The 71,786-nt window shown below is 48.6% G+C and overlaps 1 protein-coding gene across 2 annotated transcripts; it reads right to left on the bottom strand.

Moving 5' to 3' along the window:
- Window positions 1–18,559: 18,559 nt before the first annotated feature.
- On the bottom strand, window positions 18,560–67,511 carry ZMAT4 (zinc finger matrin-type 4). Of its 2 annotated transcripts, XM_039564356.1 has the most exons (7): window positions 67,358–67,511; window positions 51,444–51,545; window positions 40,442–40,531; window positions 35,683–35,839; window positions 30,117–30,344; window positions 24,594–24,690; window positions 18,560–19,767 (listed from the first exon to the last, which is right to left on the bottom strand). In XM_039564356.1, the coding sequence occupies exons 2-7, from the start codon at window positions 51,543–51,545 to the stop codon at window positions 19,752–19,754; spliced, it is 690 nt and encodes a 229-aa protein (XP_039420290.1). In that variant the 5' UTR covers window positions 67,358–67,511; the 3' UTR covers window positions 18,560–19,751. The 2 variants fall into 2 exon arrangements, with proteins under 2 accessions (XP_039420290.1, XP_039420291.1); XM_039564357.1 differs by lacking the exon at window positions 40,442–40,531 and having other exon boundaries at window positions 67,358–67,507.
- Window positions 67,512–71,786: the final 4,275 nt, after the last annotated feature.

Here is a 71,786-nt window from a genome sequence, read left to right as displayed (position 1 = left end):
CTGCATTTTTGTGGCAGGCAGAAAACAGCATCACTCTGCGGGGGTGTGAGATTTTCCAGCCCTGCAAGTGCAAGGAAAGAGCAGACACATCCCTCAAATGAAGGTAAAAAATTATATTGAACAGGGGTAAAAAAACCCCTCGTTCTTGTCTATCACTTGCAGCCTTTTATCTGCATTTTTATTTAAACCAGCCACCATCTCAAGCACTGGAAGCAGAAATGCAGCCTTCTTCTGTGGCACCTTCCCTATGGTAAATCTAATTAAACAGCCATTAAAATATGTCTTAGCTTGATTGTATCAAGGTGACCTGGAGCTCCTGCTAAACGTTAGCAACAGCATTCCCCACAAACTGGCATCCAAGAGGGAACAGGCAGTACTGTTTCTCCTGATGTGGCCTGTAGATGAATGTGGTTATTAAAGTGCTTTGTGTACCACAGATTTCCAAATAAATGAATCTAATTTTCTGGCAGCTGAAGCGCTCTGTGTGCCACTCCAGTGCTCCCAGCCAAGGCTGGCATCCCAGTGAGCATCCCGGCTGGGCTCTGGTTCTGCAGCACTCCGAGCAGGATGCCAGCAGCCATGGGGGCTGGCACACGTGGACAAAAACGCCAGGCAGCATTGCCAAAAGCCTGGCCAGAAGAAAAGTGCTAAAATATCAGAAAGGAGAGGAGAGAGCATAGAGTTTTACCTGCAACAGCCAGAGCAGCTTCCACCTCTGTGGAAGGCCCTCCACCTGCAGACAACAAGGCTGATTGTTTCCTAGCCCAAGTAAACACCTGGCTGGGAGTTTAAATATCTTTAAATCCCTAAGTCTCGATTCAGATTAAAATCTGGAAATATTTCCTTGATTTACACTGGCCTGACCTCCAGCGTCAGAACCACACACAATTCATACTCATGATGCAAAACTCTGTAGACCAAATTCCACATCCCTCCTCACAACTAGACCTGCTAATGCCCAACAAACAAATATCCGTTTTATAAGCAATTTATCATGCTCAGGTTAATGATAGCAAAATGCTGCTGATGAGATTGAAAACTGGGAACAGTGTCTGTTCATTACTGCAGGTTTTTTCATGCACCCTAAGAAGGATCATTATGCTAAAGAAAATGTTCACCAGGTACTAAATCAGACAGATCTGCAGCTAAAAAACTATTTCCTTTGGTTGTTACCTTATGTTTGACTTCACAAATTTATTCCTTAAACTGCAGCTACAGTTAAAAATAGGAAATATCCCACCAAGCCGCAAACTAGCTGAACAGGTGGGAAATGTCTCACTTCCCCCTTGCACATGTCAGCAGCCACAATTTGGGCACTGGGGCTACACGACTGTAGAAATCTCCCCCTACGCTGTGTGCAGGGGGCTGGAGAAGCTGGAGACACATGAATGATGAATTCCCAGGTGCAGTGATAGAGGAATGAACTAAGTTTAAAAACAAAATAGAACAAGGAGAGATGGAGCCAGGTGGTAGCACAGAGCTCCTGTTCCCCGGGCTTTGGCAGCCCTGGAAAGCCTTGGAAAGGCAAACACCCTTCCTGTACAGCCCACACAGGTTTGCTCTGGGCACCTTGACAGCGGCCACATATTAAACTCTGGGCTCAGCCCAGGGTATGACAAACATGCTTCAATGAATGACAGTGTGCACCAAGATCACCATAATTTGGGACCAGCTTTACACAGTCACTGAGCCTATGGAGAAGCCTGGCCAATGCCCTTCCCAACATCACCACGTCCCCAGAGGATTAACTGTGCAATCCAGCATTAGCTGGGTCAGACCTGGGGCTTCCGGCTCACAAGAGCAGCTCACAGGTTTGCTTCTAACAGCAGCACCATGTGCCTGTGGCACTGAGTTTCATAGGGGCAGTTTTTAAAATTCTGGTTTTATTTTCAGATCTTTGTTGTTCTGTCTTGGTTTGCATTTGAATTTCTGATTAAAACATGTTTTTTTATGAATCCTTCAGCTATTATGATACATCTCTGCCGAGTAGGGAAGGCACAGTAAAACTAATTAAATGCTATCCAAGAACTTCACTCTGCCATTTACAGAAACACATTAAACTGTGAGGAACGGCTCCTTCAGAATCATTGCAAGGGGTGCACAGCCGGCTGAATTTTCCCATGATGGACAGTCTGGTACCAGGGCAGTCAGCAGGGAGCAGGCTCACGGGCAAAGACCAGCACAGCACGGTACCCTGCTTGGCAGGTGGGAGACGACACGTATCTGCAAGTGCTGGTTTTGAGCAAAGATGCAGCGAGGGAAGGGGATGACAAACACAGCAGAGAAAGGGGGTGATGTACACAGCGAGGGAAGGGGATGACGTGCACGATCCAGAGTCACCATCTGCTCAGCTCCAGCACAGGGCACACGCAGTGTGGGGTTCACAGCCTGTCCCTGCAGGGCCAGGACCCGATGCTGAGATGGGCACAGCGCTGCTCTACCCACCCCCTTCACCTGGGGCAGAGCATGGCCCAGGCTGCTCCCACCTGCTCCCACCAAACCACTTTGTCACTGTCACCAGGAACACTGAGAGGAATAAGAGCAAAAGCAAGTGAAGGGCCAACATGGAGGATCACTCTAGGAAGGGACATGGGGACATAAAGGAGCAGTTCTATGCAGAAATCTACTGTCACAGGGGCTAATGAATTAAATGAAGTGGAAAGCATGGCATGAACGGGAGATTTGTTGTAGTGACTAATGTAATTAACCTCTACTGAAATAATTAAGCCTCCTAATTTGTGCTGCATGAGCAGTACAACTGCAAGGGCAGGTGTGGGCAGCCCTGCACTGACTGTGGGCAGCACCCACCGTGCCGAGGGGCTCTGGATCTCCTCTGCTCTGTGGAGCTCCTTGGCTTGTGCTGTGAATAAACCCCACAGGTTTAGGAAGAAAAAGTTCTGATCACAAATATCCAACAAAATGCTATGGTCCATTCCTCTTGGACTTACCTGCCTCCTCATAAACGGTGACATTTTTTCTTCCTTCAGCACAGGATTGCTTTATGCCAGTCAGAGAAACAGGGTTTGTTGTCTCTAGTTATTAATTTACTTTTATTGACTGCAGTGCCTTTCCTCATTTTATTACCCAATAGCTCACACCAGCAGAACAGCTTTTCTTTTAGGTTACACATAAACGTTTGACTTTCCCAAGCGGGCACCAAGGAGAGGCAAAACCACTGCGGCTCCTGCTGGGTGCATCTGCTGCCCTGGCCCCTGCTGACCCCAGGGACACCTTCTGCCAGACCATGTCTCTCACAGCCCCATCCAACCAGCAAAAACGCTGATCCCTTTTCCCCACTTTTCACTGCTCAAGGCATATGATGAAAAAGCATAAGATTTAGATTGGGTTTTTTTTCTGTCCTAAAAATATGCTCTGAAATGCTTCCATTGTCCGTGTGCTGCTCCCTGTGATAAGACACATTTTCCCTCTATAGCAATTATTTTGAACACCACTATTAGACTGGCTGTGAAAACCCAAGAGCACCACAGAAGGTTCTGGGGATATTAAACCACCAGGTTCCCTGCTGCTGATGGACACGTCCCGCTGTGGTGCCGCGCTCCAGCCGGCGTCCTGCTGCAGCCAGGACAGCAGGGAGCTGGAGAGATTTTTTTTTTTTTTTTTTTTTTGAGAAAACAGAGAGCTGAAATGAGTCCTCTACTAAAACAACTATTTGTGCTACAGCTAAAAAACAAAAAGAAAAGTAGCTCAGGTTCTTGGCTGACTTTGAAGCCCAACAGAAGAAATTCCCTGCTTTCCTGTCAGGAATGGGCAATGCAAGGTGATGGCTCAGAAGAGCATGGCAGCCCAGCAGGGACAAGATGCCTAGAAGCTCTGTCCCACTTCCCACCACATTTAGGGTTGTGCAGGACCCAGCTGGGAGCAGCAGCTCTGGGGCAGAGGATTAACAGTGGGCCAGTGCCAGGGTGAGGGGCAGAGCAGACCCTGGGGATGGCCCAGTGCTGCTGCTGGTGTGTGGAGCTGGGTGAGCACATCCCCACTGGGGCCATCGGGCTGCTGCTGGATTAACGAGAGGCAGCATCAATTCTAATTCACTGCATCCCTGTCAGCAGTGCTGAGTAACACAGCTGCTCTCTAAATTTGATTATAGCTATATCACCGCTGCAGATAACTGGGGGACATGTCATCAGTCTTACATGAAGTACAGCGTGTATTTTGTCTTTCAGTCGTATTTACTTTAACTTCACGAAAGGATTAAATGAAGTTTACAGTGATATGCAACAACTGTTGTGAGAAGGTGAGGATTCAACTGAGAAAAAGAAAGAAAAATCCCCCACAAATAGGAAAAAATGAGCTCAGCACTGTCTTATCCTCCCTTCCTCACTCTGCTGTAGATGATTTTCCCAATTCTGCTCATGACCCCAGAGGAATTCCTGAGAAGAAATTTAGGAGCAATACCTCCAGAAGTGCCCTGGTCCATGTGTAGGAACCAGAAGAGGCACTGCAGCCCTTGGCACACATGACTTGGAGACACAGGGGCACAGGGCACTGTCCTGCTCCCAGACTGCCAGAAACCCACCACTGCCCAGCCCCTGCTGTGGTGCAGGAGCTGACCAGGGCCCAGGTGGGTTCCTCCACGTCTCAGCGCCGTTTGCACGTGCCTGGCTTCCAACACTTATGGGTAGTCAGGTGCTATTTTTAGGAGAAAACCTCTCCTGTGGAGGAGATGCTCACCTTTGGGACAGCCATCCACTGCTCAGTCGTGCATGCAGCATCTTCCCCCACCCCTTTTTGGTTCTTCTTTTTTTTCAGATTCTGAAGCTGGGACAACTATTTTGCATCAGGCAGTCTGTGTTTTGACAAGTAAAGGACCACAGCAGAGAGATCCAGGTACAGCAAAGCACTGGCCAGCAGTTCTTGGTCCTGTACCTCCAGCAGCTGCTGAAGGACAAAGCAGGGGCATGAGGAATTCCTGGTGGGTGTAGCTGAGTGCCAAGCCCAGCATCTCCATCTGCTGGCATTCAAAGCCCAGGACATGTTCTGATCAGTAAATTTGTGTGTCTGTGCTACGGCACGAAGGTGTGCATAGCAGAAGGTGTGAGGAGTTCTCCCTCAGCCCTCCAGACTAACAGGTACAGCACCTCCCCTGGAAATAAGCAGGCACAGAGAGACCCTTGGATGCTTCTCCAGAGCCCCCAGCTCTGCTCTTGAAAGAGGCAGAGCTGAAGATATTAAAGGTTTGTTCATTTGTTTGGGGGTTCATTTCCCTGGAAGACTGACAGGCTCCCACAGAGTGTTTGTATGAATCCATTGAGTCTCTACATTTAATTACACTTGACTGAGTACATTAACACAACCATGAATTTTTAAAAGCTATCAGTTTTATTCTGTTTGACTCCAAACCTGACAGTGTGAGTTGCTTTCCAGCATATCCTTTCCTCCAAGCCCTTTTCCCAGAGGTCTGCAGCTGAGCTCTGGCAGCTTCTGAACCTGAGGAGACAACCCCCATACCCCCCTCCAGCAAAGCTACACCACCAGCAGGAAAACACCAATTCCAGCCCACAGGCCCTGCAGGGGATAATACAGGTGCCCTGAGTCATGACAGGAAAGGCTAATTATGAGGGAAGAAATACATTAACAAGTCTGAACTGGCTGAAAGATGAGCTCCATGCACTGGGTCAGCAGCATTTCCCTCTCTAAACCACTGGCTCCATTAGAAATGGCCTTTATTCAGGAATAAATGAATTATGGCATCAAAGTTCGGCTATGAAAAAGTTGACCGACCGTGTCTGTGCCACTAGCAGCAGCAGGTGTTAAAATCTTTGGCAGTGATACTTAAACGTGCTCTCTGTGGCCTCCAATTGATACTGTACAAACATGGCAGCAAGAGACTTGAAAAAGCAAGCAGCAGATTCCAGATTTTGGGACAGAAAAGCACAGTTCAGCCAAAAGGGGTTGCAAGAGAGATTTGTAATCAGGACCTGTGGCATTAGGAAGGTTATTTGCATTTACTCCAGACAAGAAAATACCACCACCTTGCAGGTTAAGTGTGGGTCCCTGAAGGTTTTCATTTAGGTCTTAAAGAACCCCCCACAGAAGGCAGCACACTTCCAACTTAAATGCATCTCTTTTGAGATAATTTTGTTTACTACACAAAAATATAAACTACCCCAGAAAGCTGCCCCGGATTACTTTTACGGGATTTTTACCTCTAAAGCAGGTTTCTTGGAAGGATTTCACTATGTGGATGAAAGACTCTTTCAGCCACCTATTATTTGGAACTTATCCCTGTGCTTGCCCCATGGAGAACTAGCAGATTTCCAAAAGTGAATGGCTTAAATGCTAAACACACACAAACACAAGATTTTAATTTCAATAAGCTGCCAATTTAAAAAATGAAGTGGCATGAAGTACAGCAGGAGGGGAGTCTGGCATCAGCAGGGTGGACAGGGAGATTTTCCCGTTAACTGGAATCCTTCCCACAGCCTGGAAACAGGCGGCATCTTGTGTTATTTTTAATCTGCTCCAACACATTATTTAAATGCTGTGAACTTTAAGTAAAACAGGAACATCTTATAAACATTAGAAAAACATGCAAAAGGCAGCTGCTGCAGGCAGATGAGACCATATTCTGGAGATTAACAGCACCTGAACTTTTGAAAAGCTGCAGTCAGAATGGCCATCGAGCAGTTGTTCCAGGCTGTACTGCCTTGTACCTTGTTTTCTGCAGCCTGAGCAGCCAAGTCAGGCTTTAAATAGGTGTTTAATCGGTTGGTAAATGGGGCAGTTTATTACCTTCCTGCAATTCTACCTTTCACCTGCACTGCAGCAAAGCAGCAGCACTGCTGTAGCACAGACCCTCTGCACCTGCACTTACAGACCCCTCCTGGAGCAATTCCCGGGAGAATGGGGCAGGTGAGGAGCCACCCTGGACACCTTCAGAAACAGCTACACTGGGTGGTGGCTTGAACGGTCTCAAGGTCTTACAGCTAAAAAAGCTTTCATGACCGTAAAAGCTCTTGGTAGCTGCCCTTAAATCCTTTCACAACTTAATGGCATTAGAAGGTGGCTGAGTTATCACAGAATCCCAAAATTATTTGGGTTGGAAGGGACCTTAAAGCTCATCTAAATCCACCCCCCAGCCACGGGCAGGGACACCTTCCACTAGAGCAGTCACTGGCAGGGATCTCGGGCACGGAACAGGGGCCATGTGTTGGTGAGGCTCCTCTGCGCTGCCTTGGGGCTGCAGGTGGAAGTGTGACCCACCCCAGAAAGCATCCCCAGCCTGGACTGCATCACCTGGCTGCCACCACGCTGTCCCTGGCATGTCTCTCCAGCCCCAACAGTGAGAGATTTCCATCTGTTCCTTGGGCACTGCACCAGCTCTTGCCTTGCATGTGACACTAATTATCAGCATGGACTGATAAGCATCATTAGAACTGGGGAAGTAACAAGGTATCGCAAGTGACTCCTTATTAAATTAGTACAGTTCTTAACCTTTGATGTGGACAGTTTTCTAGAATTGGTAATTGACTTTGTCTAAACATGTCAGAATTTGACCAGCCAGCACTGCACCTCTGGAAATTATCAGGAGCAGTCCCCACTGGACATGCACATCCTGGTCTCCTCACCCATAAGGTATGAGCAGGAAAGACAAATGATGGACAAAATAGCTCTTTGACTCCCTGTTTTGTGCTTCTCCACAGTCCAGAGACATCTCCCCAGGGAACAAACTCACTTGCAAGCAGATGAGAGCAATGGGGAGACATACAGGGCTGCAGGAGTCTGTCCCTGAAGAGGTTTTGCAGCTGAAGGAAATTAAAGCAGGGGAAAAGTTGCAGCTAATAAAAGAGCTGAAGCTCCCAGTGTCAAAATCCCACAACCATACAGCTGAGTGACAGGCAGTGTTCATCCTATTTAGGAGAACCACAGACAAATTTGTTTTCCTGCCTTAAAGTATATTGACTTTACAAAAACACTTTTCCTTTTAGTAACTACAGGGGTGTTAAATTCAGTGAAGTAGAAGGTGAGGAGGGCTCAGGCAGCAGCAGGACACCAGCAGAGCAATCACATCAGGCTGGAGGGCACAGCTGAACTCCATTTTCCATTCTGTATGTGTCCAGTTTTTGTCAAGTTTGAGGGCTTGCACCCTCCTGCTGAGCCCCTGAATGCCAAATGAGATACAGAGGAGCTGGGTCTCTGGTTTTAGTCCTGTCAGGCCCATCCAGAGTCCTGACTACCACAAGGAAGTTTCCCAAGAGATCCTGGATATTCTGCCGAGGAAGGGCTCAATGCAGTAACTTAAATGGATGCTCTTTTCCCAGCACTTGCTGAGATTTTATTCCTCAATAACTATTTTTTAATAACAATTTCACACTTCTCCATGGAAAATGCACCATTTCAGTGAAGCAGCCATACCTTCCTAACTGTCTGCAACAACCAGCCTGAGTCATCACGATGTAGTTCGTGGGATAAATCACTAATGCAGTAGATGATCTTATGGAATAATTTTGGAGCAGGCACTCTGAGGTTACCAAGCCCAAGATGTGATCAGCAACACTGACATGTGGCCCATTTTTCACATGGCAGAAATACAACATTTGGTGTAAACCAGGAGGAGGTGAGCGATAACAGACGAGTGCAGCCTTCAGCAGCGGCCCCTGTGTGAGGCAGGGCATCGACTCCAACACGATGAGAAAATGAAGAAGGATGACACCTCTTTGTCATCGATCCTATCTATCAGCAATAGCTGCAGGTCACTCCATCCTCCCCAGCTGCCACCTCGCTCATGGCATGGGCTCACAGGGTCTGCACAGGAGGGGATCAGCAGCCTCAGGGAGGTGCATCCTACAGCCACACACTTATGGCCACAAGGGACATTTGAGGTGGGGATAACACATTTACCTTTATAACCCCACGTGCAAGGGGAGCAGCTCCACATTCACACAGAGCTGGGCTTCCTGCCAAAACACCCCATGACACCAGGAGTGATCCTGAGTGCTGCCCTGTCATCCAATTCCAACTCCGGAATTCAGTTGGATAACTGGAGCCTGGAGCTCCTTCATGAACACACTCAATTCATTTCACCCCAAATCCTCTGTGATCTGCTCTCACTTGGTCTGACCACATGAACTGAAACCTGGACTTGTGATGGAGCCCAGACTAGAAAGCCAGTCCTTTGTGAGATAGAAGGTGGTGTTTGGGGTTTTTTTAAAATCTATTTCAAGTTACAGTTCATGCACTGTGGTTTAATTGCATTTGCCCTCCAGCCTTCCCATTAAAAATAAAACAGAAACCAGCACTTCCAGGATGGAAATGAGAATGAGAAAAAGCCCTTTTAGAGAGGGAAATGCTGTGTTTGGAGAGGAAGAATTATTATTGCCACAGGTATAATAAAGAGGGAAGGAGTCTGTGTCATATCCAGGGGCCAAATCCAAGTTATTCAGACCTTTCAAAACGAGGTCACACTGTTGCTGGAGGCAAAATGAGAACTGCAGGTTATGGCAGAGCTCAAAGATTGATCTGTTTTACCTGAAATTCTGAGATGCAATGGTAAAAGCTCTGAGCTGGAAAGAATTCAATTCATGATTTTAGGGAACTTCCCCTGAAATTCTGTTCCATGACATCACTGACACTAAACAAGGGCAGTCATCAGGAACGCTCAGGGAAAGCTGGACCCCAAGGCAAGAGCCACAGGGGGACTTCAGGAGGATACAGCAGGGAAACTTTCATCCCAGCACCCTCCCCAGGCTCCAGAAGGAGGAGGAACAAGGAAGCTCAGACCTGCCCAGAGGTTTTCCAGCTCAAATGGCCAAGCCCCATCACCTCTCCATCAGGAAGCCCAGGGCAGGAGGGACACTTCCCAGCCCAGCTGGGGTGCCTTGGGGCAGCCAGGAGCTGTCCTGCCACTCTTCACTCAGGGCTAGTTCTCTTGCCTCATACACTAAGAAATAGTTGTGACTCAAAATCTTGGAGGCTTATGGCCCTGAATATTAACCACTACATTCCCTGCTGACTGGAATATTAAAAAAATTCTGATTGTACCTTCAGAAAATTACATCACACTTTCTGCAGTGCTATGAACAGAAGATATTTTCATAAGAAAACCAGGAGGGAAGACACCCATTCTTGCTATATGAATAATATGTATCACCCCAAACCCAGACCTTGGCAGAGAGAAGTAAGTCACCCTGCACAGACTCAGAATAGTCTCATACAAATGACCTTCTCATCACTCTCAGTCTTTTGCTCTATATCCAGTTGTTCTCTCATTAACTTGGGACTTCTCTGCGCTGCTGCGGCAATCACCCAGAGGGACGTCCCATCCCATCACAGGGCTCTTCCCACGCTCCAGTTTGGCTGATCCACAGAGGACCCCCCAGCTCCTCTGGGAGAAGGTCTCCAAAGCAAAGGGAAGGCTCCCAAACCTCCAGGTCCCACCACAGTGGGACATAGCTACATCCTCCCACCCAGGCCTTCCTCGCTGCTGCCTGATGACAAGGGCATTGGCAGTGCCTGGAGAACAGACAGCTGCTCCCCAAACTGGATTCTCATCAGCAAAGTGTGCTTAATTAACAGAGGAGGTTTAATTAGCTGATATTTCTAAGGAGCTCTGAGAGCCTGAGGTGAAAGACTCCAGATAACTGAAAAATGTTCTTGTGCTTCACCAGCAGAGGTTCATCACCATCAGCTCTCCACGCTGCTCTCCCCTCCCCATGTTATGACATCTCTCTAATGCAGAGATCTCCCCTCCCACTCTCCTGCTCAGCCTCAGCTCCTTCTCCAAAAGCCATCTTCCTGCAGGGATGGTGCCTGGTGCTGACACAGCCCTACAGAGGGCAGGGGACAGGGCTGGGGCTTCTGTGGAGGACCAGGCTGTGTGGCTCAGCGATGAGGGAGCTCCCTGGGTGCTGGGGGGCTCAACGAGCACCACAGCAAGGACGCACTGACACGTGTCACCAGGTTTTGCACTCTGGTAACAGATCTCCAGGCTGGTTTGGTTTTGGGTTGGATTTTCGTGCTGCCACTAATATGTGCTGAAGTCACGGGGAGCTTTTAAGGCAAACTCACCAAGTTTATCTCATGATGTGAAGCATTTGTTCCTCCCACACTTCCCCTCACTCCCAGCTCCCGCCCAGATGGGCTTTGCCTCAGCCCACTTGTCTGTTAAGGAGGCACCAGGCTTGGCAGGAGGAACAAAACACAGCAGCTTTCCACACAGCAGGATAGAGGCATTTGGAAGCAAGGGGGAACAGGGAGCATGAGTTTTAATGGATTGAAGAGGCACAGAGCAAACCAGGGTGCAGAAACTCATTTTCCTGCATGGACAAGTTTTAGACTGTAGATTTACAAACTTTGATGCCTAAAAACTAGTAAGCATTAATGTTGCTTTCTCACACCCCAGCTCACCTCAGTGAAAAAGCAGCAGCTACTTTTTTTTGAGTAGAGGCTTTCCTGCCTCTACTCAAGCACTATCCCAAGTCCACACACAGCAGAGACATGACCCATGGGCAGGGAATATTGCTGGGAACCCACTTGAGTAAAAACCAAAACATCACTGAAATAAACATGCCAAAAGCAGGACCCTGCTGCTGTGGAGCAGTAAGCAGTATGTGTTGGCAAACAGATATGGTCAGACGGAAAACAAACAAGATAATTTACTAAACATTAAAGACATCTCAGCAAAGCACTTCCACCAGAAGGAGACAGACACAGAGAACCAGCTGTAAGGACAGTCTGAAACCTGCAGATTTGCCGTTTAAGGTACTTCTCCTGCAAAATGCATGTGCAGACATACCTGGACCTTTTCAGCTCATCACGTCACCTGCCTGTTGCGCCAGGGAGCACAGCAATACCTGTGACAGTTACTGCCACTGCAACCTCGATAAATCTGCTGCATCACTCTCACCTGACTTGTCACACAAGTAGGTCAATTTACCACAAGTGATTAACAACAGGGAACCGGGCTGCAAGGTAGCGTGGATTGCTCCAGCACACCAGTCCCCCATCTTACAGTCTGGAGACAAGCGCTGCTCCAGTCAGAGCAGGAGGCCAGCTCGCTCCACAGGTTACACACGAGTCACCCACAGAACAGACCAACCTGCAGGAGCTGGGAGAGATGAGAGGGGACCTGATCTTCTGCTTCTGCTGCAGTAGGATTTCCCTAGCCATCCCCTAACTCTGCCTTAATTAACTCCAGGTGTTGCCAGCGGTGCTCTCCTGACTGAGCCAGAGTGCCTGGCTGCAGTTCTGTGGCAGTGACTTACGGTGAGGACAGACAAGAAATACTCCACACAGGAGTTTCCAGAGGGCTGATCCAGTGTCTTTCCAGCAAAAGCCCAGCAGAATTGCCTGTGCCAACTGGAGCCTCCAAGTGCCTGGCAGACATTCTGCTGCCTGTTCAGGGGGATAAGCCAGTTAATGAGCATTTCTTTGTACAGCCGTGACCAACGTGGCAACCCCTGCGAGTGCTGTGTTCTCACTCCTGAGTGAAAGCAGAGACTGACTTTACAAGGCCACCACTCACAACAGTTCTGGCAGAGATTTTGGCTGATTGGGATTGTAAATACCATTGCAGCTATTACAGCAGTGTTAAACATGCAAAACAATTTTCATAGTTTTAAAGCAAAAGCTGCTGAGGTGGCTCGTATGAGTGGTTTGTGCATGGTGCCTGCACACCTAAGTCATTTGGGCTTTGTGATCTCACTGGTCCAGCCTGGGGCACTCTGTGGTAGGTGCACTCACACAAATGGTGCACTCCCACCCAGCACAGCTGTGTGCAGAGCAAGGAAACGCCCCCCAAGAGGCAGGGAGAGGACCCCTGCTCTGCCTGTACATCTACTGCAGGTGGCAGAAACTGCTCTGAAGCTCAGACAGCCTCTGCTAGACAATAGGAACAGGAATGTTACGAGCTCACGAGCAGGGAACTACTAAGTATCCCCAAAGTCTGCTATTTTTGGTTGAGGCATGGTTAAACACTAGCACAGACAGCACATAAAAACCAGCACATTTTGCACTCTGGATTCACTCTCTGGCTGATGTTTTCTTTACACAAGTCACCCAAGCTAGTATGCAGGAGGCATAAAAGCACTGTTTCTTCTTTGCTGGTTATCAAATGGAATTGGAGAGGCCAGGGACACTCTGGGTACACGTTGAGGTGGAGAAGCCAGAGCAGTGAATCTGCATCCTGCAGGAAACAAATGAGTTCAACAGTTCTGCAGCAGATCAGGCAAAGAGCCACCCCTGTCAGCCCCGCTGGGTCAGTATCACCCTGCCTAGTGCCAGTCTGGGTCAAAGTTTCAGGGACTGTGTCCTCCAGCATCTGTGTTGCCTGTATGACAGCACTAGCAACAATACGTTCAATTGCCACAGAGTCTTTCACGACCAAGCCAACCGCCCTGCAGACACCCAGGTGTGGCATTTGCTGCTCTCTGGAAGTCAGCAAGTGAAAAAACGTGCAAAGTACAAATGCAACCGTGGGGGGAACTGCCTGGCCAAGAAAACTGAGGAAAAGTTTGAGGGGAGAACACCCGGGAGATACTTAATGACCCAGACTGACAGTCTGATACAGCACCAGAGATAACGGCACCTCCAGCCCCCAGGGGTGGCCTGCTAGGGTGTGAAGCTCAGCAATGGCACAGGCAGAGCCATGTCATCTGTGCTCTGTCACAGGAATAAATCTTCCCAAGGGGCCAAATGACTTAATAAGCCTTGGGTCCTTTTCAGCAGCAAATAGGAGGGACTTGCTCTGGGGACCAGCATCATCCCCAAGGGCACTGCTCAGCAGGAAGGAGACAGCAGTATCCTGGTGACACACTGAGGGGCAGAGGAGCCACAGAGCATCCCTCTGCAAACTGGATATATTCTTTAACTGCGTGTTTAATTAAATAGAATACTCGTGTTTTATATTAAACTCACACAGCAGCTGACTATTTAAAACACATATATTGAAGCCCGCCAAAAGGGAATGGCTCCAAAGCTGTTCTCTAGATTGACTTCCAAGAGAAAATGCTCCTAAATGTCTCTGAGGCCTTTCTAAACGCCCCTCCTGGGACAGGAGCCTGGTGTTGCTATGCAGAGAAATGGATCTGAACCATTGTGTATGAATTTTAAATATTACTTTATTTCTCACCATGAATATACTGAGGCAACTGGCAAAGAGGGGAGGCAGGGCCAGGCGGGCTGTCAGTACGTTTGCCACGGTGCTCTCAGTGCTGAGAGGGTGATGGATTATTTCCTGAGCTCCATTTGCTATTCCCAGCACTGCTTTCCCTCTCCCCTCGCAGTGGCTGCCAGCCCTGTGCAGGTCCGGCTGCTGCAGGAGCCACCGCTCCCACTCCCCGCAGAGCTGGGGTAGATGCAGGGGATATGGGCTCCTGTGTTAAGAGGAAACCTCAGAGAGAAGCAGGTGCGAGAGGGAAGGACTGGTGTGACCCAAACAGGCATCCCACTGTGCCAGAGCCTCTCTGAGGTGAACAGGGTTTGGCTGGGGGAAAAGAGACGCAACTGAAATAAGTCCTCGAAAACCCAAAATTAATCCAACTATATAGCACAGTTTAAAATAATTTATTTTTAACACTCCTATTGCAATGCATGTCTATGTTTGTGCTCGCTTTAGAACTGGCACAGACAAAAATATCCTGTTCTCAGAACAGAAATCACCACGCTGGGCATTTTCACGTACAAATGCACGATGCTGAATGGCAACAGAGGCTTGAACAAACCCCCAAACACAACCCACAACATGTGCAATCACAGCTGGCAACTGGCAGTTCCAAATTTCTGTCCAGTGCAAAACAACAAATTTATTTCAAACCCTGTGAAATTAGGTGATGATTGTAACACCATTTAAACTTCTCAAATTTGAAATAATAGATTAGGTTTATACTACTAAATTTTACAGAGACTTACTACCTTTTCCCCCAAACTGTCCAATTTGTTGCCATAATTACGTTAAATTGAAGCTGAATTTTTTTCTAGTCTAGATCTAGCTGGAAGCTTGTTGTTCCTATTCCAGATCCAAAGAAGAATCTGTTGCCCTAATGCCTGTCTGGTCTCTAAATCTATTGGATACTCTAATTTCACTATAAACCTAATTATCCTATAGTCTTAGATCCTCACTATTACAACACTAATAGTAAATTACATAGAACTAATTAGAAGGTTGAAATAACCACCTCAACTGTGCCAGGGAGAAGCTGCAGACAGGATACTTGGAGAGGAAAACAACCTTTGGGCACAAGAGCAGAGACTGATTTCACCTTCCTGTTTCCAGAGCCCGTAGGTACTTACTGGCCAGTGGCCATAAATGCTCAGGACAAGAGAGTGAGGGGTTTGGGGTTTTTATAATTAGCTTTGCCTTTTTGCTGAGATCCATTTTAACGCATCACTGCACTGCTGAACTAGAAATCTGCATTAGAAAGTGAACCAGGGTGGCAGCAATGGAGATACCATTCCCATGGTTCAGAGGTGCATGATGGCAGCTGGACTCTGGACAGACCTTTCCTAATCTGCAGCTGCCTAAACCTGCAGAAACGCCAAAGGCAGCACCTGAGCAGCCTGTGCCTCATGCCACTTCTGAGGGAAGAATCCACAGTGGTTCCAGTTACAACCAGAGCGCTGCTCCTGGCAGCCCCAACCAAAACACCCAGAGGCACAAACCTCTCCATCTTTGTGCTCTGCGAGGCCAAACATCAGGCAGCATCCTCACAGCATCCATTCGAGGGTCCCACCCATCCCTGGAACTGCACCATCGTGGTTTTGGCACTAGCAAAGATGCTTTTCCATTTCTTAATCCTGTGCTCCTGCTGAGTTCCACATTCCCTAACACAGTAATCATTTCCTCATTAGGAGAAGCTATTGAATTGGCAGCATCGAGCAGTGGGTGAATTGAGGTTGTTTGTCTGTTAAGACCAACACTGTTAATAAATGTGTGAGTGCAGCACTCCCCTCGCTGCAGCAGGGCTTGCTCTTCCTCCAGCTCCTTTCGTGGAGCTGGGCTGAGGCAGTGCTTTTTCCTTGGGTTTTTTTCTTTGCGTTTTCTATTTCTGTAGCTCTCCTTTACTCAGGGTTTGCTTTGAGCCATTCCATGAGCTCTCTCTCATCCCATTTCTCCTGTGCATCCTCCGTGGAACAGCAGCCGTGCTCCATCAGCCTCCTGTGCCATTGGCACCTCCGTGGCCCAGCCTCTGGCACTGAGATGGATGGTGAAGCCAACACCTGTGGAGCTGTGAAAGGCTGGAACCTGGAGAGCGAGCAGCGCCATGGTTCATTACAGCATGTTAATTATTCTTCTGGGTCAGCTGCAAAAAATGGCTCCCAGAGCAGGGCCACCTTTTGCCATTTTACAAGTCAAAAACACTGAACAAAACTGCTGTATTTAGCTTGGAGCTGTCACAACAGGCACAAAATCCTGTCCTAGTCTCCTGTTAAATGATCCTTGTTCTAATGGAATAAAAGGAGTTTAATGAATGCATCCATATGAGCCATTAAGAGCAAAATAAAGGCAGAGATAAAGGAAGATAGAGACAAAGAATGGACGATCCTCAGACATGTTTTCTGCCAATGTCATTCTTTACATAATAGATGCAGTTTCTTTCTTTCCTCAGATGGGAAGATGGGCTTGACACCATCTCATCAACAGCAGCTGTAATAACAGCTCCTTGCTATTAACATGCAAATTGAAATGCACACACTGATTAAAAACATGTTAGACAAAGGCTTTTGTCAGAGACCTGCAAGTGGGCGACAGGGCTCAATTAGGGAGCAGTGGCCCACTACAAAATTTTTCATGAAGTCTCACACTTGAGCCCAGTGCAGTAACTTCAGCAGGGAACAAACACACTGTAATGAACATCTGCTCTCTGTCTCTTGCCATCTCGAACGTTCAACCCCTAAACTGGGTCCTGCTTGTCTCCAGACTTGCTCCAGCCCTGGGGATTCTCCACAGCCTCTTGCTTAGGGAGAGGGCTGGCAGCTGGTCAGGTCAATGACCTCAGACAGGTGCAGGAAGCTGCCAGCACAGCCCAGAGGAAGAATCAGACTTCCACATACTTAATTTGAAGATTATGGAAGGTGGTTTTAAAGGCCAGGACTTGCTAATTAAGTTGATGCAATAGGAACTTAACAAAGGAAGCACCACTTACGTACCAGGAGCATTCTTCTCCCATGATTAATCTCTGCATGAAGCTGCATGTCTCAGGGCAGCCTCATGTTACACCCTGTTGCCATAGAGCTCCATTGCCTCCACACAAGGAGCCAGATAAAACCACGTATTGTTTGTGTTGAGCTGTGTCTGAGCATAAAACACCACTGAAAGTCAGTGTCCTGCCCCTGAAACACAACCTGACACACTCGCACCAGAACCTAGAGAGCTGCATTAGTATGGGCTACAAACTCTAATGAAACACATCTAAAACATTACAGTTTCAGTGTTGGCAGCCACATTTGCAGCTGTCTCCCACTGCCACCAGTATTCCAGTCAGCACTGTCTGTAAAGTGAGTCGGGGGAGAGACCCAACCAGACTGATGATAAATTATTGAGATTTACTTTCTTTACAGACTATCTTGCACAGAATTTTAAGCCAGAAAAATATTTGGCCAGAACAGACAAAATCAAATTGTTACGTATAGATGTTCTGCATAAAAAATGCTGAGAGTGTTTCTTTTTTCTTTTTTTTACTTAAGAAAATATACACAAATGTTTTCACCCTTCAGATTAAAGTAACCATGGGGGATGCAATGGTTGCACTGAGCCATTTTCAAAGCTCTCTAATACAGCTGCTCACACATTTCAGCCTCGGGTCATTGGACCAGGCTTGACATCAGAGATCCGGTGGCACTTCTACAGGGATCACTGACTTACCATGAGGAGATTTGTCTTTTTATTTGTCTTGCTTTGAAGGCCTAATGAACTTAGGAAAAGCAAGAGATTAGAAGGATTTAGGGACCAAAGCATGATTGACTGGACCAGGACAATATCAGCAACAAATGGAAATATTGCACTGCTCTGTCACTCCAGGCAGAAGTTGGAGAGACAGGGAGATGTGATGGGGGCACCTCAGCTGCCTCTTGCTCGCCAGGGCTGGGCGGTGTGGGGTGGGATGCGGGAATCCCGTTGGCAGTGCTGCCCCTCCTGCTCTGCAGTGCCACAAGAAACACCATCTACCTGAGAGCTGCCGGAGTGCCACCAACTCTAGGCCAGGCTGGAGACCCAAGGGAGAACAGCCAGCCTAGCACGGGCTGGGAGCGGAGTCTGGGTCCAACCCAGCTCACTGCAGAGCTGTCTTCACACCTGCCTGGGGAAATAAATTGTGTTTGTGCTGTAATTAATTTGCTGCAATTAGCTTGTAGTGATTACGAGAGCACATAGAAGATTTTTGGGTTTGTCTCCTGACAAAAATGCCTCTGCAGCACCCTGGATGCTGCTGGCAGAGGGTTCCTTTGGGGAAAGAAGGCTCAGAGAAGTCAGGCCTGAACCCACATGACTGATGTGCCCTATTTCTGTAAATCATTCTCTCTGTAAAGAGGCAGTTTAGCTTCGGGAACACTGGCGGCTTGTGTTATTACCCAAAACACAATAAATGAAACCGCCCCACAGCTATGAAACCCAAGGAGATGTTTACTCATCTGTGAAAAACCCATTCTCCTCCACACATGAAAGGCATCGATGCAAGAGCACAAATTAATCACACAGAGCTTCTGCAGTGGCTCTAACCGTCCCCACAGAGTGAAAGAGGTGATGCTGCAGCTTGCCCGAGCTGTCCCTTCACAGGACTGGAGGCTCAAGTACAGCCCAGGGGGCTGAGGCTGCTGACCAGGGGAGCTCTGGGCAGCCCCTGGGATGCAGAACAGTGAAGGCCTCTCCTCCGACTCGGCTCCTTCTCTCTGCTCAGATCCCCAAACCAGGCAGAGGGAGCGAGCTGCTGCTGGCTGGTGCACGGCAGAGTCAGAGCTGGACTCAGTGCAGGGATAACTCCGTGTCTCCGCTGCCTCTCTGCAGGTGCACAGGTAACCAAGCTTACCTGCATGGGATGGCCTGGCCAGCTCAGCCTCTGCCATGGCTCTGGTCCCACCGTGCTTCCTGCAGCTCTCCAGGAGGGCTGTGTCTCCCAGAAATGGCTGGTGCACAGAGCAGTGTCCGACCTCAGGCTTGCAGCAAAGTCAATAAAGCAAACAGCTTCTGTTGAGCCTGCAGGAATCCTACCAGCAGGAAAAAGAATTCACACTTTCTTTTCAGTGTTCCTTACTCACGGAACCATTTGTTTCTCTAGAGACAAAGAGGGAAGGAAGAAACTCATCCATTACACAATCCCCACGATTCACTGCTGTTGCTCTTTATGTGTTGACACAAACCATGCTGGAGAAGGTGAAGAAAGTGTGTTTATTTCTGATTGAAGACTGATTACATCACTATCATGGATAATGTAGTAGAATAATCTTATACTCTTGGGAGAAATCTAAGAATAAATATGAAAAAGTAAAATAGTTTGTTTCCACTGTCCCTGAAGATGACTGATGAGCAAGTGCTGTATTTACAGGATAGTTATCATACTCTAGACTCTGTGCTGAATAAATATTGTCTTGAAAGGGTAAAAAAATCCATCGAAATATTTTAACTCACCACAAAATTAAAAAAAAAAAAATCCATGTATGTGTCCAAAGCGAAGGTTAGTTACATGTTAATTATTGAATCCACACAGGATCACTGTCCAAGAAAGCCTCTTCTCCTGCTGACCCGCTCCCCCTCCACAGAAGCAGCATTAGTGCTTGTCCTCTTCTCCACTGACGAGCTACTATTGGTTCTTCAGGCTGCAAGACAGAAATGATGCCCGAGTCAGGCTCCATCCTGGTGGCTCCCATTCCGCTCCAGAGCTCTGCCTGGGGACCCGGCACCGGGAAAATCTGCAGCTCTCCACAGAATGACTAAAGGAATGTTCTATGTGAGCCACCAGGAGACTGCCATTCTGAAAAAATATATCAATAAACTCTCTCTACCTAAAGCATATTTACAATTTTAAGGACAGTCTTGTGTTTTATGAAAGAAAACCACCATAGCAATTTGGAAAAAGTCTCATTTCTTTAGGTCCTCAATTTGAATTTAAGAGCCTCACAAATCCTGCCCAACTTGCCTCCTCCATGGCCCAGTGCAGCTCAGCTGATGAGGAATTCCTCACCGGAACTGGCGTTGGCAAGCTCAGGTTTGTGCTTTGAGCAATTAGCCCAATATTTAGGTTTTACATTAAAATAATTAATCCATACATCCAACACCACAACACAATGCTGTATGGGCTGTTCTGGGGCTTTCAAATTATGATCAAAACAGAAGATATCAGAGATACCTTTATTTTCACTTACATTAAAAGGGAAGGGAGACAATTTAAATCTATAATGAGGGGAAGTATTACATTCTCTCTCTTCACAGGCAGTGTAATTATTCAGCTGCTCTCTGGAACTGAAACTATGACAAATTAAAATGCCTGTCAATTCCATCTACCTTTTGTAACTATTCATCTTCTGGAGTTGTTAGTGCTCTAAAGGCTTCTTTAGGCATAAACCACTATATATTTCAAAAAGCACATAGAAATGTTACCATTACCAAGTGTTACTGTTACCGCGGCCACCAAGGTAAGAACAAAATCATATGGCTTGGGTGTAAAGTACATGATACAACTCATTTACTCTAATTTCCAGAAATTTAGTAGAAATCTTGTATCAAAGAATGCCTTCCTTCTCAGTGAGGATGTGCAGGAGGAGCTCAACCTTCTGGCACCGGGGACAGGGCTGGAAACATCCAGCAGAAACAGAAATAACATTTGGCACTAAATCTGACCCAAGTGGAGCGGGGCCAGACAGCCCCAGAGCCTCCCCTGCTGCCACCCATGTGTTGGCTGTGCCAGACACACAGATCCCGGGACATGCTTCAGCCACAACAGGCTGTCAATATTTGTTCACACTTTCTTAAATAGATGGGAAAAGCGATGTAAACGCAACCACGGGAAAGGGTGACATTTCTCCAGGCACGATATTTACAATATTTTGATTAGCTCATTCCTGAATAGCCATGCAGCTTATGTTGATAAATTGTTCCAATTAGACATCTGTGTTCTCAGCCTGAAAATAGAAAAGAAAAGAAAAGAAAAGAAAAGAAAAGAAAAGAAAAGAAAAGAAAAGAAAAGAAAAGAAAAGAAAAGAAAAGAGGAAAGAGCCTGCTCAGGCCCAAGCTTGCTGTCTCTGCTCCTCAACAGGACATCAACTATCTGGGCTTCCACAGGGCACAGCCCAAAGTCAAGGCTAAGAGTTGTGCAGGAAAGGCTGCAGAGCCACCTCCCCTACTGGATGTGACCATTCTTAACCCCTCAGAATTAATTTTGACCATTGAATTGGTTTTATCCCAACGATGGCTGCAGGATTGGGTCCCCTCACTGCAAAAAATCCTGAAATTATCCAGGAAGCCTGAGTCTGAAAGGGAAACCCTTATGTGTATTAGCATCTATGAAAGTGTAAATGAGTAGTTATAAAACCCTGGAATACATTTCTGAGCTCTAGATGTGGCAGAGAGGTCTGGCTGATCAAAGAGACAAAATGAAGGCAAGAAGATAAAATTCTTCTTTATGGAAGTGGGAATCGTTATCCCCACACAGTCAGACTCTTAATTACTAGGGCTGGATCTCAGCCTTCCGTCGCTGCCAGCCTGAGCAGCGGAGGACAGCTCTCAGCTCTCAGCTCTCAGCTCTCAGCTCACAGCTCTCAGCTCTCAGCTCTCAGCTCTCAGCTCTCAGCTCTTGCTCTCAGCTCTCAGCTCTCAGCTCACAGCTCTCAGCTCACAGCTCTCAGCTCTCAGCTCTCAGCTCTCAGCTCTTGCTCTCAGCTCTCAGCTCTCGCTCTCCAGCACATTATTGCAGCGGCTGACAGACCCACAGCTGCCCAGGGATGATACTCACCCCAAATGTGGGTCTGGGCTCTCTGCTCTGTGAAAAGCACCTCTGATCTTTCTACCCACATGCCCAGAGGAGGTACTTCAGACCCAGATCCAGGCCCTCTGGAGTATCTTCCCTAAAGGCAGCTATTTTCTCCGGGCCACAGTGATGACCCAGCACCCGTTCCCAGCCTGTCCCCAACCCCTCCCCAGGAAGTGCTTTTTGCAAAGCCCCAGGGTAACATTCTGCACAAGCATTGCTTTGACCCCAGAAACTGAATATCCTGTCTCCTTTTACAACTATCTGTGGCTTTAATCCCCGTTGTTTTTTGCAAACCACTTTGAGCAGTGATTTTTCATCTTCGCAGTTTGCATAAAGCAGAAGAAGGGAGGTTTTGCTTCTGCCAGCCCGTGGCGAACAGTGAGGAGCAAGGCTGGCATGTGCCTCCCCACCAGTCTCTTGGAAGTAACATTCACAACTGGGATTTTGGCTGCTGCTGGTCCCCATAGGAAGGAGCTGTTGGTGCCCACCATGGTTCAGCCAAAGTAGGCACTGGCCCCTCCCTGGCACCCTGCCCAGCACTGCTTCTCTGTGCTTCATGGGGGGAGAAGGGAAGGAGAGAGGAGATTAAAAAAGCCCTCATCTATTTCTGGAAAGCAAGTCAAACAATGACTCAATCATCTCTACACAGTTCATAAATCCCTAATTAAAGGTTTAATGCCCCTCCCCACTGCAGATGTTCCAGAGTCCATCCACATTCCAAGACTTGCTCTGTGCCAGCACGTGCCCACAGCCAGCGGCATCACCCATCAGAGCCTGAGTTGAGCCCTGTACTTCCCATGCATCCAATGCAGCATTTAACCTTAATTTTCAAATTAAGCTCAAGTACCTGCACCCTGGAGGAAAAAACGGGAGCTGGCAGGTACATCTGCTTCGCGTACGCGCAGGCTGGAGGGATAAGGACTGGCTCAGTATTAGCTCCCTCTTCCTGCATCTTTTACTCAACACCAAAATACCAGCCAAGACACTTCCAGCTTCCTCCCTAAGCCCTGTTTTCCCCCTCTTTTGGTCCAAACAAATGCAGGCAGCAGCATTCGGAGTAGCCCCTGGAGCTCCTTTGAATGATTCTTCTCTCCTGGCCAGACTACTCAAGGAAGAGCTGCTCAGCTGCAGGGTACAAGCCTCAAATTGTGTGCTGCCCATGGAGTCCCAGGACCCCCAGCCCTCCACGGGGCAGTGCCAGGGTCCTGGTTAACACAGCTGCCAGGCTCATGGTGTGTACGGTGGGTTATTTAAGGAAGCTCTAACTGGGGCTCTCAGCATGCTGCTCTCTGCAGAGCTCTCAGGAACAGTAATAAATAACCACAATGCAGCTCATTCCTCATAAAAGTTCTTCTCTCCTGAAGCAGCTTTCCAGGAAACTCATCTGCCTAGTATTTTTTGGGTGGTATCAGCTTCCATCCTGCAATCACTGATCCCTGTTCACATGTCCCAGAACAAAATCCCTGTATCCCTTCATCCCTGTCCTTCACAAACTGCTGCCCCCTTCTTCAGGTTTGTTTAGTCTTTAACTATATGAAGTATGACAGCTACATAAAATGTTTTGTTGCCTTGGCAACTGCAGTCCAGTGGCTTCAGCCTGAGTTACGAGGCAGAGGACAGTCTTGACATTAACTAACAATAATGAGAACAGCAGAAACCAGTGGGAGAACACTGGCTGGAACAAGCAGGGGACGATCCTCACCTGCCCCCCTGCATGGAGCACACCTGGGAGCCACGGTGCTGCGATGACCCAGTGGGACATCACCGCTGTTGAAACCCAGCAAAGGACCAGGTCTGGATTTCTAAAGTCCTTTTCTTTGTATAGAAGAGGTAATTGCTTGGAAAAGCTAGAGAAACATAGATGCAGCCCTGCCAAAATCTGGTTTTTGTGCTGCCCAACACATTCTTTTGCACTGGGAATGGGCTGAGCCCAGGGCACGTGTGTCATCCGTCACTCCTACAACAGTCAAAGCACGAATAACTTCCCAGCATGTTCATTCACAGCACTAGAAATTAAGATTTCTTAATCTCTGCTAATTGTAGGAGACTGCACAATAGAGCAGAACACCATTAGCAGTCATTGCTAGTTCTGCTCATCCTGCTCACTTTTCAGACTGCCCTCAAAGCTACCTGAAGCACTTCAGGTATATCCCTTTATATTCCTCTCCTAATCTGGGCAGTTCTGAGTGATTCAGCCTGAAATGGTTCCCAAAGCTCACATATAAGTGCATTAAGAGCAATTAGTTCATTAAACTAGTCTCTGATATCATGTATCTCCATCACTTCATTTTAATAATTTGTAGTAATTGACAGAGCAGACTCCCCCCAGTTCTCAGAGATGGGTAATACCTAATTACTCTAAATCACAGAAAAAACTGGTTCACTGGGAAACACCTAATCCCCTTCGGCTCATGGTGTCTCTTCTGAGGTTTCACACATGAAAGAAGCTGCAAACTCAGTATCATTAACCACAAATCAGTGGGACTCCAGGAAGCCCATGTGGATTTGGCCCTGCATTCCTCAACCTGGAGGTGCCTCTGGTATCTGTGTTTTCACAGCAACCAGAGCACAGCCCCCCAGTGCTCCTCTGCTGACAGGGAGTTGGATGCAAAGCACTGTTACAGACAATTCCATCTCGGCAGACACAGACACTGGGAGAAGCACAATGATACTCACTTGGTCTGGTGTTTGGAGCCCTTCAGGTGTGCATGGTACTGCTCTATGGAGTTCAGGGTGACATTGCAGATGTTGCAGGTGTAGCTGCGCTTCAGGCCTGTGAAGAAAACCCAGTGTTGATTAACCCTTGGCTCTGGCTATGCTGCATGGTGAGACCGAGGGAAGCACAGGGCTACACCAGGAGGGAAACACTCCTGTGCCTGGGCTACAGACTACTCAGAGTCAAAATGGCAGCTATAAAGTACAAATAAGTGAAAATGACTGAAGAAAGGGGGAGAAATAGAAAAAAGCACCTATGCCCCAAGCAAACTTCTAATTAATTAGACAGCACTTGGATCCCACATTTCATTTCCAGTTTCACAGAGATTTCTCTTTACAGTGATCCCTCTATTTACTTTTCCAGGCCAGGGTACTCAAGCATTAGAGAAACCTAAAGAAGTATTTTTAGAACAGAGCAGAAGAAAGCCAGGTTCAAAGGCTAATCCCCCCTGAGAGTGTGGTGCCTCTCTCTCCTGTGCCCTCCTCAGAGCATCATCACTGTGTTCACACTAACAAGCACTCGAGGTGCCATTTATGCCTCTAGTTTTTGGTAGTGATCACAACACAGGGCAATTCCCCATTAGCATATTCAGCAGCCAGATCACTTAGGAACTCTCTTTTCCCCAAAGGGATCCACTCTGATTTATCCACCAAAGTGAACCAGCCAAGCACAGCTGCTGGTCTCCAACAGCCCACATTTGGCAGCCCTTGGCTGAAGGTCAAGGCTGGCAGACCGGAGGGGCACCAGGCAGCCACCCAAAGCCAAAGCAGGAGCTCTCTCACCTCTCGGTTGCCTCTTGGCTGCGGTACAGACCATCCCCAGCTGAACTAAGGGCTCTGCTTAAAAACACCGGAGCCCTGGGATTCCTTGCAGGGACTGCTGTGCTCCTTAGGAACTGTTCTAATGTTCCTTGTAATGGTCTCTTCTGGCTTTCTACAGAATTACTTCTTTGCCGAAATTGTTAAAACAACTCATTTAGAACAAATAACGTGTGGCATTCTCAAATTTTATCAGTCCATGCTCACCCTAATTAACTGTACAGGTAATAAACACACTGACCCCTCCCCAGCTAGACCTACAGGCTCTCAAAAAAATCCTTTGTCTTGTTTTGAACTCCAGACACCAGCTACACCAAGAGCCCCACTTCTCTCAAACACTTCATAATATCTCTCACCCAGGAATTTGGCACAACATGAAAATCATCCTTAAATAATATTTCAAAATCACTCAGATGAGTGCTTGCAAACAACAAGCCAGCAACACTGCAGAGGTATTTAAGTAGTTTCTGTATTTCTATGTCATGATGTGGCACAGAACAAAAATCAATTTACAGATGTGCATATGGATTTTGTCCTTACAGAATTTATTCCTGATAGAGCAGTGATGGTTTTACAGTCACACCCTTTGCCCATTGCTGGCAGCTCCTGTTTCCTTCATTAAACCAACGGGCATCAGAAGCCACATGAATCTACCACAATGCAGGGGAAGGGACGGGAAGGAATGGGTGGGAAGGGCAGTGCACAGCTGGCATGGTGTGTCAGCACAGTGCAGCAGACTGAGAACTTGGACCACATCAGGATCTCCACATGGCAGAGCAGGACTGGGGAACTAAGAAACAGGTGATACTTTAACTTAAGGTAATAAGGGTCTGCTGCTCAGCCAATTTAGCAGCACATTAACAGCAGCCTCAGTGAATCTTAATTACTGGTGTAGGTGGAAACGCCTTCAGCAAATACAGCTCCTAACTGGGGATGATGATTTTCTCCCTCAGCATGTCAAGGCTACTCACAGTGATGAACCAGGGGGAACCCTGTTCCCCCTCCCTGTGTTCTGTGCAGGGGAACTCAGTGCTGTTCCCTGATGCAGCTCTTCCCACAGGCTGGAACACGCAGCCGCAGACTGGGCTGATTCCATGAACTGGGATGGAGAAAGGAAACCAGCCTCAAACGAACAGCAGGATCAGACCACAGGCAATAATCACTTCCAGGATATCAAAATTACCAGAATTTGACCCCACTGGAGCTCATCAAAGCTGCTACTCGGCTGAAACTGGTTTCGTAAAACTCCCCAGCCAGTGTGCTGGGGCTGAGCTCAGCCCTACGGGCCATCCGCGACTGGAAGGTGGTCCCAGCCTGAGCAGACCATACTGGCAGCTGCTGGGCTCTGGCTGTATTCTCATCTCCTTTTGCATCCTCAAGACACATCAGCATTGCCTCCCCTGCAGCGTGACATGCATTCATGTAAAATTGAATGTCCTCCTATCCCCATTAAATAAAATATTAACAAGTCAAGTTATTAATGTCATTCTGCATAAAATGCATTAAAACCCATTCCAGGGGAGTTCTTGTTAAACTGATTCTTACTAACCACAAGTGACAGCACAGAACGAGAAGTATTTATAAGGCATACCAAGAAATTATGAGCTGAGATGAAAAATGAAACTCAGCTCTTTGCCTGATTCTGGAAGAATGCATCTCCAACACCATCAATTTACCTGAGAACACAAAGGCTCCAGGTGACATCTCCATTCCCTTGTCCATCTGTACTGCAGAGGCTGCTATACTTTATTTTAGGGATTCAGAGCACCTGTTGCAGGGTTCATCTTGGCCCCAGCACCAGGCAGAGCCCGTTACAAACCACCTGCCACTGCAGAGCCCCCCTGCCTCAGAGAGGGAGCTGGAGAGCTCGGCCATAGAGGACACGAGACATGAACTAAAACTGGTGAGATGTGCCTTGATGGAGCAAACTTGACATTCCTCCTCCCTGTGCCTGGCACAGGCTGGAGAGGGAGAGCGACCAGACGGAGCCACATCGCTGCCTCCAACCGAGCTATGGCCACTCTGCTGCACAGGCACAAGTTGTCATAGCAGAGTTGGAATTTGGGGGTTGGTACCCACCAGGTTTTATCTTCCTATGATCTGTGCCAGGGTGCAGGGGCAGCCAGGGGAGGCAGCTCTGCAGGAAGAAAACTCCCAATTTCTTCCTCTTTCAGGGTATGTTCACATGCTTCCCTGTCTAGCAGGAGCAGCAGGGATTCCAGGTCAGCCACAGAGCAGGGTGGGTCCCAAAGCAGCTCTGTGCCACGGCTGGAAAGCCACACAGAACTGCTCCAAGAGAGTGGGCTGGACCCTGCACTCCATTCGGCCAAGGGAAAGGGATATGTGTGTGCCCCTGCACTCCCCTGTGCTGCAGCTTTAACTCAACACAGACTGCAGAAACAATGCTCATCTCTCCTTTTTTTTTTTCCCCTCTCCTCATTCTTATTTCTGAGAAGAAAATAAGACTTCAAAATTGCAGGAATGAGCTCTTGGTGAGAAGAATCAATGGTTTTGTTTCCTATAAATATAAATTGTCCAAAAATGTATCTCTGTTCTTATTTCTCCAATACACATTCATATTTATCAATAAATATTTTATTACAGCCATTATCAAAACATCAAAGGCTGCTGAAATGTTGTACTTCAACTGACACTGCTTGTTCCAGGCTCACACAATGCATCAAATGTTCATCTCCCACACTAGTCAAAATAGAATTAATATTTAAGCTGTGATGGGAGAAGCCACCAGGGATGAAGAGGAAGGAGATGACTTTGCGATCCAGGGGAAACTGAGGCAGCAAAGACAGTGAGGAGCAGGGAGTATATGGGGATGTTGTCCCCACCATGGCCATGCCCTGCTGCCACTGTTACCTTGTAGTCAGACATGATGTTACCTGCCAAGGTGAGGCTGTTTGCTCAGGCACAAGGTGGATATCATTCCGGGCTGGCCATTGCAGAGACTGCTTTCAACACCTGTAAAGATCTGCTCTAATCTTGCAGCTAAATGCATCCAGGAGAGCATCTCTAGATGGACACAGATGGACAGATGGTCATGACCTAGTTAGAAAAACTGAAAAAGAAGATTTCCCAGCTTGGCAGGCTCAGCCTCCTTGGCTCCCTGGGCCTGACTGCAGCTCACTGGTGCTGTGGAGCACTGGGCACTGCAGACTGAACCCCCGAAACAGCACCCTGAAGTGTCCAACCAGAGGACCATACCTGTTCCCCTGTACCAGGCACACACACAGCCAGGATACAGCTCTGCTGTCCCCTCTCCTGCCATCCACAGACACTGGCAGGACCACACTGGATCCAGTGCAAACCCCAACCATGCACAGCACCACCGTGAAGGTAAAACCCAACAGCTGATGAGGCTGTGAAGGCCTCCAATTTCAACTCTTCCCAGTAGCTAAATGAATAAAACACTTCCCAATTGATTTATTTACAGTTAATGACATCTTCAGCCACTCTTGAGCTTGGCACAGTTCAAAGTACTGAGTATTTCCATGCTATTGTCCCAGGTTTTATTCCCACATATTTCCAGTAGCAAGCAGTGACTCAGCCAACATGAATCATTGATGGCACTGAGTCACACTAGGTAGCACAGGAGAATCTAGACAACCATTACGAGGTTTTACGGGAGATCAAGAAATGCCCAATATACTCTACAGTCATTAGTATCTCAAGAAAAATTATTTCATTTAGCGAGGAGAAAGCCCCAGGAATATCAAAATGGTACTGCAAAGCCTCACTGGCAAACCAGAGCTCACCCATGTAGTTCTGAATCAAACTTGTCCTCCTTCCTCAGCTGCCCCAGTCAGGTCCCTATGCGCATATGGGATCGTAACCCAGACTGTGGAGACGAGAGGCTCGTGCCTCTCCTGCACTTACACCTTAGAGTAAACAGGTACTTGTCAAGATTCAGTCCTGGACACATCCTCAGCTGACTCAAACTGCACCTCTCCATCACAAGGAGGGCCCGGGGTGCTGGGGGGCTCCAGCTGCTGAGACTGCCTGGCTGTGGCTCTGCTCTGCTTGAGGGTGGCTCCCAAGGGGGTGCAAGGCCCAAATCTGTGCAACCCCAGGGTGCAGTTCCCACAGGGACCCCGCAGATGCCAGAGTCTCTCCCTGTGGGGCCAGCATGGATGGACTGACAGACAGATGAAGAAAGGCTGCTCTCCCTTCAGCGGGAACACAAAAAATTTGTGTTTAACAACATCCCTGCAGCAAATGCTCAGCTCCTCTTGCTGCTGCTGACCCAGGGCCATTGAAGCCTAATTAAATCATGGAAGACAGTTATCCTGCTCTCCATCACAGAGATGTAGGGAGTGCTCTGCCTCCAGCAACATCCTCCCATCTGCACTTCTGAGCTGTAACAGGCTCTCCTCTCCCAGGGACAGGCCACACTTGCTTGAGGACAGGTGTGTGCACTAATGGAAAGGATTGTTTTAGCAGGAGGCAAGAGAGACACCTAGGAAACATCTGTGAAAGAATGCTGCTAAAACTGCACGCTGGCATTCCAGAGCAGGGGATTCTTTTACAGAACTGGGAACCTCAGGAAGTAGTAACAGCATCTCGGGCTCCCTGCACCACCGGTTACTGTAATGGGCAAGGGTCACAGGATCCCACAGGGAGCAGGTCCCTCCTCTCCATGTGCAAGTCTCTCACCTCTCAGCTCCCCCAGGTCTAGGGTCTTCCCCAGCTGCTCCAGGAGGTCGGCTCTGGCTGCGTTCTTCTTGTGCTTTTTGCCGTCATAGTGCTGCTGTGCCATCATGGGGTTGTTGAACCAGGCTGCGCAGAGCTGGCAGTACCTGTCCGAGTCCCTCCGCTGGGGCGGGGACGGAACCACCGGGGAACTGTCCGTGTGCGGGGGCTTCAGGGAGCCCAGAGCGGCTTCTGTAAAAGGGATTGTTCAGACATGAGCTTCCCCGGGTTCGTGCTGCCTGAGGAACGCCAGACCCTGAGGCAGATCCCACATTAGACACGGGGAATAATTAGCTGCAGTTACACGGTCCCGGTGGATATTTTGGATGGTGCTGCTTGGAAAGCTACCATTTCCCATTAAAAAAAGCATCATGAAAGGACAGCCCAGAACTGTTCCTCAGCTTTCTGCATTTCACTAACTGGGGAAGGAGGATGCTCCCAGTGCAGTTATACATCTTATCGCTGTTCTGACTAAATCTGCTAAACTTATCCTGCTTGAATTGCTACTCCAAGGAAAAATCATCAGTGGAGAATAAATACACCATGCAGAGCCATCTCCTTCTCAAGATAGAGAGACATATTTATCATTATCTCAGGATTCTTATTTTTCAATTTATTTGGTCTCAGAAAGAATGGGGAAAGCCATAGTCATTGCAAACTGTCACAGATGAAAAAAAATACTCAATACTCAGTCCCATCCTTCAAAGATCTTCACATTGTGCATTATCAGGTACCAGCAACACACGACCTTAATTTAATTCCATTTTCCTTCAGATTCATCGAAAGCGCATCCAGGAACACAAACATGACCCCCAAATCATTCCAAAGAAGAGTGAGTGATTAGTTTTTATATAATAGAGTGCACTTTGTTCGACGGAGTTTCCCAACTTCGTACAATACAAGTCACAAACCCATGAAAAAACAGTGTAAAGCAAAATAAAATTCAGGTAACATTGGGATATAAAAATATACAATGACTAGCACTTAATTATCACACCTCATTCAAAAATTCCCTTTTATGTGGCTTTCCTTTTCTTTTCTTTTCCAGATGAAATGTCTGCTCTTTAAATAATTAACAACCTGCTCTCTCCATGGTACCAGAATAGGCACATTTGGAGGTGGCAAGAGGCATGTGGTGGCTGTCTTTGATCAGGAGATGATCCAGCCGAGCCCTGATGAGCACACAGGGCAGCAAATGCCAAACCCACCTCAGTGTCTGACACCAGGAACAGCAACACAGGGATATATTTAGACATATAATTATGCCTGGAGCCCACTGAGATTGACTCCACAGCTTGAGAAAGTTAATATTGTTATAAAACTTCTGCTGACCTGCTCAGTAAGGGACACCCTTCAAGGAAATTCTATCTTACATATAACATTACTTACAACCTTATCAATTTCCAGGGGTTTATAACCTTCTATTGTTTTTGATGATGACTGCCAAGGTATCAGAGTTCCAGCAGCGATGACACTGCCTCTGAAGAGCTGCTCTGGACAGGGCCAGGCAGGGTCTGGCTGGATTTTGCTCCTAAAAAAAAGTCTTTTCTATGGTTCCAGCAAGAGAGACACAGCCCAGCCCCTCCAAGGTGTACGCAGCAGAACTGCCAGTGCAAGCAAAGAGCAAAGCCAGGGGCCAGCACAGTCATTAGGAAGAAAATTAGGGAATTGCAATATTGCCTGTTCAAACTGGGATTACACAGACTTTGCACGTGCTTGACTCACGAAAAGCAAGCACAGCTTGCTTGTTGCAAACGTGTTTCTGCACTCGCCAAGGAGCCTCCCTGCAGGAAGCAGTCCAGGCCCAGAACCCAGTGATGCCACAGGGACTTGGGACAGCCCTGGGGATGCCAGGGGGACCCAGCCCTCTGCAGCACCCCAGGACAGGGCTGAGTCCAGGGAACCAGACTGAGCTGCAGAGATATTTGGACCATTATAAACAACCAGCAATTTTGGCAGCCCAGCCCAGATCTGCGACAGATCTGACTTGCTGTTCCACAAGCCCCAGGCTATAAAGTTAAATCTATCCAACCTTTGGTCAGCTTTCTCTTTGTTTCTATGTATGCTGCTGCCGGAGGGGAACCAGGGAGGCTGAAGCTCACGGAGCTGGTGATGTCCACAGGAGTTACATCTCCTGCTCACTAAGGAAACCTGACAGAAGCATCTCCACTCTCAGCCACTGGCCGGCCCAGCAGCCCCATGGCTGTGCCTCTGAGCCCCTCTCCATGAGGCTGGTGGCTTGTGCTGCCCCAAACGCCATGCAGGAGGGAGGTTGTCAGGGGGACTGTCACTCCTGCTTCAGGGGATGGCACCAGAGCCCCCCATGCCCACCCCAGCCCTGCTCCAAGCCCACATCCACACCTGGCTGCCATGAGACCGAGGGCTACAGATCCACAGCAGAGATCTCCTGCCTGCGTCACATGGGAGCTGCCATGGGCAAGGATTTCCTCTTAGCACTCACAGTACAAAACATCTTCTTGTAAAGTCACATTCCTCAGGGCCCACTGACAACCCCCATCAGTCCTAAGGTGTGCTGATCCCAGCCTGGCAATTAATGAAAACATCCCACATCTACCAAATTCTCCCAAAGAGAAATAGATGAAAGTTGACTTCTCTGCAAATGTGAATTTATCATTTTGATATGCACTACATAACTGCTACAGAACAGCAAATGCCATCATTCCCTGAGCAGCGACACGAAAATTAATAATAAACACTCATGAAACGTCAAATGTTAAAAATGTTTCTCCATCTAAAACACAAACATAAAAGCTGCGAGTTTGACTATTTCAAGTATTTCAAAATGCTAAATAGCTCATGACAGTCTGCCTTACGTTCCCTTTCGCTGTGGGAGGGAAGTGAGAAAGTCTTACTTTGCTGCAAGAGGCAAAATACAAAGTTAGAAACACTTCAGCACTCCGGCAATGAACTAATGTTTGACTTCTTTCTCACATCCAAAGCTTTTTATTCCAAGCTGGATTTAAATGGCACCCAATTTTTTCCATTGGCACACTCCAGGAACTCAGCATGAGGACAAGAAACTGAGCCTCAACAAGGGAGCACTGAGAAACTCAGTTTTCTTCAGAAGAAATCCCAGAAATCTAGGACTAAGACAGACTCCAGTTGCTGCTGGACAAATCCTTGCACCCAAACCAAAAAGCCATTTACTCAGTCCCTTTTGATGTCCCAAAGCCAGAGCCATTGCCACTTTCCCGGAATGATGCCTGCAGGTCCTCGCACTTGGATTGATGAAGACAGCAGCTATTTCCCCCACAATTCTTTGGTTTGTAACTCATGGTGATGATGGGATGCAAGCTGACAGAGGATGTTGGAAATGAGTAGAGGAATTCGTCAGCAATAGTGATGGCATAAAGCCTCTGAGGGCTACAACCTTGTACAGCAGAGCAACACGAAAGATCACAACTACTTCACTGTCATGATGAGATACCGTTTTTGTGAGAAACCCGACTGTTGGGCCACTTCTTCTCCTGAAAGCACTGGCACAGAATGAGACATTTGTGTTCCATCTGTATGGTAACAGTGAAGGAGAACGTAGATCTCTGCAAGGGGACTAAGAATAGACATGATTTTCTTCAGGACTGATGAGAGAGAAACCCCAGAATATCAAGCAATAGAATATCCTCCCCAGGAGCATCCAGCACGCTCAGGGCTGCGCTTGGTTGGCTCTCAGGACTCGTGAGCAATGGAGTCTCTGAAGCTCTCTCTGAGAGACTTAAAGCTCCCTGGTGCCAGCCACAGAGGACTGGGAATCCAGTGAAAATTGCTGGGTGACTGCAGGAAGCCCAGAAATGCTGTGTCCAAAGCACATATTTCTGAGAACTCCTGGAGAGCAAGGAGGTGCTTATTAATGTATTCCTGAGCTCAGCTTCATCTTCCAGATCAAGTGGCTGTAAGAGCTGATGAGTCCTTGAGTTACTCCTTCCTAGTGATTAGGATGGCTGAAGAGCCCATTACTCCAGAGCACACAGCATGGCTCACTTAGAGCCTTGTGAGGCTGATCTAGATGATTAAAAAGTGAGATAAAAAACACAGTGCAAGGCTGCAGCTCTTAGCAAGCCCTGCCTTGGCCAGGCCCCACAGCTGAAGGGTGAATCCAAACTGTCAACTTACATGGGAATCAGTCCATGTACTATTCTGAGACCCAGCACTCCTGAGAACATCAGCTCACCTGGACTTAACCAGGAATACCAGGGTTTGTGGCAGGTCCTTCGGTGCTCCAGGAGGAGCTGGCAGGTTGCACATGAGGGATGGGGTTCAAGCCCCGGACAAATAAACACCAAACCTGAGTCTCTGCTGCTCTCTGTGCCGTTGCAGCTATGTGCCAGCTGCAGAGAGCAGCCTGAAGAGCCCGACATGAGTGAAAGACCACGATAGTTCATGTGAGAGCCTTCCTCTTGGCGGACCCAGGCGTGGTCCCCCAGGTTGCCATGGCTGTACCCTCACCTCCCACAGGACACACTGGTGCCGGAGTGTGTCCAGTTAAACTGAGCAAACTACCACGTAACACAATTCCCCACATTCCCACAAGCAAAGGGGCCAACAGTTCCCAAGCCCACCCTGGCAAAGGACAAATTATATTCTCTGTATCAGCATCTACAGTCTGTGAAGTTAAAAAGGCAACAAAACCACACACACAGGGTGCCAACCCCCGTTATCTAATCACATCTAGGATTTACGTGCTAGGCAGGGTCCAGTATACACAGCTCCATTTGTATTTTGTGCTGAAGGAAGTGCCACTGGCAGCAATTCTGGGTCACATCTGTCTGCAGGACCTCAGCCCAGCAATCCTTCCCAGAGAACGAGGAGTGCTTTGTTTGAACATTCTCTGCTTCCACAACCAAAGAGGAATTTTTTTTCACAGATTATTAGTGGTTTTCAGGGACTTTATGGTTAAGCAAACAATAAGATGGTTAAATTGTCCAATTCCAACATTTGACTTCTTAAATGTGGAAGTTAATAGGGTGCATTACTAGAATCACTGCAGAGGAAAGCACGAAACCCATCTGGGCAAAAATCAAGAAACAATCAATCCAAGGGTTTTTAAAGCCTGGACTTCCTTCTGTGGTAAGAGCAGATGATGCTCTGTACTGTACAGTAACACCAAAGGTTTATTAAACATATTAGCTGAGCTGATAATTAAACTGCTGATAATTAAAGTCAGGCTTGGCTATCTGCACCCACTGGAGACATTGTCTTCCACCGAGAAAACACTTTGGAACTGTGGAACTGGAGATAGGGCTCTCGCACCAGGGCCAGTCCCAGCTGATAAACTCCTAATCTACATAAACAAAGCAGACAATAATGAGCATCAGGAATTTTTAAAGGCTGTTATGACAAAAACACAAATGAATAGCCACTTCTGTCAGCTGCCACCGCTCAGCTGCCTGTGTTGTATGCATTTTCTGCCCGCACACACGGAGCCAGCACCTTGGCCAAGCCCCCTTGGCACAGTGAGCCCACACCACTCTGCACCGGCCCCTCCTGCTCCGCTCGCTGCCTCTGGACCTACCTGTGGCCTTTAATGCTGGTTGTTCCCCTAGCAACAGTTTTAACCTTTTGGCATGGATTTTCCCTTGGTAATGCGATTCCGCCACCACTGCTGAGGTAAAGGACATGTTACATAGTGTGCAGCATTTGTTCTTATCCACTGAGTCACCATCACTGCCCTGGGTGGAGACAAAAACACAGACAAAAAAAAGAGGTGCATAAGCCCACTAAGCACAATCACAGAGAAAGAAGAGAAGAATAGAAGAGAGGAATCTAGGTTGTTAGCCAAGGCCATGGCTGCCAAGTGTTTCCCTTCCTCGTCTCCCCCAGCCTTGCTCCCGTCTCATCCCAGCCCTGTCCAGTTTGGGGACACCTCCAACGCTCCAGAACCTTCGCTCTCGTCTGCACTGGGAGCTCAGCCTGTCACTGTATCCCATACAGCCATGGAGCTCCCGGCACATCCCCGAGCCTTTATTCCTGTTCTCTGGCTGAGGGAGTCACACAGACCCAACACCAGCCGTCCAACACCAACCCTTCCTCCCGATGCACTTTTTTAAGAGACCCCAAAACATCTGGGGGGACAGGACTGGGGGTCACAACCCTCTCTGTAAGTGGGAGAAACAAATGAACCATCTGAAATCACACAGGTCCCTCCAGCAGGATCCAGCACCAGCCCTGGGCAAACCTAACACAGAGTGGACACCTGACCCCCCACTGAAGGTCATTTTCTCCCCCCAAAAAAGGACTATTGGAAAAACGACTGATTTTCATCACTTTTTTCTTGCTGATAACTGTAAATCAAACCTTAGGGAGAAATCTCAAGAGGTGATTAGTACTATTCTGAGTGTAATTTGCACTTCTTTTAAATAGCTTTCTCTCAAGATATTTTATGTCTTCAAAGGGAAATCACTTGAAAGTTAAGAGCAGAGTAGAAAATTTCCAGTATCTATTGATCATCAGTGGCAACATATAAAGAGCCTCCAACAGAGCTCGTTTGAAAAGCTGATACACTTCGTTGTTAATGCACCAGGGTCTCTTCCTCTGCCAGGGCTGCTCTTCAGTGACATTTTTTTCCTTTTCAACCTACTTTCTCAGCTAGACTGCAATTAAAAATAAAAAATTAAAACCCCCTCAAAGAGCCCTCCAATACCTCATGTAGAGTTCAGGGTCCCATTTACACTGACCCACAGTTCACTGTGCAGCTCATCTGGGTTCACCCAAGTCTCTGGATGAGTGTGTCTCTCAATGTGTGGGTAGGAGTTCAGCCACCAGCAGGAGAAGAGTGTCCCCAAACCCTTGGTGGGTCTGCAAGCCCCTCTGCACACGTGTGACAGACCTCTGCTCCCTAACAGCCAGTTTTATACACCAAGTGCCATTTGTTGTAAGTGGGATGCACAAGGTATTTGGGCTCTGCCATTATTAAGCATTTACCAAGGTCTGTATCATCCCTTAGCAGCATCACCTCCCTTCCCTCCTCCACCAACCAAACCCCTGCACAGAGCCAGAGGTGCTCTAGGTTGATCCAGCCCTGAAGGGTAATTATGCCTTCTCATTTGTCAGAGGCTGTTTTACCTGAAACCAAAGAGGCTGGGGGAAGTCAATCCGGGTGTCTTTTGTCACCCGCTGAATGACACCGCGCTGACAGGATCGTGCAGGTGGTGAAATCACACGGCTGCTCACCCAGGATGCCTGAACTGGGGCACAGGGCTCTACACAGGGCAGGTGGCTGCTCCCTGGGGATGTTCTGCACCCATGTGCACCCACCCATCCCTTCTCACCACTGTCCAGCTCCCGGGGCTGAAACAGTGAACAGGCACTAACAGCTCCACTGAGCTTCTGTAAATCTACACGGCAGCTCCTTAACCCTGTGCTGCCAGACCCAGCCAAGGAATATTTCTACATTTTGTTTCTGCAGCTTTCTCCAGCCGATCCTGTCTCGCCAACCTTCACTACAATGCAGCACAAAAGCCACTGGCTTCATACAAACTGAAGCACAACAGAACACATCACTGGCTTGGAGTTAAAGCATCCATCTCCCAGCACTAACATCCCTTCTCTTCCCCCACTCCGTAGCTGTACCGAGCCAGCCTAATTTATAGGGCTTCTTTTTGTAATATTAGAAACTTCAAAACCAGTCTTGTATATTCAACAGAATTAACTTCAGTTATTTGGCTGCCTGTTGACAAGCTGCTAAAAGGCATAATTCTCACTCAGGGCCAGGCACTTGCAGTCCTTTGCTAGATGTTCCTTAAGAAATCCACAGGAAAAGTAAGGATTTTTGTTCCACAGAAACAAATCTGCTGTCTTCATTTCCTAGGTTTTACTAAGAAGAAAAGATAATACAAACCCTAGAACACAGCAATATAAACCACAGCATTAAAGTGCTGCAAAGTAACTTTAAAATTTGAATTAATTTTCAGTGCATGAAGGTGCTGCTGTTAAAGAGCTGCTTTCTGTACTGCTCCATAGGAAATTCAGGACATTTCCATTCTGGAGCCTGTTTTTCTCATGGGACGAGCAAAGAGCAAGTACCAGTTCATGGCTCTCTAAAGCTGAAACACTAAGTCTGGAGCCCCTTAGGCCTGAATATCCTGAGGAACAACCAGCCCTAAATGAAGTGCAAGAGGTGTGACAAGGTCAGCATGTGTCCCACGGCATCCTCTCCAGCAGAAACAGAGCTGCTGGCAGCCTGGAGAGGATGGGGTGACCCAGGATACCCCCCACCTGCCACTGCCCAGACGTGGTTCAGTGAGCATTTAAACCTGTCAGAGAATGAAGTCTTCCATTGCTAATTTCTTTCACTAAACCAATACCTAATGCTTTGGATAGAAACCTCTGGTTGGGTACAAAAGACAGTAAGAATGCTGGCCCTAAAACCAGTCGCTACATCTCAGTCTCAGGGTAGGTGCTGAAGATTTCAGTTGCAGCACATGGTAAAATCTGCCCCAGAAGCATTAAATGCTCTGATTTCCTCATTGCTTGAGGCCAAGCCTCCTGAGGCAGCTGCAGAGAGGCACAAGCCCTTGGCTCCATCACCCCCAGCACCACTTTGCAGGACACATGTTGCCTCAGCAATAGAATCTAATATCATGCTACCTTCCCTCAAACCATTCATCCTCACTGTTATAAGCCCTTTCCTCTTTAAGGAAGACGAAGCTGGTTAAAGCAATTTACTATCTTACAGTACAAGTAGGACTAGAAGGGATTTGAAGGCTTTCCTCCCACCCCAAAAAAAGCACTTCGTATCACATCAGACATTTTCACCATGTCTGTTCTAGTCATAAACAGGGTTAAAAGCAGTGAGAATCAGGATTTAAACCTGATTTACCAATACTGGGACTTAAAGAAATAACTCCTGATTTCAGTAGGACCCTGATACCTTCTCAGATTACTTTCAGTTGAAATGTCAAGCAGAAATTTAAAATCAAAGGTCAAGACATGAGGTTTTTCCCCTCCTCCACACCAAATTAAACCAATAATGAAGAGCACAACAATCGAGTTGTTATCCATTGGAAAAGTACTTGTATAAGCCTTCTACTTCTCACTCCAAAGGGCTAGTGGGTGTTTTGGGAACGCAGTGTTTTTGCAATCCTCAAACAACAGCCAACCCCTCACTTCGCCTCACAGAAAGGTCAGGAAGCAGATGCTGTTTCCAATCCCATTGCACAGAGCATCCACAACTCCAGCCACCTCTCCCTCCTGCTGCCACCTGGCAGAAGGACAGGGTGTTAGTTCTGTGGTCAGCAGAACACCAACCCAATGGCATACAGCCATGTAACAGTTTTGATGAAAAAAGGCTAATATTCCCTTTTTAGTTGCAGATACTTCTACAGGAATTTAATTGGTTTTCACAGATTGTTTATAATGCTCATTAAAGTCGCTGTGCCATGGCCTGAGTGACGCTGCCGGGATTGGGCACTGCACATGCACGTGGTAGGGGTGTTACTGTGCTGCACTGGAAATGTCCTTAGAGATGTTCTGCTCTCTCTAAATGCAAAGGCTTGTATAATATCTGATCAGCAACAGGCCTACTTTGAGCTGTAAATGTTGGCAGATTTTCCCTGCTATATTTTTATAACACAAATAATTTTAGAATTTAGGTCTGGCCTAGCCTAGCATTCACCTAGAACATGAGGACACGTTAATCCACCCCCACTAGGGCTGCCCTTGGCAAAAGCATCAGCAAGCACAGAATTACATTCCTTCTCCATATTGCCCTTCACAAAAGCAGTGGGAAATAGTTCAACTTTGACTTATTTGAGGTCTGATTGGTTCTCTGTCCTCCATATCCATGCTGAGGTGCACATGCACCCTTGAGAGTGGTCTTGGAAGTTGGGTGAAGGGGTCTGACCCCAGTGACCCCAGTGCTGCTCCACACAGAGCAACCACAAAGGCCCTGCCAGCAGCACCCTGGAGTGGCCATCACCCCTCACCTGGAGGCACGAGCTTCCCGCAGGCATCACCCCTATCACCTGCCCCAATTGCTCACCAGCAAACCCAGCCATCACACTGAAATGGAGTAAGCCCTGAGTATTTGCTATCAGCATATTTTTTCCTATGAAAGAACATTCGAACAACTAAAACCACAATTACTGTTGCTGATGTACATAATAATTCTTGTGTAGTTTATTGAAAATTATTTCCAGTTATTCGCATTTCGGCTAATCTAAATGTTACCTCTGGGCACCTGATCATCTGTGGCTGTAACAGAGAGAATGTTGTAGCCCAGAGTCAAAGATTCACAAAGCAGCTGAATAAACAGGGACTTGGATTATACCCACATTTTCTGACCGGAGCTTTTTTGCCGGGCAGCCTCCATCGATGGGGTGAAGCATGTAATAGAGGCGGACTTTGCTGGCATGCTTCCGACTCTGGAATGCAAAAAGAAAAGAAAAAGGAGAACTGAAGTTACAAGGAGCAAGAGGCTCTGTTGCTGTGCTCACTACACCAACCCACAGTCAGATTTCATATCCCCTTGACGTATATATCCAACACCAGGGCAGAAAAGGGGAAAGGATCCAGGCGAGGAGCATTTGCACTTCTCAGAGTTTCCACAGAGCTCTGCACCCAGCTGAAATGAGTTGTGGGATGAAACCTGCCATTAGCAGAAGAAGTGGTCCACCCTGGCCCCTCTCCAAGTCCCGCTGCCTGCAGGCCCTCCAAGACACAGCAAGGATCAGACGGCGAGGGAAGGACAGCATTTGTTATCAGACCTTTTCCATGGTCAGATTGAAAGATGGGGGTTACTGAGCTTCAGCCAGAGATACAACAGCATCCTGAGGTGTCAGAGGCACACACACAAACCAAATTCACAGCTCCTATGCTTCTAGAATGATAAAATGTAAGAGGGGTAAAAAAATCTCCCATGAGGGAGACACGAGCAGGTTTCACGCTGCCTTTGGGCACAGCTGGAGTTCACTGGCAGGTGGGGTTAGAAGAGACAGGAGATCCCCTGGTGACCCCAGCAGCAGCAGCCAAAGCAAATCCTTGGGACTTGCAAGACTTAAAGGAAGATTTTAAAGCTTCTACAGCAGGAGTACAGACATAAACCTTCAAAACCCTGACTTACATCAGGTCTTGTCTTCCAGCATATGCAGGGGGGAAAAGCCTGCAGCCACAAAGTACCTGCACCCAGCACATGGGCAGCAGACACATGGGGAGCTGCTACCATGCAAATGTTTCCTTTGAATCACCCTTTCCAACTGCCCCACAGAACAACAGTTCTAATGTTATAATTTCAGATCACAGAGCTGCAATTTAAAAATATTAAATTATCATTAGCATGTTCTGGAACATTCTTTTTCCTGTGGTATAAACTTGGAGCTAAATTTGCAGGAAGCTATATTTGTATTCACATGCAGAAATGTGACTGTGCAATAATTTTTTCCACAGAGCAAATCAGTCAAGATAAATAATGTCAAATATCTGTCCCCAGCTTGTCTTCCTGCTGCATTTAGCAAATGTGCCATGGTCAGGGTGAAGTGCAGGAAACCCCAAAGCTCCAGCTACCACATGAGCAACCCAGACAGCAACTGCATAATTAGAAAATGACAAAATGAATGTTTGAAATGCACAGGACAGAGGTGCAACGCCACTCCTGGTGCTTGGCCGCAGTCCCAACTTCCTGCCTGAAGCGACGCTTGGCGGGTCCCTCGCACCACACAAGGCTAGTCAAACATATTGTAAAGGCAATGTGGCCAGAGTTTTTCAGCTGAATTTCTTCCCTGAGCATTGACACCCCGCAGAGCAGTCAGCCTCCCTCGAGTCATCCTCCCCATAGTCACGAGGCTCTTCCCTCGGTTGAGTTCATCCAGCACGTCATGATGCCCACGCGCACACAGCCACAGCCTGCTCAGTTTAGAGGGTAAAAAATTTGGGAGGGGTTGCTGGGTGTGTGTAATCTGCAAAGATGTTAAGAGGAATAATTTTTACGATTCTGCTCCGTGGAGCTCAGCTGGACCATAAATGATGCCCAAATGTCAGCGTTAAAAGACAGCGAAGCTTCAGCCTTCTGTAAAACACCTCTCACCTTTCTTGACACATTTGTTTGGATTTGTGAAAGCCAAGACAAAGAAATAACTTACGTTTGGCGTAATTTAAAACTACACAGCTCCTTACGCAACCTTATTATCTTACGGTCATAAAAGCGGAGCTTAAAATCATCCCTGGCCTCCGCACGCATGTGGTGAGCATCTCCTTCCCTCTGAGGAGCAGAGGAAGCACAGCCCATTTGTCATCCATTTTATCTCTGGCATTTTCTACATTTACATGTGTATTTATCATCCCAACACCCCAGCAGGAGCACGGCAGGAGCACAGTGATTATTCTTAGCGTGCTGCTCACAAACAGCACTGCGGGTTATCCTCTCCCTACTGAAAATCTGCAGCTTCAAGGCACAAGGAGGGCAAGTGCCAGACACACGGGGGGCCAAAGGAAGAATCACGAACAGGAGCCAGAAAACTGGGATAAACTGGGATTAGGCCACCTCCAGCCCCCATTTTGATCCATCTCACCACATGCGCAAGCCTCAGGAAAGACAAAACCACATCTGTAAATCCTCAGTCCGGAACGAGCACACTGCCTTGTTGGAAGCACCTCCAACAGCCACCACAACCTCATTTTGGGTGCAATAAGGGTGTTTCTGTGCCCATGAATATTTCTTTTGTAGCCGTACAAAGTGTTATGCCAAAGGCATTTTTACTTCCCTGTCTAGTGGGAGCAGCACCTTTCAAAGGCACTAAGTCTGGTTTAATACTGCAGGCTTGAAAACCAGCCCTGACCATGCAGGGAGCTCCAACAGAGTCTGTTTTACACAGCTGCTGCAGAGCTCTGCATTGCAAGCTCATTTGCTACTGTAAGGCTCATCAATAAAAGTAAATAAATGGATCATTTCTATCTCTATCAAATCTACTCTAATACAGAAGATCGTGGCAGAGACAGCAAAGTTCTGGCAATTCAACCCCAAAACATAGAAGGGCAAAGCAGAGCTAAATTGTGCTATGAAATGCAATTTGATATTGCATAAATCAGGTTTTGCAGCACACTCTGCCTGGAGCAAGCGGCGAGAGCAGGCAGTGAAGTCTCTGCGGGAGCAGTGGCAGCTGGCAGGGCCCTGGGAGCTGTGGATGGGGCTGGTTTGGGACATGCAGCCCTGTTGGCCCTGTTTGATGGAGGAGCTTCTCATCCCTTCTCTGTGGATTTACTAACAGCTCTGGGGAGGACTGACCCATCTCCCTTCACACGGCCAGAAGTTGCCAGCTGAGGCATTATAGCCCGGGACTTGCCAGGTCACACAGACACACAGATCCTCCCTTCCCTGCGTTTGTCCGGGGGTCTGGGAGAGGAGTCCTCTCACCAGCTGCATGAGCTCAGGCACCCCACCACGGCCCCAGAACGGCTCCCACTTCACATCACTGATTCAAGCTGACCTGGCAGTCTAAAGCACTTTGCTTGTAGAGGGCCTTCTTCCCATCTCCCGTCATCAGGTTCGCATCAACTATCTCTGCAGCTTCCCTCAGGCTGTGCTAGCATATAATCTCATTTCCCAATTCCCCATATATCCCTTCATCAATCCTTGCTCCCTCCTGTGCTGGCAGCTTTATGGTTTTGGGCAGTTTACCTTTCCTCTCCTGCTCCTCCTTCTCTGTGACCTCTTCTCCAGCCAAAGGCCAGGGACCCCCACACTGGAGAGCACGTGGTTGCACCAAGTACCAGCAGAGACACAGGTGCAAGATGAAGGAAGGAACCACCACGGCAGCCCAAATGGCTGCAGCTTCTGTCTGTAATGAATTATTCTTCAGAAGGCCATTGGTTGCGTTTTAATGCTTTTAGCGCACATTGTGTTGATTTTTTTGTGTGCTGGCAATTTCTTAATTAAATTGCCATGCAACATGCAGTCACATGATTATATCAATTTTATTATCTGTATTGGCCCTACTTGTAATCTCATCAAAAGAGAGAAAGTTATTTTGGCTGGCCCAGTTCTCCAAACCTTGAGCAGAAACCCAGTTACATCGTTCTCCAGCCCCTTTCCTGAGCATGCTGTGCCCAGGAGTTGTGCCAAGCTGGACGGCTCCGGCTCCCCGCACGGGACCCCCGGCACTGCCGTGCTTGCTTCCTCCTGGAAACTTCCTCCACTTCCCCACACCCACAGAGGGTGAGCAGTGACAGTGCACAGCATGTGGCCAGTGCCCTTCAAGCACCCACTTGTGAATTACTGGACCTGCTGACCTAAACGACATCATTCTGGAATTTGTAATCGCTGCCTAACAACCTTCCAAATTTCTACTGGAATAGAACCAATCTATTCCTTCCTCTATGATATAACAACATCCTCTGCATTTTTTAAATAGACAAGAGAAGTATTTTCAGCAAATGCCTTCCCTTTTCTGCCTCTACTACCCACACAGCAAACACTGTCAAGATCCCTGTGGCTCGCTGCAGAGCTGAACTCCCGGCTGTTATTCCAGACACTGCTGGATGCCAATGTCCTTTTTCTCCCTTTGTAATTTTTGAAAAGCCTCATTTATAATTTATGGTCGTCTCTATCAACTTCCCCTTTTTCCTCCATGAGTTAATTTTTTAAAAAGTGTCTACTCATGCTTTTGCCTTCCTGGGCACACAGATATGTGTCTGCAATTCCCAAGTGCTCAGCTGAATTCTCACCCCCATTAAACCAGCTGCTACAAAGCAACAGGGAGGCACGATATTAGTTTGGACATTGATTTGTTTACACATCAAGGCAACTACTGAGGATCTGTTCAGCCAAGCAACCACTAGCTCCACTTCCTTACATCTGTGATCATTCCACCTGGCTTGCCAGGCTGACTCCAAGTGGAGATCCTGAGCATGAATTTTCTGTCTCAGGAATCACCATTGTGATCTTTAGCTTTACTGCATCCTATATTGGTTTTGACTGTAACCAAAGTATCTCTTGTCCAACACACTGCTGGGTGCCCTGTGGAGAGGAAGCAACTCTTCTCAGAGGCTGTTTCCAGAGCAGTATGGCAGGAGCAGCCGGGCTCAGCACCTGGCTCGCGTGGTGCTGCTGCCCACAGACCTGCACCCCACACCCGGGGCTACCACAGACACCTGCTCCTCCCCAAACCCACTGGCAGTCCCTTCTAACATCACTCCCTCACATTCCTTCTGCAGGTGGATCTTATATCTACACTAATGCAACCATGCATTTCCTTCTCCGTTGGTATTAAGGGATTTTTTCAAGCAATGTACCTCCCTGAGCAACCTGATTGAGCTGAAGGTGCTCCTGCTCTTGGCAGGGGTTGGACTAGACCTTTAAAGGTCTCTTCCAACCCAACCCATCCTACGATTCTGTAAACATGTCAAGGGAAAGGGGATGCAGGGACAGAGTGAGCAGGCTGGGAACTTCTGAAACGTGCTCCACACAGCAAGCTAAATTCTCGCTGCTCACCTGCAGCTGCAGCTCAGGTCCCTCATCTCGGACCACACTGCTGCGGGATACCGATGTTCGAGGTGTGGGTGGGCTTCACTGCTGGTACAGCCCCACCATCCCAGTACCAGGTAGGCAACAGAAGAGTTAATGTCTGCTGTGCATGTGAGCTGCCCAGCACCAGCTCCGCAGCATGGCAGCACCAGCAGCAATGCTGTTGCTCCCATTCCATCGTCACTGTCTGAGACAAATCCCTGTTACAGCGCGTCAGTGCCAGTCACTCCTGAGAGCCCGTCAGCCCCGAGCGCACGGGGGCGGGTCTGTCACAACACACGATAAGAACTAAAGACTCTGCTTTCAAACACCAAGAACCCCAATCCAAACATGGGTTGCAAGTTTAAAATATTAAAGACAAGCAAGAGTGAATACCCTGAACAAAGAGGTGCCCTCCTGCGCAGCAGGATCAGGAAGGGAATGCTGCTGCAGGAACTTGCCTCCCGGGGACACTGGCCAGGGTGAGCCAGTGCAACCTTTCTTTGTTTTCATTCCATGTAGCTTTAATGTGACATCCCTTATGCCTCTCCATTACTGCTAACCCTGGGGTCCCATTTTCCCAGTGTGTTTTATGGCTGCTTTGGAAAGGCCTTTTAACTTCAGCTATTTTTAGACAGCAATAGGCCTCTGTGCAGAGGTACCTGGGAAGGCAGCTGTGCACAGGGCTTCATCTGCTCTGCTGTTGCTGCTGTTTAGCAATAGATTTTGACACTGGGAGTGCATTAAAAATAATGTTCAGCCATTAATGTTGACAACAGAGCAGTAACATAGCGCCTTGTAAAGTCCCATCCCATCTCCACTGGTTCCCACAGCCCACCGTGATGCAGCAGCTGCTGCTGCCCTGTGTGCAGGAAGAAAGCTCGAGCCTTGTGCCCTAAAACACTGGCACCCACCTATCTCCCTCATCTGCAATGGGTGGCCACATTTACCTCAACATATTTTAACTGGGGCTGTTACCATGACACAAACTGCCCAGGAATATCCGCAGCAGGCCTGCATGTGCACACAAGAGAACAAAGCAGCACATTCATCATCTCTGCAACACAAATACGCTCTCTTTAGCTTTTTCTCCTCAAGCCAAGGTTCTTCTATCGAACAGCAGCATGATCTGCAGGATAACAGTAATGTTTGAGCAGCCACCAAAAACCGTGAATACCACAGCAGAGCAGATTCCAGCAGTGGTGGGGACATGGGAATAATGGGTAGGATGTCCCCTCCTCCTTCATCCTCTGAAGGATTTACATGCTACTGCCACCAAAGCAAGACACAACACGGCAGGTGAGCAGCAACAGTGGCAAAACATACGAGAGAGATCATGGCCAGCAAACATCACTTTCCCTTCCATGATCACTGACATCAGAAGAACCTGACACACAACAGCCCTGTGCAGCCTTTATTTTCAGCTAAAGCACATCCTTTCCACTCCTCCATCCTGGAAATGCCTGCAGCATCTCACACAGGGAGCTGGGAGTAGAAACATAACATTCCAGCTCCTTGCTTTCTAGCATAGCATTTATTTTGTTAAATAGAGTATGTGCTCTTGCAGCACATTAATATTTCAGACACAGGATTGCCTTTCTGAGCACACACATCTTGATCCTTAAGGCACTGATGTGCCAATAGTAAACAATGTTTATTATTCCTTCAGACAAGCCATCGCTTCATGCCGTTTGCAGCCAAGGACAGCCCAACTGGAAGCAGATTAACCCCAGCACCACTCCAGCCCGTGCAGACAAGGAGTATTGATGAGGCTGTCGATATCGCTTGCCTGCTTCGCTCTGGAGACAGAGTGAGAAATTCCAAAGCACACTCAGCTCCAGAGAGGAGTCAAAGGGCATGGCACTGGATTTGTTCTCCCCAGTTTCCTCTGCGTTAGAATTTTAATACACTTTGCCGCTGCCCTCCCCTGCTGCTCCACCACAAGCATTCAAGCAGCATTCCCTCATCCCATTAGGTGAGCCGACGCTTGCACGGCCCCCTCCTGGGCTGCTCTTCCTCCAGATCTGGCATCTTCCTTCATTTTAAATGGAAAAGCAAAGCACTATCTGAACACCTGAAGCAATAAAGATTATGGAGAAAATGGAGAAAAGCATTGCAGCAGCTTGAGGAGCAAATGTGGTGATGAAAGTGCAGCTCAGGGTGAAATCTGAGAGCAACTTTGTATATGAGGTAATTTTCCTGCAGGATTTTCAAGGGGAAACATGAAAATAAATGGTAACATCTTCCTAATGGCTGTGAACACTTCTACATAGAGATGAGGACTCAGAGCTAACTAAGAAACCTTAGCTCTCTTTGTTTTAGCTTTTTAATTTACAGAGCAGGTCACCAAAGTGATTAATACAACCTCTCTCAAAGACAGAGTTGGAAGGAAGTGTTCAATTATAGGTGATCCAGAGAGAATCCAGCAGCAAAGAGGCTTCCAGCTCCAGAGGGAGGAAAGATGCAGAGATACAGAAAAGAAAAAATCAATTTCTGGGGCACAGACTTCCAATGGCACTGCAGCAAGTGCGGCACACTGTCGCCCCTTGCAACTGACAGTGGAGCACGAGGTGGGAAATACCCTCCCCGCACTGGCCATCACCCCATGTCTGGCCACCACCCCCCTGGCACCCAGCCACCACCTGCAGCGTGTGGATTCTTCATCCAAACAGCCACCCTGCTCCCTTTTGTTCCCTCCAAGGAGGAAAGGGTGGGTAGCCAGGGTACCTCAGGGACATTCGGCATGTCACAGCAGCACCGTGAATGTCACCCAGGGACTCAGGCATCCGTACTTCACTGCTTTATTCCAGAAGCAGAAATGGGAAGAGAGTTTTCTGATACTTCAGGGGACAAATTAAGATATTAATTTGCTTTAAGAATTAAAATATGCAAATGCACAGTCTTTTGGGCATCAACACCAACCAGTAATATTTGTCTCATCTCCTACTCACGGCTGCACAAAAGCTGCCCAGCATCATCCCCTTGAGACACTCGACACCGCAGTGTGCATTGAGCTCGTTAAGGCATTTCCTCATTCAGGAACGTCATTACAAGTCAATATCCCAAGGCAGCTACTGGGCTCAGCTCTGTCCTGGGGTGAACCCTGGAGAGGAGGGCAGGACCTGGCAGTTTCACCAGGATGGGAAGGAGAGCCAGGGCGCATCAGACACATCAGACAAAGCCAGAAACACAGTTGCACAAAGCACATGTAAAAAAGGCAGTATTTGCTGTATGTCAAGTCAGAAGCAAAAATATGCTGCAAACACTCTGATCCTTTTGCCATTTTTCCACTACACTTGCCCTTGGAAATAATATCGCTTAATACTGCGTGACTGACATAAAATCATTTTTTATTCCTGGCAAAGTAGCACAGAAGGAAAGTTATTGGTTGGTGATTTGGAGAAGGAGATGAGACAGCGATTGGAACTGACTATTCCTGTTTGGCAAGATAAAAACGTCCCCCTTTCATAGGCTGTTTCCCTCTATTTTCTTACAGAGAAATGTCTTATTTTGCATGCACAGAGAGCCAAGATCCCAGTCCCTGGCACACAGGCTGTAGAGCTCACTTGACTGCGCTAGCAAGGCAGTGGATCAATTCCCTTTCTCTCCAGGCTCGCTCAGGAAGGATAAGGATGCTGCTGACCAAAACAAACCCAGACAGAGCCCTGGCACCCACCATCCCCGGCTGCACCATCACCAAGGGTCCTCAGCGCCCATGGGAAGCTGGGGTGACCACCCCCAGGACTCCTGAAAACTGATTTGCAGAAAATTGAGTCTTCTGAAGTTGATATTTCCTTTATGAAAAGAATCAGTTTTTAACTGTAGAACACTTTTTAAAAGTAAGAAGGAAAAAAAAGAAAGGTGTGAAAATGGTGACCGGCTACTTTGATAATTAGAAAGAAACAGTGAATTTTACACTCTTACTATTAACTAATGGCCTGCAGCAAGGGCTGGCAGCCTCAGGCAGGATGGAGCCCCCAGCTTCACCTCCCCAGAAAACCTCAGGGGATGTTTTTAGCCTCTCACCGTGCCTGGGGGCTCTTGGGACCAGGGTCCCAGAAGGTTACCAGGAGAATGAGCATCATGCTCAGGAGTAGTGACCAAAACAGATGCCCTAAAGGGACACTGCTCCCTGTCGAGAGCAGCAAAGTGTGGCACAGCCACGGGGCAGGGGCACTCCCAGCCTATGGGCCACCAGAGGGGATCCTAACTAGCCTTTACAGCTCACTCACTCCATGCCTCTGCTCTGTGTTATGCAACCCACCAGCAAGGTTTGGAAATGACATTATTGTGCCGAACGTCTACAGCGTCTGCTGGGATTTCACAGCGGATGACAAACGAGCACAACACCTCGTACTAAAATATACAACAGAAAACAGTGTTGTTTTCCACATTTCAAAAACATCTGCTATGAATTAATGATTCAGCTCATACCTACAATGACAGGCGCAGAGGAGGCAAGATTGGCTGAGCACCCTGTGGCTCACCAGGCGCTGCTCCTCTTTCTGCAGCAATGCTCCTGCCTCCTGTAGACAAAATTTGGCATCTGCAGTGCCCAGTATCAAGATCCAGAAGGTGTCCCTAAAACTGCAGCCTTCAGCTTCACAGAGTTGCCAGGGTTCCCTGCTGCACACAGAGGGCAGCCAGAGGAGCAGCTACAGAGGAGCTCCTGAGAAATTCACCAAAACAGACATGTAAAGTGCCCTACAAGCAAATGTGCATTCTTGTTCCCATTGTTAATTAATGCAGCACAGTATCCTCAGATCATGTACATTAAGCTTCCCGTACATTCTCCACTGGCCACACACGTCTCCCTCGTGTATCAATTGCAAAACGCTCGAGTCAAGCAAATGCTTGGGGTAAGTTCATCTTCTAGGTCCCTGTGCACAAACTCTGCACCTGTTGGAACTTTGCAGACACTGGTAGTCTCCGTGCAACCAAAACCAGGAGCAAAACACACCTCACATGAGTGCAGAAGTCCCTCACCCCCCCACTTGTCACACAGAATCACAGAACCATTTAGGTTGGAGAAGATCTCCAAGACCATCAAATCAAACCAATTATTCCATATTATCTCCATATTATATATGATGACTATACAGAATTAATATATTCTCTATATACACACTACGTAATATAAATAATGCAGACATGCATCACTTCTGGAGTCCTCCAGGACAGGCTGGACCATCTCACATGCCCCCAGGGGAGGACAGTCCCTCGTGCACAGCCACCACACAGTGATCCTGCACCTCTTCTGCAGCTGAACCTGAAAATCTCCGTTCTCCCATCGGGTGAACACCAAGAGTCCCTCACTGTGGCAGGATCTACACCCAGGTAGTGGGTTTCCTTTCCTGAAGGATTTTACAGCACCATACCCCTTCGTAATTTCCTCCTTGTTTAATAGAAATGTATGTAAGTTTGTTTTGAAGATATGCAGTGCTGTTAATTGCTGTTCTAACATGTCTCTAATAATCCATCCTTTCTAATTATTCATTGCTTGCTACCTCTTAAGTGCTTAAATACATCCACAAATTCTAATCTATTCTCTGCACAATCAGTGATTCCTACTCAGCAAACCACAGTGCAGCACATTTAATACAACCTGAGCTTGTTTTGCTGCACTCTTAATTGCTGTCCTTGCTAACTGTGTTTCTTTCAGTCCTGATCAAATTGCAGGCTGACTTGGCAAAAACAGAAGAAAAAGCCAGACACGCAGCAGACACCGCTGCAGTGACATCACTGACAGAGCAAGATGCCACCAGTAAAAACAGTTCTTCGAATCCTGAGTCTTCAGAGCAGAACTGCAATGGTGGAGGGACAGACCAAGAACATCCTACCTCATAATGGGCCACGCGCTGGGACTCAGAGATCAGCTGAGCACTGCACACCTTGCAGTAACTTTCAGTGAACAATTCCTGGTCGATGTCAGAGGATTTCATCTGTTCATGGCAGAGAGAAGAGACAAGAAGCAGAGTCAGTTACAGAAAGCAGGCAGATGTGTCTGACAAGGCTCCTACAGAGCCAAGGGCAAGGCAACACTTGAGCCGAGCAGTTCTTGTCACCATGAGGGAATGAAACCAATGTTATACAGGTGCAAATGTCACACACAGACAGTCCCCACCACATCCCCAATACCTCCCATTCAGAGTCCCCAGGTTAATGCACCAAGAGCCCATGTCAAGTGTTTATTCCTCACCCTGGGCAGTTCCTGGGCACTGCTGGGGACCAGAGTGTGCCCCCTTCTCTGCTGCAGTGGAAGCAGTCGGACACAAGAGGCCAGGTGTGCCCAAGCAACACCCGTCCTCTGAATGCCTTCGGCCACAGATGCAGCACAGGTTCCATGGCATGGCTGTCCTGCCATGACATCCATCTGTGAGCTACTTGGGAACGGCTGTTCTTCATTACCTTTCCTATCTAGAAACATCATGCACAGAACCAGCTGTAGCAGAGATCACTCATGGCTCAAAACATGCTCTTATGTTACACAACATAAAAGAGCTTATAAAGACTTTTATAGAGAAGGCAAACAGCATCACAACCTAGAGGAAGGTGGTTTTAAGCTGGAAGAGCACTCTTCTGTATTTCTCAATTTAGATGTGGAAGAAAATTGTTTGGATGATTTACTGGGCTGTGCTGTTCTCCAGAAGCTGGTTAAATATTTATGTGCTCCCCAGAACTTTCTATGAGGACACTTGCACCTTTAAAACCAACTTGCTGAGCGCCCTGATTCACAGGAACACGTTGCTCCTCTGTTCGTAGCCTCCTCCTTGTGCCACTGCAGGTATACAGCTCTGAACTCACAATCAAGGGGTGTATCAGGAAGGTTGAGGCTTAAAACAGACTGAACCCAAGCAGAGCCAGAAAACAACAGAAGCAGCTACATAGGGAGAATATTTAAAACCAATCCCTATGCAAAGAGGGAAAAGAGAGGCTAGTGCCTTCTAATGCCAAGATAAAATCTATTCATTCACAATCAAAGCAAACCTGAACATAATGAAGACTGATAACATAGGTTTTGTAGAGTTCATTCCACTGATTGGGAAGAAAAATAACATGGAAATGAACAGGCTATGAGATCTCATTAGCAGACAAAGTCGGGTGGAGAAAGTGCCGGGCTGTGCAGCGGAGCTGGACGTGGTTGTGCCAAATCCCCAGTGTCCTGCCATCCCACGGTTACTGTGGTCCCTGCATATTTGATGAAAACAAGCAGCTGAGCTGACACCAGAAACTGCCAGCCTGGAGAGACCAGCCGGCCCGAGCTTCAGGAAAGGTTTGCTCAGGTGTTCTGGTTTACCAGACAAAAGACAAATCTCAGAGCTCCTCTGCTGCTGCGCTTGCTCTTTGTTTGATTCTGCAAAGACATTTGCTTGTTTTCTCTTGCTATCTGCCTAGTTTTAATCTTCATTTACTCTGTCCAGAGAGATATTGCATTGAGAAACTTTCAAAGACACCAAAAGACCCTTTTAGGAATACAAGAAGTGTTGCAAAATTGCATCAGAGGCAAAACAAAGTGGGAGGAAGAAATCTCACTTAACTCCAACAGATTGACACAAAGCAAACCAAAGAATCTCATTAAACCTCAATCCAGCAACCAAGCCAGAGACAGGTAAGATCACCTTCATTTGCATGCAGCCTGCAATGCTAGTACAAACCCTCATTGCAAAAATCAGAGTAAATCAAAAGCTTCTCAGTATTAGTTCAGCATTCTGTGCTCTGGTAACAGAGTCTAAGTCTATTGTCCTTAAATGGAATCATCTGTTCCCCTTTATAGCGGCAGGGGCTGAACAGGCTTATCCAGGAACTGGATCTCAGGCATTTTCTCTAAGCAGTAAGTTCTGATACAGGTGTGGGATGTGTTTCCCTCGATATCACAGGTTGAGCACCAGGAGAACATGGTGGTTCTGCTGATGATGTGACCGTTGTGTACCACAATCCATGTGTAAATATTCGAGTTACCTAATGTAAGTCTCTCTGGAACAGGAGACCCTCACATAATGCACCCAGAGCACAGTTACACATGACAGAAGCTCCCACTCTCCTGCCTTGCTCCCAAATCCTGGTGCACCTTCCCTGCCGCTCTGCCTGGCATCACTTGAGCATCTCAGTGAGGTACAGCTCCTAGCTGCCTCCATCCCACTCTGTGGAGGACAGCCTGGCACTGGGTTGCTCTGACCCCCCCCCAAGCAGTTCCTCGGATCCCAGTGCTGCCTCCAAACTGCCACACTCCCGTGGAACCGCTGGCGGAAGGATGGGGTGACCCTTCTCTCCCAGGGCAGTTCAGGGACCAGCTCTCTTCGCTTGGCTTCAAGCACTGGATGCACAGGTGAGCAGCAGCAGATCCTGGTTACCTGAAATCTCCCTGTGCCACCGGGAGGCACAGCAAGCCTGGGATTGACAGAGCCTGCAGCATGGCAGGGTCCCCTTGTCCAGGTGCAGAAATGTAACCGGGTGTCCTCATGCCTGGGATCCTGGCAGAGGGTTTCACTGTTGCTTTTTTCAGGCATTGCTTTTTCACCGTGATGAAAAGGACAGCAAGGCAGAGCAGAAAGGAATGGGGATTAGGAAGAACAAAAGAACAAATGGAAGCAATGCCTCCTTCACACTTTTGCATGAATATATTAGGCTAAACTGCTATGAGGATTCAAGCATATGTAACCTTGGCTACTTAAAATCATTAGAAAGCTCTGGTAACAATAATTGCTCTAGGCAAAATTAAATTTTGACAAAAAATAAGATTCACCTTAGCAAGGAAGATTTCCACACAAGCAATCCACTACCAGCACCCATTTATAGAAATCACCCTTGCATAATTGCCACTGAAACCAAGACAGAACAAGTTCAAACTCAAGCACGAGTCACTGACTTGAGAAAACAGACAATTACCTGTCCCACAGAAATGCAACAGAGGAGCAAAAGTCTCTTCCCCTCCTCAGCAGCCGCCAAAGGATGTCCAGATAACACGCAGTGAAATGAATGCATGAACATGCCCCTCTCCACCACCCAGGTTTTAAAGCTGCCACAGTCCCCAGGATGGCACCGGCTGGTCTTGCACCAAGACCACAGGGAAGGTCCAGGGCTGGTATTTGGGGATCTGCACAGGAGCCCTGTTGCATGCAAGAACCAAATGTCTGCTTCCTACAAAGGGATTGGTACAGAGGTGCCACGGCCACAGCAAAGCCGGATGATGGGTTCTCTCTCAGAGCTGCAAGGGCTCCCCTCTGTAGCAAGAGGCAGACTCTAGACAAGAAACCCTGGGAAAAAGAACACAGCTTTGTGATGTGAGTGCCCGGCCTAAAACCAGCACTTCTCCCTCTCCAGAAAAGCTCCCTTCCCTGTTTCTGTCTCATCTCAGATACCCTTTGCAGTACTCTTCTGTGGGTTAATCCGAGCAGTGATTTATTAACTTCTTCTGCCTGCAAGTGTGATAAAGGGAGTTCATAAGCAATTAATATTCATGTATTTCTAATCACTTAATACCACTGTGACTCTCCCTGCCGACACATGCCTAACTACTCCAGGACTGACCAGCCCTCAGCTGACCTCACCACACAGCCCATCTGTCAAAATGCAGCACAGAAGGGAGGGGTTTCCCTGCCACCAGCCATCGGCATGTCCTTGGCTGTGAGGGACACTCAAGGACAACCGCAGGTGCTGAGCAGGGTGGGACATGTCCCTGAACACTCTGAGAGACTTTTCTTCCCGAGAACTGAAGAATTAACACGGGGTTCATAACCTTGTCACCTGGACACAAACTGTCATGCTGAGCAGAAGCACTTGGTCTGCACACCAAGGTATAAATATCTGAAACTCCTAGTGTCCTCCTCCTCAGGTGGGGACATGACAGGGCCTCTACCAAAAATGCCAATTGCTTTGTCTCTTTCAGTGGGGTTTATTATGGCCTCCTGTGCCACACTCCAGTACCAAGTCCCCTCCCTGCTCCAGATCCATGGCCTCTGCACATGTCAGCTCAGGCTCATTGTGTCATAGGAGACCTCGTTTGCAAAACCTTGTGCCATATGGTTGGGATTCTTCTCAGCAGTTTCAGAGACTGTAACAGCTCAATGAAAATCAATTTGATCAGACTGACTCCGGTTTTTGGCAATGTCCAGAAAGGTGCTAAGCTGCACTAAATTTTAGAGGATAGCAACCCATAATTGACATCAGAAACATATGCAAAGTCCAATTCCTTTCTAAGGAAATGCTTTGCACCACCTGAATCCCACCAGGTGCGGTGACGTGCTGAATGTGTCCCTGCCACACAGAGGAGTGGTGGAAGTGCCCCTGCAGTAAGTGCTTTTGGGATCCAGACCCAGTAAAATGGCTCCAGGACCTCAGTCAGGGCTGGAGCTCCAGCAGCAGGTGCAGGTTGCTGCTGCTGCCATTTGCTACTGCCACAGCACTTGGGCCCTGCTCTCACAGCAGCAGCAGGAGCTCCTAGCAATGCCAGCAAACACTTCCCATCATGTTTCTGATAAATGCTGCTGTAATCTCCTTTCCAGCAATCCTCCCTTAGCAAGACACTTCTATTTTTACTGTTACATACCCTATTCTCAAGTTCATTGCCCATTTTTCAAGCAATGAGCTCAGTGAATAGTGAAAGAAGTTTTTTATTAATGGAAAATTCAAAACTGGTAGCAACAGTTCCAGAGTACATGACAAACACGAACAAGATAGAGTCTTTTTAATTCCAAGTTTCACCTTTTGCATCACTTCACAGACCACCCTTGGTGGTGTTCCCTGTCAATTATTTCTATATTTCAACAATAAGCAGAAACTCATGAAAATCCTGGGAAGCTTCAGATGACTTCATGTCACTGCAGGGCAGGAGTTTGAACATCCAGCACCAGCCCTCACCTGACCAGCCAGCAGCAGACAACCCATAGCTCTTCCAAAGGTTCCTCCTGTGCTGCTCACAAACCCTGTCAACTCGGAGCACCCGCTCAGGAGGGGAAGCGTTCAATGGGGACAACACAGGAAGGGCCTAAATCTGAGACTGGAGCCAAGACCCTGGTTAACTGCTGTCTGAACTCTACAACACACGCCTCAGGACGCACGTAGAAGGTACCAGCAGACATCCTGGGAGTTGCTGACTTGGCTGCTGCAGGTGCAGAGCCACACACCCAACCTCTTCCTTGCCCTGCACTAGGGCTGCCCTGGGGAGGGCTCATGGAAACACAGAATAGTTGAAGTGCCTTTCCTGGAGTCTGCTCCCCAAGGTGCTCGGTCCATCACCTGTTGGTTGCAGGGCACCAGGAATTCCTGTACACTTTCCTGTTTTCTATTGCCCAATCAAAGACAAGGAGTCCCACAGGAAATACCAGATTCAGCAACTTGCTTTTTTCCAGTCAAGAGGAAAGAAAAAAATTGTGGTCCCTTATCTGATTTACTCTTGAAGGCCTATAATCACCTTTTCCAAAATTAACAGCTTCTGAAATCTCCATATTGGAGCACAAGAGAAGCGGCAACTGAGCACATGCACGAACGCCAAATGCAAACAACAAGTCAAAAATTAAATGTCCTGATTTTCATGTTATGAATTATTTGTGGCTTTTGCTGCTGTCACTCTCCCGTGGATTAACATCTCGTGTAACACCTCCTGTTTTCGTCTGTTGTTTAATTTGTCTTGCAATAAAAAGAAAAAAAGCCTTTACTAATAATTAATGTGCTTTGAGCAACTCTGTCACTGCACTTACATCGAGGCATCTGAAGAAATGCAAAACTGCCTTTTGAAGTGCCTGATTTCCCAGCACAACAAGACAATGGCTGAGCCTGTTCCATGAGTGCAATTCTCCTCCTGCTTTTATTGCCTTGAGACAGTCTGGGTGCTGCAGGCCATGGCAGCCAGGACCTGGGCTGGGATGAGGCAGACCAGGGCAATTCTGTGCTGCTGGCTCTCCCTGGCAGCCACAGACAGGACAGAACAACCCATCCCATGGTGACAGGACTCTCTGCAGCCCACTCTGAGCTGATGCAAGAGCCCAAATTCACAACCATGGGATCTGCAGACTCAGCCTGTACCAGCTCCTGAATTTCCTTGCTGTCCCTCCATAGTCCCAGAGAGGTGGAGCAAGGGCCCGTAATGGATAATGCCGTGTCCCTACCCACAAAGAGCTCCCTACGAGCCACATCTCCAGAGGATGTGTGTGCTATTTTCAGTTTTTCCCATTCTCCTCCCAAATCAAAGATGTTCCGTGTCCCTCCAGCTGTGCTGCACATCTGCCATCTCTACCATGCTTCACCTTCCCTGCAGTTCTTGTTTGGTTTGGGGTTTATTCCAACTCCCTCCATTCCCTAAATCCTCTACAGAGTCAATTTGCTTCACTTCTGCACTGAGCCTTTGATGCATTTTGACACGCTTTATTGGAGCCTTGAAAATCAGAACAAGATTGTGTGTGGCATGAGCTGGGGAGCAGGAGAGATCCTGCACGTGGCTGCTGCATGTGTCAGCACAGAGAAGAGAGGTTGTGGAGAACAACAAGGGGGAGACAGAGCCTCAGTGCAGATGAGGCTCAGCCTCAGCACCCCAAATGCCTAACTTCACACAATTTCCCCCAGTGTAAGCAGGCAAGTTGCTCATTTACCAGGGTTGACTTCTTGATAGAAGTGCCCAAGGCGCCAGGATGGACAGGACTTGGAGAAACCTGGGCTAGTGAAAGGTGTCCCTGCCCATGGCAGGGAACTGGAACAAGGTGATCTTTAAGGTCTTTTCTAACCCAGACCATTCTGGGATTCTGTGCTTGCCAGGAGTAAGAAAGGTACAGTCACACATCAACAATGCCCTCTCAATGGATGGAGATGGTGTTTTTGAAAAGAGCCTCTCAGCTTTCATGCCACTGTGGGGAGGAAATTGCCAGAGATGTCTCACTGAATTCCCAAGACTCACGAGCTCTGGGCTAGAGGGAAAGCTGCCAGATGTTCCCATCTCCTCACCTGATCATCAAGGTACCCTTTATATAAATAGAACCAAGAAAGAAAACAGCCTGATGAACACATCAGGAAAAGCAGTGCTCTCTGGCAGAGGGAAGCCAGGAGAGACAGGCAATGTCCTCCAGGCAGAACAACAGTAGGGCCAAGTCTCCAGGTGTGCCTCTGCAGCCCCTACCTGCACCACACCAGGCAGCACAGCACCCACCTGATGGGGGAGCAAAAGCAAGAGACTCAAGCGTGGCACTAAAATCCAGACAGTGACTTTTTGATCTACTGCCTGTTTGAAGTGGGAACAAAAGGCAAGCAACAGAAATTACAGGCACATAGATTCAGAGAGCAAAGGACAGATCTGGGCGTGCAGCAGACAAGCCCTCCATGCCCCAAATTGCCTCAGGGGAGATGAGGGAAGGACACTGCCAAGTTTAGAGGGAGCCAGACTGCAATTCTGGGAGTAGCATCATTCCTTCCCTACAAATGCAAGTATCCCGTTAAGCACATGAAGTTTTCTAATTATTCATACTACACCATGTAGCAGGGTTTAATTGCAAACATGTGCTGATTTGAATAAAAACGCATTTTAAAAAAATTTGATATACTGTGATTGTTTTAATACAGTTTGTAGAAACTCAAGGGAGAGCAATCACATTTCACACCTCAGGGTATTGATTCTGTGTCCTGCACACTTCAAGGACGGGGCTCTGTCACTCACTCCAGCATGACCAGGTGGCACAGCTCAACCCTTAGCAGTGGGCACAGCCTAGAAATCTCCTGAAATAAGGATTAAAGCAGACCTGTGCAGGTTTCCCAGAGACTACACTGCAGACAGAGGGGCTGCTGGAGTCAGATGCAGAAGGGAGGGACTCACCTGCATTAGGATGGCTAGCAAAGGAGGGACCCTGACCCAGGACCCAGCTGCTGCAGGCATCTCCCTGTAGGAACAGATTTTCCTTGACTAAGCCCTGGCCAAACCCCAGCCTGGGGAGGATGCCTAGTCCAGCACAGCCTGCTCTGAAAGCCTGGCACCTGCTCCCGCTCGCCTCCACATCCCACTGCTCTCCCTCCACACCTCCTCCCATCCCACCACCCAGGGCATGTTTTTGGCAGCTCTCAGTGCCCCCGGTCATGAGCACTGGCTGCTGCAGCCCCGCAGGGACCCAGGCTCCCCAGGGACCCTGCCAGGCGTCAGGGCGTCGCGGGGCCGGAGCACGGGGTGCAGCGAGGCATCTTGCGGGCTCACATGCTGCAGAGCCAGGGTTACCATGTGATGCTCATGGTTGCTATGGAAACGGTGGTTTCTCACAAAAAGATGCATAAATAGCCTCTGCACTCCTTGAGTGTGGGCGCAGCCAGGCTGTGGGCACCCCGGTACCAGGGGTCACTGCTGCCCGGTCCAGGCCCCGCGGCGCAGGTGGAGCAGACAGCGAGTGGCTCTCGCACAGCCCTTCTCTGCAGTTATCATCAGGACAACACATTTATTTTTGGATTAGCAGGACCTACTTTTTCCAGTGGCTCCCTAATAACACACAAAATGGCAGGAAGCAAGGCAAACTGAATCCCAAGCCGGCAGCCCGTTGCCTCTGGTACTTTGCATAATCAGGGCTTGTCAGTCCCCATCAGCTTCAGCTCAGAAGCCCAAGAGGAAAAGCCATGTAAGGTGGCAATGGACTTAGAAGAAGCCTCCAGAGAACAAATCTGTCCATCGCTGATGGGGGATTATTTTAATTCTGGATCCCTGATAAAAGCCTGCATGCTGGCCTAGCTGGCTAAGCTAAAGCACCTCTTCCCAAAACCACAATCAGCCTCAGCAGCACTAACCCCAGATCAGTTTACTGCCCCTGCTAACAGCACTAAATGCTCCCTGCCCAGCAGCAGTTAACCAAGTTAGAGATAGCAGAGGCAGAGATGCTCCTGGTTATCCACGAGTTTTCAGCCGAGGTGAAGCAGGTGGGCTGAGCTCCTCTCCCCTCCCTAGGATGGTTCCTCTCCCATCCTGTGTTTGCCAGCCAGAGATGACTCACCGAGTGCCACCTGCTGAGGATTTACAGGAGCTCAGGTGCCACCAAGGCAGCTGAGCAACTCTAGCCAGGAACCCTCTCTGCTTGTGATGATTGATGGACTCTGCTCCCTTCAGCCACAGCTCCCTGCTACAGCAGAGTCATCGATGAAATGATGTAGAAACAAGACACCAGGAATGCAAATGTTTCCAGAGTCCCCCAGTTAGCACAGAGCAGCTAAACCTCTAGCCTCATTTAACTGCACATGCAAATTCCACATCCTCTAAAGGGTATCAGCAGATTTCATTAAACTCCTTCTTATTATCATGTAATCTGCCAATTAGTTTTGTGAGCACCAGCGAACAACAAGGAGCTTTATCTTAAGTAAAACATAGAATATTTACATCCTTCCTACAGCATTTTCTTTATCTTTGCCCATCCTTGGTTTAAAAAAGAAAAAACAAACCCCTCCTTTTGTCTGCATTTGCTCTCTTCTAAGAAGCAGGAGCATCCCCCACTCTTGGCCACACTAAGCAGAAGCATGCTGGACTTTTAAGTTTTATGTCAGACCTGCCTTCCTTGTGCTTGGGAGCATCTCAGCAAGACACTTGGATAATTCATGTTTCATTTTCTCCTCTGGAAAAAACACCATTCCATCCCTTACCAATAGATGAGCAATGAGAAATGGTTCATCAATGCCCACCGCAGTGCTCCAGCCCCATGAACCAAAGGGTCTCCAGAAATGCAAACTGTTCTATTTTTGTGAGAAATTAAACTGCCATTGCAGAAAGGCTGGAGCTGGGCACGCTCCGGGGTGGGCACTGGCTGCTCCTTTCAGAGACCAGCTCTGACTCATAGGTTTGGAAAGGTCTCCCTTTCCCTGCATAGTCTGGGGACTCCAATTCCTACAGTATTTATTAGGCATCCCCACGGTACTCAGAAGCAACAGAAAGGCATTAAAACAAGTTAATGTGTTTCATACATCAGTTTTCCAAGTGGAGTTTGCAGGTTATCCTGCAACCATGGCTGTCAGCCTTACGGTCTGGCGAGGAGGAAAAAAGGCTCAAAAATGCTTCTCGTATGTTCTGCAAAAGCAAAAACATCCCGGCTGCTTTGTAATGTCCTTTCTTACCCACTGTCAGAGCAGAGCACTACGAATCAGCTCCTCACATCCCTCTGTCTTCACTACCCTGTCCCCAGATGTGGGGATCTGCTGGGACCTCCCAGCCTGTGCCTCCAGGAGCAGGCAAGGAGAGCAGCCCGACACCTCCTCACAAAGGCACAGCAAGCTGAAAGTGCAGTAAAACCCTCTGATAATTAAATAGAGACAATAACAGGACCCCACACTCTGTGTGGCTCCTGTCCCCACCAGACTAGCATGAACTACAGCTGTGTGCTTGAAAATTAGACAGATTAATTATTGCTACAATTAGTAGTATCGTGAATCATCTCTGGTGGCAGGAAATAATATTGTCATAAACTTGTCTAATTGCTCAGTATTTTCAAATGAGCAGTTGAATCCGCAGTTATCATCTTGATGCTTTCACTAGTGACACTGTGGGATGGAAAACACAGAATTGATTAATTAGTTTTCATTTTAAGTCAAACTAAACTCTGGCTTCCCTCCGCCACGTGCTGTCATTGCAGCCAAGACTGAAGCTCGGAGGTGGCAAGCACAGACGTGGAAGACACCACCAGCGTCCTGAGATACAGGGTTACTGCTGAGAGCAGGGGAACTGCCAGCCTGAGCACCCTCGTCACACACCGAGGCCACAACAGTTTCTGCCTCTAATACAATCAGCTCACATGTGCTTATTATGTATCAAATAATAGAGGGGCTTGCACAGCATTCTGTACAACAGAGGGTTTAACCGACTAATTTATGGTTTCAAATGCAGTGGGTGTTCAATTCCATCCCGTTCCTGGGGGTTTCTGACAAACCACTTTAGGTGCTGCAGATCCAGCACTCCAAGCTTTTCCCATTTTCTCGGTGAATTTTGAAACCAGAGCATGTCTCACCTTCACAGCTCACTGCTGGGTGTCATGTCTCTGGCTGCATCCTCAAGTCAGCTTTAAATACCAATGTCTCACTTCACCACCAGGTCCACCCACTGTTTTTAAGTGGCTGGATCAAATTTAGGAGCAGTTTTGAGTTCACAGAGCGGTTCCCCATGTCTCCTCATGTTCATGTCACTTTCTGAGAGCTGTGCATGCAGCTCCATCACAGCCAGCTCACAGGCAGTGGGGACCTTGCTCAGGTGCCCTTTGTGACACACACAAGTAACATGTATGTGACATATAAGCAAGCAGATCAAAGCAGGAGACAAGTGACACCTCTAAGGCCTCAACTGCTGATGCTGACAGACTGGAAAGGTTTATTTATACTCTCCCACCTTCAGGATTTGTTTAACCAACAAAGATGCATTGGCAAAAACCAGGTCTAAGCTTAACTATACCTTCTACCCCATCTCCCCTTAAACAAGGCAAAGTAAATATATTTCTGCTTCAGAATTAAGAGCAGCAATATTCTTCTCCCCTATCGCTTTCTAAATGAAGCTCCTGAAAACTATTTTTGAAGCTTCCCAGATTCATTTCCAGACCTGCTCCCTGCTGTGCTCAGGAGAAATGGATTAAACAAGTCTTTTGAAGAGCAGCTGCCCATAAGCTGCTCTGGGGACAGCTCAGCTCAGCTTTTTCCATGTCTCCTGGAAGCAGGACAGCCACCAAAACTCCCAGGGCCAAACCTCCATGTATCGGCAAAATGCTGCCATTGGGTGAGCACTGCACCCCAGGCTTGAGTCCCAGACATCCAGGGCTGGTGAGTCACCCATGCCCCTGACAACACAGTAAAGGCCTAAAACCTGTCAAGCATTGCAACAACACGCGAGTCTTGATACTGCAAATATCCATCTCCAGCCATTTCTAGTTAATGAAACAAAGCAAACTGTCGAGGAAAATGGGAACACTACAGCAAAAACAACAACAAATTAAACTCTAATGCAATTAGAGAGTAATTAGGGATCTATCCTCCGGGAGCATTTTGGAACTCTGGGTCTTTCTCAAAATCTGATCCCTCTGCAACTTTATTCCTTTCTAGTTAATAAGGAAGATGTGAGTGGCATGGCTCCCCCTAGTTCCCTGCAAAATGCCATCTTCTGCTCTGCAGGAGCAGGAGGTGGTGGCAGGTAAAGCATTCACACCTCCGGGCTGAGGAAAATGCAGGTGTCAGCAGAACAGGGTGCAAAGGGAGAATAGAAACCACTGCCTGCGTCTGCTGCAAGGTGACCAGAAACACAAAGACCCAAATGCTCTTGTGCACAAGCCAGGCTAAGCAGGCACAAGCCGACAGCAGAGCATGAGCCACCCCAGAAACCCCTTTGTTTTCCTGTGCACAGCTCTGATACAAGCCACAACCCAGAAAAACATGTATTTATTACCTCTTGACTTTTTAAATGTACTCACAAATGTACTCCTATATATGCTTTAACCAAACCTCTCAAGCTTGCTGCAGGACAGAGCAGGGCAGCCTTTGGACATCAGTCCCTGCAGTGCCCTGGGCAGGGTACAGGGAGCCCTCAGCACCCACAGGTGCCCCACAACCTGCACACTGCCTGAGCTGCCTCCCTACATCCCAGCAGATTTGCAAAGGAGCGTTTGGCATGGCCTTCCCCAGAGGGCAAGGGACATGGAGTGTGGTACCAACAAAGCATCCAGGAAATGGCACGAGAACTGAAACGAAGAGGCAAAGATGCACTGTCCCATTCAGCCATTTCTCCATCCAGGCTCATCCACACGGTGCCTGAGGGTTACAGCAAAGCCTGGCGCTGTTAAACCTTCCTCTGGGGGATGCAGACACAGTGAACGCTCTCTTCAGAGGGTGAGGTGGTACGGCAAGAAGAAAAGCTTTCTCTCCATTCCCTTAGGCTGCTGCTATTCCTGGGGGCAGCCCCGTCTGCATTTCACAGCTCCAGTACCTCTCAGCAAGGGGTGTTTTTCATGCTTTGAAAGGAATAATAAAGCTATGTCCTGCCATATGTGCTGCTACCTGCCCAGCAGATGCCAGGGAGATAACCCCCTCCACGTTCAGCAGCAGAAGGCACCTGTGCAATGAAGGGAGGTGAGAACCTTAATCTTCAACTGTTTCTGTGCCCAAATCTGCCCTTGGGACACCCAGAGCCCCGTTCTGGCCTAGAAATTGGCCCAGTTCTGATCTCTCAAACCAGTTCTGGATCTCAAGTCACACCTCCTTCCTTGGGAGCTTAACCCAGATAAAGCGAGAACCCCAGATTCTAAAGTGCCTGGGGCAACAGGGCAAGGACCAGCCAGGACCAGCCCCAGGACCCCTCTCAGACCCCACAGCCATTTCCTAGAGGGTTTGAAGAGCCTGTCCAATTGTGAAAGAACACCTTGCAAAGGAAAAGGGTATGATTAGAGACTCATGGGTCTCAAAAAGACACCAACTCTTGGTCAAAAGTTGCTTCTTGCAAAGGAATAATTCTCAGCAAACCCTCGCTATTGTCATCTGCACTTAACCACTGACATGAGGCATGAGGGCTGTCTGTTGGGGGGCCTGGGGATCTTTCCTTCCTCCCTGCAGGGAGGGATTATAAATCCACCACCAGATCAGCTCAGCCATCAGCATTCCCAGGTATATCCCCCAGCATGAAAAGGGGAAGAGGTGGTGTAGAAGCCATAAATCCCCAGAGAGAGGAAGCCAGCTGCTCCTTGTGAGCAAGGTGCTCAGTCAGCAAGGACCAACTGGCTGCACCAATTCCTCTGCAAACTGGAAGCAGCAAATAAAACAAATCCAGGCAAATATCAGCAAAACAACTCCTTACATAGACACCTTTTCAAGTGGGGGCAGTCAGCAATGCTGCAAATAGCTGGGGAGGCCTCTCAGGGTGCAGTACACCTGGAAAAGTGAAAGGCAGCAGCACTGCACCTCCTCTGTGCTGTCCAGGGCAGGAGAAGGCAGAAAAGCCTGAGGAAGGAAGGCTGGATGCAAAAGAAAAGTTAAGACTGAGCAACTCAGCGCCAAGGGAAATGACTTCTGAAACACCCCAGCCAGGCACACGCAGAACCATGGTGCAATGTATGGACAAGGATCAATTATTTGGAGTGACTCAGAAGTGACTAAGAATGATCACATAATATCGACTGTGAGGGCTGGAAATCACCCCAAATTTTGTAACAGTCCCACCCCAGGATGTGGCCTGAAGGCAGGATCCTCCCCAGGGACAGGGATGCAGGAGGTGCTGGTACAGGGACACTTGCATCAGGAGGTTTATAACCTACACATCTACACTGTTCTGGGAGTAAGAAAGGATTCCTGACCTCCTGCTTCTGATAAAAAAAGGGGGAAAGACCCATTTGTACCCTAGAAAGCTCCTGTGCTGCCTCTCCTTCTTGTCCCTTCCTACAGTAGATGAGTCACTGTCTAGAACCTTTAGCAAAACACCTCTTATTGTTTATCGGGTCCCTGCTATTCCCTGCCCCACAACACAGTGCAGTGAGTGTCAGGCAATGCTCCAGGTCACCATCCCCTTCCTGTAGAATGACGAGAGCCCCAAAGCTGAAGCCCCTCTGCCCAGTGTCCTCTTTTCCAAGCTGCTCTTCCCCAACAGCATCCCCCTGCTCACCGTTCACCTCTCACCTTCCGGGGCCGGTGGTTGTGTTTTGCAGAGGGATTGCACGTGCTCCTGCAAGAGCAAACAGCACGACCTCATGCAGAAAATGCAAACTGATGGTTTTTAACTCAACACTCCGCAAATCTTGTTCTTCATCAAATACCACCCACTCAGGTCACTTTACCATCGCGGGAGGTTAAAAGGCGTGTACGGCTGCCCCAGGGGCAGCCACCCAAGCATGATTAGCATCAGGAACCAGGGGGGCACTGCCCAAGTCCGGTATCACTAACTGAGGTATACAAACCGCTAGCAATCCAGACAGCTCAAGGGTCAGTTGCCAGAGATCCTTCACACAGCCCAAACCAGGTTAAGTTCGCTCACGCTGTGTCAGGGACAGCTCTGGCTGGGCTCTGACCTACGGACACCCCCAGTGCAACACGTGGGGCCAGGCAGCCCCACGGCGCTGCTCGGACCGATCCTTTCGTCGGCCGGAACAGCCGCTGCAGTCGCTCAGGGCTGTCCCCAGGGACGGCGGCCCCAACTCGCAGCTCAGCTGCCTCTCTGCAACCGAGCTTTTGGTCTCCAAGCCCTGCTGGCTTAGGAAGTTCTCCAAACTTCCCAAACAACACAGAGAACGGGCTTGTTTTTCCTGCACCTACAGACATCCACGCTCGTATCCCAACAGCCCCGGAAGCTCCCGTTCCCACGCCGGACCATGGGGATGCCGTGCACGGTTCATTTCGGCAAAGAACCCCGAGGTGCACCAACCAACCAGCACAGGGGCTGCTTCCCAAGAGTCCTGCACCCAGAGGCCTGGCTGCCTCCGGCCGCCGCCTCACAGGTGAATGCAGCATTCCGTAAAAACTCCACCGGGAAAACACTCCTAGGCTTGGCTCGGGTCTGGACCCCTCGCAGGGCGTGCGCGGTCACCACCGACCAATGCCGTGGGTCTGGGGGCGGCACGGGGGCAGAGCCGCCCGCTCCCTGACGGGTCGGACCCGCATCCCGGCTCCATCCGCAAACAGCGCTGGCATCGCCCGAACCGCCCCGGCCGCCGCTCCCAGCCGGTTACCGGATCGCCTCCCACGGCCCGCACTGACACGGCTATTAACAGGCTCTGATTTCTCTGCAAACTTTCCTCCAACTCCCATCAACAGCTCCCCGCAACAACCCCCGCGCGAGCCGGCGGGTCGGTGTCGGTACCTTCGGGTCCGGCAGGTGCCTCCGGGGGCGGTGGCCAGTGACTCCAGGGCCGGTGCCTCGGGCGCGGAGAGGCCGCTCCAGCCGGGCGCCGGGACCGCTCCCCCGGGGTCCGGGGCCGCCGCAGCTGCAGCCGCAGCTCCCGCCGCTCCGGCGAACCCAGGCCGAGTGCGGCGGGGGGCGGCGGGCGGGGCCGGGCCGGGGCCGCGGCTCCTCCCCGGCAGCGCCATTGGCTCCGCCGCGCTCCGCAGGCCCGCCCGCCCCCGGCCCCGCAGCCCCGGCCCCGCGGGCAGGTCGGGGCACAGCGGAGCCGTCCGGTCTGGTCGCTACCCGGGGCACAGGTCTGACACGGGCAGAGAGCGACAGGACTCGAGGAAACGTCTTTGAACAGAAAGAAGGAAGATTTGAATCAGATGTGTGAAGAGATTCCTCCCTGTGAGGGTGGTGAGGCCCTGGCACAGGTTGCCCAGAGAACCTGTGGCTGCCCCGTCCCCGGAGGTGCTTGAGGATCGGTTAGCCGGGACTTGCAACAACCCGGTCTAGCGGAAGGTGTCCCTGCCCATGTCAGGGGGTTGGAACTGGATGATCTCTACTATCCCTTCCAACCCAAGCCATTCCGTGAGTCGGTAGCTTCCCCCACTGTGAAAACAGAAGGATGTGCATATCTGATTTGCAGGGCAGTGGCTGTGAAGGGTATCACAGTCGCCAGGGAGAACGTACTTCCAGACTCTTACTTTTGCAGATGAGACACACTCATTTTAATAGCCTGGATTTATGGAGCGAGCATGCCTGGCACTGCAGGCGCCCACCACACACAGCACGCGGGGACAGTGGGAGGCAAACTCCTGCACGGGCAGGAGCGGCTTCCTCAAAGCAGCGGCTGGAGGAGAGCAACTACCAAAGGGAACTGGATGGGTTCGTCTTCAGTCAAAGGTTGTTCACGGCCTCAGGGGAGGCAGCAGGCAATGAACAAGTGCCCCAGGCCAGGGTCAGAGCAGAGGAGCAAGGCAAGGATCAGAGCATGGCAATAAACAGGGGAAGGAGCAATCGGGGGACACAGACCCCTGCAAACTACAGGATGGGAAGACAATCCCTAGAACAGCGCCAGGCACACATGCCTGGGAGTCTGGGATGCAAACTCAGGCTCACACCAAACTGTCTCCCCACTCTGAATCCACTAAGGTGGATTTCCCTTACCTTTGTGCGCACTGTCCCCAGGCAAAGCCACTTCAGAATGCAGACTGACAGTCCTGGAAGCCCAGGTTGTAGGTGACCACAGTCCTGTTTTTGCTACCAGATACCTGGGGCCTTACCTCAGTGGTGAAATGGACTTCAAATCACCCTCTATCACACAAACATTAGAAAGAAGAGAAAAGATTTCACCAGCAAATTTTCCATTTCCAGCTTAATCTGCTTGACAGCAGTTTTACAAACTATCTGAGCTTCATGATCCTGCTTGGCTCTTTAGCTGTAAAAAAATGAGTGCTAAGGAGCATTTAAGCCATGCAACTAAGCCTCCAAAATTGACACGAACTCTTTAGAGATGCCACCTGGAGTCTCAGATACTTCAGTCCTAAGAAGGGCAGATCAGACAATATTTGCAATGATGCAGCTGCCATTCAGGGAAGAGCTGGTTCTGAAATCTTTTGCTCACATTTTTTGGGATTATGTAATTCCCAGGAGCATCCCATGCTCACTGGCAATAAATGGCAGCATCAGCACAAGAAATGTTGGAAATAATGTTGAAAACTCTGCTTTTGCTCTATCCCAGCACCCTGCAGGGCTGAGGAATACATTTCCTGGCCCTGAGCTGGGCTAACTTTGGAACAACCCAAAACACATCAAACAAGGAGCTGTAAAGCAGCAGCTGTGATTGATTAATCACAGTAGTGAAGCTGAAGGGTTTGATCATTTTCATAAGCTCTTTAAAATCTTATTCTCCAAAGGAGGAGAGGTTACCACAGACATGGAACAAAGCAAATAACAAACTGGAGCAGATTCCTTCCTGGAAAGGCTCTGGACGTGCTGTGTTGCCTCTGACAATGCCTCTGGATGCAGGAGATCAGGACAGATGAGTGAGTTTGCCAGGCTGTCTGGGAAAGAAATACTCTGATAACATCTTGGGCCAGTTTTCCAGACATTCCAGTGCCACCTGCACGGGCATTCTGCTCCCAGCACTCACAGCCTGGCTCTGCACACACCCCAAGCCTGATGGATGCAGCACCCTGAGCCAGCCAGGCTGTCCTGCACCTTGGAGCAGCCTGGTCAGGCCAGGAGCAGCCCATGCCCCGCAGCAGGCACTGCCTGCGTGGCCGCTCTGCTCTCACAGCTCGTTGCTGCATGCCCTCACTGCTCACTGCCAGGACCCAGCAGGACACGCTGTTGGATAATCTCCAACTCTCCCTGGGCCCGGGTTACTCTGCCTAGAGAAGGAGGCACTAATCTCCCTCCCTCACAGCAGACGTCCACAGCCTTTCAGCTGAGGGAGGAATTGAATTTCCCATCAAACCTCCTCATCCAGAGGAATCTCACCCTTCCTCTCATACAGATTATGGCTATGAATTATTTCAGATTCCCTGTATTTTTAGAGGAAGACCACATTTTTTCCTTCCATAAGAAAAAAACCATTTCTCTCTAGTTTTACTCTGGTGGGCAGTCACATTGATTAACTTGACTCCTCCACCAGCTCCGTTTCCTCCCAAAAGCCAAGCTAAGCACTGCCCCTGGCAAGAATATGGTCCAGTAACCATCACCCCACAGGGCTGCTCAGCAAAAAAAATTTTCAATCACAGATTATATATGCAACTGTTATCTGGTCAGAAATTAATTGACATTAATTAAACCTCAGGGTGTGCAGTGAGCCAAGCCCCCAGAGCAGGCCCAAAAGCACAGCCCATACCCAGCACAGCAGCATTGTGGGGGTTCCCCACATGGGACCCCCAGCCTTGGGGCAGCAAGGAGCCCAGAGCACAACAGAGAACCAGGCTGTGCAGGACTATCCATCTGCCTTTGTGTAAAAGCTCTTAACCCCCCTTTCCCCAGGGAAGAAAAAGAGAAATCAACTTCTTTAAAGCCATTTTCTTAATCAGCAGCCATGGCATAGGTTGGGCATGGCAAAGGCACCACTGGAAGGGAAATAAGCAAAGGGAAATTAATACTTGGGTTTTTCAGGAGGCACAGGCAGGCCCAGCTCCCGTGTGTGTTCACAGCCCAGTGCCTGCACATCAGAGCCACCAAAGGACACGGCTGATGCGCCCAAGCACATCAGCACCAGGACTGGGAGTAGGTCACCTTGTCAGACAGAGGGGGATTGCTGCAAGGAGCTGCATCTTACACTTTAAAAATCTACTTTCTATCTCATTCCAGTAAAACAACTGACACATGGTGAATGCCACATACTCCAGGGGACATCATTCCAGGCCTTCCCCTGGAACAATCTGACGTCAGCCTGTGGATTCAGAGCGAATTCTGAGGAGAGGAGAAATGGTGCTTCACCGTACAACATCTGGTGTTCCTGATGCCATTTTCTATTTCCCCTCCCTCCCTTGGCCTATGCAGTGCTCTCCAGGCTCCATTTCCTGCACTCTCAGGCATGGGGGAATGAAGAGGAGAGGAAACCATAGGCAAGGGCACAGTTGCTTGCCCATTGTTTATCAGACAAACATCCTTGCAGGAAACCCTGCCTGAACTGGGACCTCATTTCCAATGCGATGTGGAACAAACAGTGGGACAAAGCGCCACCGGTGCCACTGGCTGTGGGCAGATGAAAGCTACCTCCAGTTCTGTGCCACTCCTTTCCCAAATCCAGTTCCTGTTTCCATTAAGAGCAGAGATGGCAGATTGATGCAGAGCACAAAGCAGCACTGGCGCTGGGCACAGCAGCTCCTGGGCTTATCCAGAGGAAGGAGATGGAGGCTTGAGAAAACTTAGCATCAGAGTTCCCAAACCCTGCAGCTGTGAGCACATGTGGGGCTGCCCAGGGGCTGCCCAGGTGTGATACAGCGAGGAGCCCACACACCCCGGTGCCCAGAGAGCAGCTGTCAGCAGCCCTCACTGGGCCTGGGCAGCCCCTGTGCCTTTGTGACAGCCACCTCTCAGATTCTCTTCTGTGGCACGATGAACTTTGGACTTCTCCTTTCCTGACATTCAGCAGTGAAATCAGAGCAGGCAGCAGCAGGTTCTTTGCAAGCCAAAGTTTGCTGAGGGTATTTAAAATATTCTGTGCCTCTTCACTGAGGTTTGTGGGTCCCTGTCCTGGGGTCCTCCTGCCAGCTCGTGCTGCTTGAAACAACCTGAAGGAATGGCTGACCCTGGCTCCATCACACTGCCAAATATGCCCTCGGGATGTCCCTAGATAAGTTCCTTTGATTTCATCAGCTCATCCCCAACTGCAGTTTTTAATCCTCAGGATAACAAAAGGCTGATCTGCAGC

The sequence above is a fragment of the Corvus cornix genome, chromosome 22, assembly GCF_000738735.6.
Source record: "Corvus cornix cornix isolate S_Up_H32 chromosome 22, ASM73873v5, whole genome shotgun sequence".
NCBI classification, from domain to species: domain Eukaryota; kingdom Metazoa; phylum Chordata; class Aves; order Passeriformes; family Corvidae; genus Corvus; species Corvus cornix.
Note: the sequence above shows the minus strand (reverse complement) of the source record. Positions and strands in the feature narration are given on the sequence as shown.

Excerpts from the sequence above, each read along its gene's own strand:
- ZMAT4 (XM_039564356.1), bottom strand. The coding sequence starts at position 51,545 with ATGAAATCCTCTGACATCGACCAGGAATTGTTCACTGAAAGTTACTGC. Across the intron at positions 35,840-40,441 it reads AAAAGCTCCGGTCAGAAAAT|GGCAGTGATGGTGACTCAGT; the intron begins GTGGGTATAATC and ends GTCTCCACCCAG. Across the intron at positions 30,345-35,682 it reads ACCAGCATTAAAGGCCACAG|AAGCCGCTCTGGGCTCCCTG; the intron begins GTAGGTCCAGAG and ends TCCCTTTTACAG.